Below are 72,089 nucleotides of genomic sequence, written 5' to 3'. Positions count from 1 at the left end.
GACTAGTGATTTTTTTTGCCAATAATTTTTCAACACTTACCAGCTCTTTGAGAAAAATACTAGCATGGAAAACAAAACCGTTTTTTGCAAGCGGAACAATAGACTCGTCATGTATGGATGATATCTTCTTGATGCTCAATTAAGAAAGAGAAAATTTTGCAGCAAGCTTTAAATTGCATTTGACAAATTTACTGAAGGGAATTTAAGGCTAGCAGTGGAAATTTTGTATTCGCTTAGTTACTCGAATTTACTTAAGGGAGTGGCTGGCATGACCGTCGGCTGTAGAATGACAGTGTGAGAGTCAAGGGCCAACCACAAAATTTTTGTTGAGGAAAGCGGTAGATCTCCTCAACCGATTTCAATTTTTTACTCAATTTTTCTTTTTCTTTTTCTTTTGTTTTTCTTTGACTTCTATGTTTCCTTATTGCAAACTCAAATTGAGAGAAAAAATCACAAGAGGACCCATAGAATCAATTTTCTTGAATATGAAGAAAAAAATAAATTAGATACCGAAATATAGATAATTAGACAGTAGAAAAATATTATTACTTACTAAAAAGATATCGTTAATGTCATTATATAGATTTATTAAATTTAAAAGATGAAAAAACACTTGAAACATTGGGTTTGCAACTAATAAGGAAATCATTGTGTATTGAAATGGTTTCTCATTCCTTTTGCTCAAGTTAAAATGCTCTAGAGTAGAAGGACCTTCCGCTGACCTAAAATTAAGATCAATGATATCGATTATGACTTTTTCGATTACAAAATCCTACAATAATCGGAAGTTCAAAGTATACAAGATAATTACATTCCTCTTTTTTGAGTTATTAAGTTTTTTTTTATTTGGGAACAATATCCACATAATCTTTTTCTTTGGCCGAATAATAATATCCACTATTATAAAAGTTGCAACTGAGTTCCATATATATTTCTTACTATTTGAATATTATCACTTTGATTTCTTTCTTTTAAATAAGACAAGAAAATCGTTCTCTTCTCATGGCCTTTTTATAGGGAAAAATACATTTTTATATAATAAAAATAGAAAACATGTTAACTAAGTCTCTCATTGAAGATGGAAAATGCTTGGCTAAGGTTTGACCGTCACTAATCGTAAAAAAAAATTAATTATGGTTAAGTTTTAGAATTGTAGGGCACAATAGAAAAATAAAAGATACGTGTTCCGCTCTCAATAAATTACATGTATTGTGAATCATGCACTATGACCAATCCAAAATTAAACAAATAGGGGGGGAAAACCAGTATTATACAAACAAACAAAAAAACAGTATGGCAGAATGATCAACTGGTATTTAAATATGTTCAATCTATTCCATAATAATAATAATAATCTTACAAGTCCCTCCATACGTTGCTGCTGATCATATGGCCATAACAAAAGGCTAATATTTAACAAAATGAACCCGTTCTCTTTCTTTGCAACATATAATATTTTACTGTAACAAGCAATTATTGATCCCACTTTCCAAACTGCAATCATCTTACTATTGACCCGCATAATCAATGACTCAGTTTGATATTATAGCCGTGCTAGACTTCTTAAAAATGACCTACAAATTTGTCTAGGGGCGGCTCTTTACACAAGTGAGTTATCTTCGAGAATTGATAACAGCTTGGCGCATCACTTTTGTAAACTAGCTTTATAAACCAGATTTAATAAGTCTAACATCTCGGGAACAGCAAAAGGTCTAGCAATTTTTATGTAATGAAAGAGTATCCTCTAGAGTCTAGAGCACATGTTTAATGACCAACAAAGGAAGTGGATAATTTTCAATGGGATTGATTCTTCTCATGCGTGGCGTGTACGATCAGTGCTTCACAGTCTGGCGATTTTTCTAATTAATTAGTTATGAAGTGCCTCCTCGACATATGTTAATGTGACCCCTCTCTTATTTATTATTTTATAATCTTTTTTCGAGTCTAGAGGCAAGTCGTCGTGGAAGCTGGGGTGAACTTTCTTATCTTCCTTAACAGTGAAGGGTTCCGACATCGATTGCAAGTTGTCCAAAAATAATGTTTTCGGGACCCACCACGGACCCATGTAAGTGCGTGTAACGTCAAAGCACCAAAAAGCTGTGCCAAGTTCCTGATTTCAAGAGCAATCTAGAAACCTCAACGGGTAATGGAACTTCGCAGCTCATATATCATGAGTTTCAAGACCAGAGAGCTTCAATCGCTCTTAGTCTTGGTTCTCTCTCTAGCCATTGCCTTCACGGCTTCAGCGTCGTCTCAGGGCATCGAATTTAGCTTCCAGACTTTCAACGATAGTATCATTCAACGGTAAGGCAATGCGACGCATGATTCGAGCGGCTTCATCCAAATTACGGAGACTAATCTAGCCAGCAACCCCACTCAGAACATGGGGTGGGCCACATACCGCGAGCCGATGCGCCTTTGGGATAAGGTGACAGGGAACGTGGCGGATTTCACCACCCAATTCACCTTCGTCATCAATTCAGAAAACAGGTCGATCCCCACCAATGGATTGACCTTCTTTCTTGTCCCTGAAGGGTCTCAACTCCCGGTCAACTTGTCAAGATACTACCTTGCTCTTGTAGATCCAAAACGCAATCCTTCCGACTCTTCTACTTCATTTGTAGCCATCGAGTTCGACACTTTCTACAACAATGCTACCAATGTCGTGCATCCGATTTGTTCACCAGCTGCACATGTCGATATGGACTTGAATAATCTCACTTCTGCGGTCCACAGCTGCGTCAATTGGTTCAATGAGAAAATCATGAGCGGTGGGCGGATCAACGCTATGATTATGTACAATTCGAGCACGCAAAACTTGAGCGTTCTCATTATAGATGCCCATGAGACGGATACCAACAGAAATTCCACCGCCATCCATGATACAGTCAACATGACAAAGTATTTGCTGGAGTGGGTGACTTTCGGTTTCTCGGCTGCCACAAGTGCGTTTTTCGAGTTGCACACTATTGAGGCATGGGAATTCAGATCTACGGTGCAAGTGGCTTGAACAGATAATTCGATTCCAGCAAATGGTACAGATATTTTGATTCCAGCAAATGGTAAAAAGAGCAAGTCATGGCTATGGTCTATCTTAGGCTCAGGTTCTTTCATTTTGCTCATTCTCGTTCTAGCCATACTTTGGTTTCGTCGCCATTTGAAGAGCAAGACAACTGACATAAGTGGAGAAGAAGTTGAAAAAGGGATCGATGAAGAATTCGAGCAAGTGTCGGGCCCCAAGAAATTCACCTACAAGGACTTAGTCGCTACGACCGGTAATTTCGTAACCGAATGGTTGCTTGGGGAAGGGGGCTTTGGGAGAGTGTACGAAGGATACTTGACCAGCGTGAATGCTAATGTCGCAATCAAGAAGATTAACCCAGGGTCAAGACAAGGGATAAAAGAGTATGCCACCGAAGTGAAGACCATAAGTCAGCTTCGACATAGAAACTTAGTCCAACTCATCGGGTGGTGTCATGAGAAAAAGGAACTCCTCCTTATCTATGAGTTCTTGTCAAATGTAGCCTTGATTCTTATCTATTCATAGAACAATCTTTCTTGTCATGGGAAAAGCGATACAAAATCGCACAAGGCATAGCCTCGGCATTGCTTTACCTCCATGAAGAATGGGAACAATGCGTTGTACACCGGGATATAAAGTCCAGCGATATCATGCTCGATTGGGATTTTAATGCTAAAATAGGGGACTTCGGTTTGGCTAGGTTAGTTGATCATGCCAAAGGGTTACAAACGACTGTGCTGGCTAGAACTATGGGCTATATGGCTCCTAAATGCATTTACACAGGTAAGGCCAGTAGGGAATCGGATGTCTATAGTTTTAGAGTCGTTTTATTAGAAATAACTTGTGGAAGAAAAGTCATCAAGCCAAGGGCCGAGGAAGGCCAAGTCCGACTTGTGGATTGGGTTTGGGATATGTATGGAACCAGGAGGCTACTTGATGCGGCAGATTCGAAACTTGGTACCGATTTCGATGGAAAGCAACTGGAGTGCTTGATGGTTGTAGGGATGTGGTGCGCTCATCCGGACCACACTGCCCGTCCTCCCATAAGAGAAGCGTTTAACGTTCTCAACTTTAACGCTCCACCACCTGTTCTCCCATCACAATTGCCAGTCCCTACGTACCTAGCGCCTCCATCCACATTCTCTATGGCATCGATTGTTTCGTCCCATGCCACCTCGACTAGCGGCACCGAAGTCTCCACATTTACTACCTCTTCTATAAGATCCTCCCATTCATCATCCTCTACATTGCTTCGAAATACAATATGAGTTTCCTACTTTCGGTATATGTTTTGATAATCAGTTTGAATTGTAAATTGTACCTCAAATTTTTATTTCAAATTTTATATGCTTCATATAAATTTCTTCAAAATTTCTTCATCCCTTTGTGTTTAAACTTCAATTTGATCTCCAAGATTAAGTAAGGTAGTATGTATCATCTTTGATGGTTTATTATCTCTTATTAATTGCTTCCAAGCAAAATCTACCATCCTTTTGTTGTCATTTCATGCTCCATCAAAGTTAAAACTAAATACAATTCATAATTGAAGGACACTAAACAAATTCAGGGTTAAAAACATATTGTGCACGCTCAATGCCCGAACTCATGTTGTGACTCTTTCGAGATGAATCATGAGGAGTTAAATAGATTGTTAGACCACCATATATTACTCTCTTACGAGGTGGCGCTTATGCTTCACACAAGCTCTCCTGAGCCCTAACAACCGCGACTTGGTTTCTTGTTTATTATTAATTGAATGAGACTAGAGTTGCCACTAGCTTATTCTAGGCCAGTTAGGAGCCTAGTAAGCCGGGGGAAGTTGCCTTACTTCTGCAAACAAGAGATTTATGATTCGGGAACTTAGTTATACTAATTTGACCTAATGCTTAGTTATACAAATTTGACCTAATGCCTGTTATCAGTTCCTTTTCTCTTTTAATAAAAGTTGTTTCACGCAATATTTTCCAATTTTTATTCCTAAACATGCGAATCTATATGGCCATCCATAAATGCCCTAATATTAAAATGAAACAATAAATAGTAATAAAAAATGAAGATAAATAAAATATTAAAAAAATTGTTGGGGCTAACAATATAATCTAGAAGTAGGGTGAATAGGTTGTTTTCAAATTTTAAACAAAATTTCTCGTGGAAGATGAAGAATAGCACTTTGACAATGATAAGTGGCAAATCAAGGGTTACAGGTGCAAGTATTGCTAGCAAGCAGATACAGCCAACATTGAACTAATGATGACAATAATGACGAGATAGAGATGATCGCACAAGAATTTATAAGCTTTATCCCCAAGCCTTCGTCCTCTTTCTAAGGTAACAACCTCGACATTGACTGGATTCCATTAGTAAATTTTCAAGCCAAGTTACAATCAGCATGTGCTCTTCCTACGAAACAATAGATCACACTACCGGAACACGAATACTATTATCACTCTTGTACACTTGCTTTTAACACAATTACAAAGTAGCAAGAACACTACATAGAGAACTTTTAGATGGAAATATGTACAATATTATCATAGAGAAAATGATAACGAATAGCCCTAGTATTTCTCTATTTTTCTTTCTACCCTTTTAAGCTTCTTTAATCCTCTCTATTTAGACATCCCCAATCTATCCGTTGGAAACTCTCTTGTGAAGCAAGGAGCCGTTGGGAGTTGATTGGTGTAGTTGCTAAGGTCAAAATTGCTCATACAATCCGTTCCAGCAATAATGACAAGGTTTTCCTAAATTGGAGTTTGCTGGCGCTGTTACATCCATTATTCCTCTAAAAAACTGCCAATTGTTCTCTAACACATCATCAGTTCTTCTGCTATGTTTCCTCAGCCTTACGTAAGCCTTTCGACGAACGGTCATCTTCAAACGACATGCTCACCTGCATCTCCAAGACTCAATATCTGCACAATCCAGGGCTCTTTATCACTCGATATCAACACAAGCACATAATTATCATTATGTTGATGTTTTGCACATTTGCACCATGAGAAATGACTTACAATCGATCATCTAATAATCTTTCTGAGTATGTCACTTCCAATTGTATTAAAAACATGCATAACAATACAACGGTAATAAAAACTAACATGCAAAATACTACCGTTCAACCTCAGGCTTGTCTAATTTAAACAAGACAAAAACTTACAAAATAATATCACATTAAATTAAAATAACAACAATATATCACATAAAAAAAATTAAAAATAATAATAATAAATAAAAATAAAAATAAAAATAAAATAAAATAAAATAAAAACGAAAACCTTTTTTAAATAAATAAAATAAATAAAAAAGGGAAGGAGAAAAAAAAATAAAAAAGAAAAAAAAAGTTTTTTGAAAAAAAATATTTTTTTTAAAAATAAAATAAAATAAAAAAATAATAATAATAAAGAAGCGGATCCGGGACCGGGTCGGATCAGTTGAACCGGTCGGTCTGACCGACCCAGTCAACGGATCCGACCTGTCGGACTGGGTCGGATCAATGAACCGGATCGGTCTGAACCGACCCGGGTCAACGGATCCGACCGGTCGTTGACCGGTCTGGCCGGCTGAACCGGTCAAGCCGAATCCGTGGGAGCAGCCGCCGGCGAAGCCAAAAACGGCCTCTCGCCGTCGGACCCAGACCAGCGCCGCCCCCAAATCGGCCTCCTGGGAGTAAAACCGAGCCTCTCCACCCACGGTCACTGTCCAGACCGCCTGCTTCGCCAGTACGGCGACCAAAACAAAACCGGTTTCATTGAGGACTTTTGTCGAGCGGATGGTGTGCGCGACCGAAAACAACAAATTCCGCACCTGGCGAACCGGTGGATTCAGCGACCCAACTTACCTTCGGTGAGGACACACTGACGGCGGGGATGACGGTATGGGCCGGGATTCGCGCGAACGGCCGCGCGAGTCCCGCCAAACCGAACAGAAAAACGGAGCGAGCAATGCAGGCGGGTCGGGCTGGGGGGAGAGCTCACCGTCGACGGCGCGTCTGGGGCTTTCCGGTTGATCGGGGGGCGACGGCGACGCGGCTGGGAACCTGCAAGAACCAACTCTCCCCTCTTTTTCTCTCTATTTTCTCTCTTTCTCTCTCAATTTTTCTCTCTCTGTTTCTCTCTCAATTCGGCCGACCGGGGCTCTCTCTCTCTCTCTGGCTATTTATAGCCGGACGACGGACGATGGCTTCCCTCTCCGTGGCGTCTGCGTGACGATGGCCTGCACCGCCTAAAGCTTCACACCCGCGGCCATAGGCCTAGTAGGGGGTGTGGCTGGCCTCCGGGATGCGGTGAGAGAGAACAGAACCGGGGAGAGAGAGGAGGGGGATAAGGGCGAACCGGGAAGATGGGGGAGACGGATCGTGTGGGCAATTAATGCTACCCTGTGCTGCCAGTGCCTTATCCTGCCTCTGCTCCGCCGGATAGCGACGCCGAGGAGCAGCGCCGCCGTGCGTCACGCCGCCGTCGAGCACGAGAGGCAAACAGGGGCGGCGAGAGCGACGGGGGAAGAAGGAAGGAGGAGGGGCGGGCGCTAAGCCCGAGTGTGGCGCGGAAGAAAGAAGAAAAAGAATGGGTCAGCAGGCAAGGGGAGGAAGAAAAGAAAAGAAAAGGGAGCGGGGCGGCCCGTACGAAAGGGAAAAAGAAAAGGAAAAGGGGCCGGCCCGGGGGAAAAAGGAAAAAAGAAATGGGGTCGGTCACTGACTCCGACCCTACTAGCTCGATTTTTTTTTTTTTTAAATAAACTCTATAATAGACTCTATTAGTGCAAATGTACCTAATTTCTATATGCAATGCATTTAAATTGAAATATTTTTGTTTTAGGAATTAAAGAAAATTAATTCCTAATTTTTGTGCAATTAATTTTGGGCAAATTAAAAATAGGTGTCAACAGCTGCCCCTCTTTGAAGGTGAGCTCGCAGTTATTGAGCTCGCAGAGGTTACGTTCAAAGATAAAATGACACCTAAATTTGGCTCATGCATGTTCAATGAATGTTATTTTTGGCGAGACCGGAGTCCCATTTTTATGATGCGATATAAGATGATGCATGCTAAAGCAAGTAAAAACATACCTGGGGCTACTTACCTTGCCGAAGGGTAGAGTAATTCTAGATAGTTGATATTGTGTGTCGAGGACCCGAACCTGTCTTCGGTCGCCTTGACGGAAAAAATGGTTTGTCTAGGACCCGAACCTATCTTCGGTCGCCTTGACGAGAATTGCTTTTGTCTAGGACCCGAACCTTTCTTCGGTCGCCTTGACTGGGGGAAATCGCTTGCCTAGGACCCGAACCTATCTTCGGTCGCCTTGACTGGATTTCATTTGTCTCGGACCCGAACCATTCTTCTGAATCAGCCTTGACCGGGGAAATCGCTTGCTAGGACCAACCTATCTTCGGCCGCCTTGATCGGATTTCATTTGTCTCGGACCGAATCTACCTTCGGTTGCCTCGACCGGGAAATCGCTTGCCTAGGACCAGAACCTTTCTTCGGTCGCCTTTGATCGGATTTCATTTTTGTCTGTCTAGGACCAGAACCTTTCTTCGGTCGCCTTGACTGATTGGATTTTGCCTGTCTAGGACCCGAACCTTTCTTCGGTCGCCTTGACTGACTGGATTTTGTATGTCTAGGACCCGAACCTTTCTTCGGTCGCCTTGACTGACTGGATTTTGTTTGTCAAAGTACTGGGGGTCCTCGCCCGAGGATTTGATGTGAACATGGGGGTCAGTCCCCATGCTCAGGAGAGTGAACAACGGGGTCAATCCGATGTTCAGAGGGTGAACAATGGGGTCAATCCGATGTTCAGAGAGTGAACAATGGGGTCAATCCGATGTTCAGAGGGTGAACAATGGGGTCAATCCGATGTTCAAAGGGTACCATAACAATCGTAGGTACCTGGATTTTTGAAATCGGCATGGGTAAAATGTACTTACCTGGGCACGTTCCTGCCTCTTAAGGGCGTGTCTCCTGTCAGACAAGTTTTTTTGTGCAAAGACATACGTATTCATCGAAGAAATAGACAACTGAAGCTATTCTTGAATATCGTATGAAATATCTTGACCACTGGTCAAGATGCTTTTCTTTTTCAAAGAAACACCCCTGTTTACCTTCTCGGGGTAGTTTGAAAAGAAATCGATGAAATACACCTGATTTCTTACCCGGAGGTTTGATGTATCATCTGCTGAATACCCGACCTTTTTCAAGGCATCTCTTTTGTGATGATAATCAGGGCTTCTCCAGTGCCCGAATTTTCGTGTTCTATCACTGGGGATTAGAACTCTGAGCTATCAAAGAGGGTTAGCACAAACATGCATGCATTCATCAAGGATAGACAAGCTAGGCTATCCCAGAATGTGTATTTGAAAGTTCATGCATGATGATTTCGCCATGTTTGCATCACCAAACATCCACCGAGGGTCAATCAAGACAATATTCACTCGGGAGGTGGACTTCTCAAGATGCTTTGAACAGGGATTCTCATCGAAAAGGACTTTCCACTCGCTCTCGTTGAAAAGGGCTATTTGTCCCGTCCATTAATGCGGAACATCGAAAATACTCAATCGGCCGTTATCACATCCGCAAGGGTCCGAGTTTTCTCGCAAGCGATGCAGACGCCGCCAATCCGAGAGGTCTTCTTCATGGTCGTAATGTAGGCTTGGTCAATGGCTTAATGAAGGTGACTGTTCAAGTCAAGGCCATGAAAGAAAATATTCTGTAGTCATCTCCGGGTTTACAAGTCAAGAACCCTGTAAAACGAGATAGAAATAGTCTTGCTCGCACTTCCTCGAGCGTTGTTTATAAACATTTGAAATTCCACATTAATTCAAGTGTCCTAGTCAGAAGAGACTTCCTGAGGGACGTAACGTGGGCTCGGTTCACAGGTTGAGAAACGAAAGGATCGTTAGGCTCAAAAATGTGTGTAAGGGTGAGAGTTGGTGATCATCTTGGCATTGTCACCTGTCTTTTTCTTCATCATCAGGATCCTCTTGGACAACTCCCTGGATAATCCCGTGTTTTAGCATCTTTGACAATATTTTCTTGAGGAGCTTCTGCGTCCAGCATTTTCCTGGATACCATTCTATCTCTATGACAGATCTTTGTCAAGACAGAGTTCCTAAAGTAGGAATTTGTATCGAAGAAGAACTCAAGTTTAACCCTTTGGGGTCGTCTTTTCATCGTTTTTCTTCTTCTCCTTTTTCTTTTTCTTTGTTTTTTATTCATGGGCATTGGCCTTGCTTTTACCGTGCACACTTTGCTTTTTCATGCCCCTAGTTTTCAGCATTTTATTGCTTGCTCTTTTGGTGTTGTCAGACTAGCCTAAACAAGCTTGGAGCGAACAATGTTATTAGGCTCTTGGAGATCTCGGACTTCGGACCCGATGCTCAAGTTTGTGCGGTGACTTTTGCCTTGCCCTGTGTAGGGTGATGATCACCAACCAAGGTTGGTACGAAATGAAATTGCCGGCTCAATTGGGCTAGCAAGGGATATGAGTGTATGGGATAGAAGAAGAACCGCTCTTCGTCATCCTAGGGCACTTAAATTATTGTGAGAGTTCATCTGCAATAAAAACACTCAAGATTAATGCAAATGAGAGCAAGAAAATTTCTATTCATCTTTTCACCTTCCCTAGAAGCTAGTCACTGATGATCATAGAAAATTTTAGATATTACAAACTCCTCATCCTTCTTGTCTTGCTCATCACCGTTATCAATAAGATGTTGACATTTTGGACAAGCTTTAGTTTGCTGCTTCTCTCTTGACAAAGCCCTCTTAGCCTCGACTGTCCGGCCGTCGATGATGTGCTTGTCTTGGAAGACTCTGTCGAGGACCACCGGATCCGTGAAAACGACGCAGGCCCGAAGACACAGGGCGGTGATCGAAAAGGAGGACGCTCTTCTTGCTCCTTCCGAATTTGAATTCTCCCCGTGATGCCGATTTACCTCAAGTCGCCCCAATGTGGGGTGGTTCTTGGCACAGGGTAATTTGAAAGGAACCTCCAAGTGTATGGGCTCAAATGGTCAAGCAAAGGATTAATGGTAGTGTATGGGGCAGAGAAATGAACTGCCTCTTGTCATTTTGGCTACCGTACCTTATGCGAGAAACCCCTTTACCTTGTAGAAGTGGAACCTTTTCGCTCATCTTACATGGGTTTGGTACTTGAGAATGTGTATAGGCTAAGGATTGCCTCTCATCATCCTGACACACCTCGTTCAATACCTCGGAGTAGTTCGACACCATTCGTCGAATTGTTAAAATTTTCACAGGGAATTGGTGAATTAAACAGGTAAAATTACCATGCGAAATTCTTTCCAAAAGACATGCGATGCACTTAGAGGAGGGTTAAGCATTCATTTGCTTTAACATGTTTCCTCTTTCTTTTGATTCTTTCAACTCTTATGAAAAGAGTTTTAGGGAAAGAGATGCTTACTCAGTCTTTGCAATGGCGGCGAGACAAACCTGCCGGGTAATAAGAAAGACCGTGTTAATGAACTGCTCATTGAGGGACAGGAATTGGGAACGATACAACATTACCCTTCGTAATTCCCTTCATTTGAGATTAGATTGACAGCTCCTTGAGTTTCCTCGGATGTCGATAATTCCCTTCTGACAAAAACATGAGCTTATGTTAGAAATGAGATGATTGAGGGTAAATTGAGAACGATACAAATTACCCTTCTTCCATTTTGCCTTCAAAGCTAGCAGAGTCTTTTCTCCTCTTTACTTTGTTCAGCCTTCTCTGTCTCAGTCTGCTCCTTCATATTCTTGGTCATGAAGCTCGAATGAGATCCTCTATAATTAGAGGTACTCCCGAATAGAGGGTTCTATTGTCAGCGGATGCTATGTCAATGCGGCTCCGGTATGTTGAGGAGTTTCTTGTGGATGCTCCGATTCTCGATCGCACAGGCATGTGCAATTGCTTGCATGGAGAACTTCGCAGCAAAGCTAATTTCTGCTTTAAAGGTCTTTGACGGATATGGGCGTGACTACCATTGAGACTTCCATGATTGTCAGGATCGGCCTTGAAGTCACTTTGTCATGTGCGAAATCCTTTCCGGTTAGATTTGCCACCAAGAATGTCCTTGTCAATAATTTTTCTGCCAATTCCCTTGTTATAAGTTGGGACACAGAAGTTATTTCAAGGATAGTACTTCTTCACAAAGATCCGAGTTGACCGGGTTGGAGAATTAAGGCGTCCATCCATTTCGATCGGAATCAAAGCTCCTCCCGGGAGTGTCTTTTCACGACATAGGGACCCTTATAGTTAGGAGCGAACTTACCTCCAAGCTCGGGGGTAGTGGTAGCACCTTTCTCGGGACAAGATCGCCCTGCTTCAAAGTGTCCGGAGCGTACTTTCCGGTTGAACGATCTGGCTACCCTACATTGATAGCATTGCCCATGACAAAGAGCCTTCAATCGCTTTTCATCAATCATATTCAATTGCTCCAATTTTTGCTTGCTTCCATTACGCATCGAGACGGTTTCACTTGGGACAATACCCGCAAGGTGAGGGGATTTCTACCTCAACAGGCGGGATTGCTTCCATGCCATACACCAAGGAAAAGGGGTTGCCCGGTAGATGTCCGAATTGATGTTCGGTAAGCCATTAATGCGAAAGGCAATCTTTCATGCCAATTTCGGTAGTTCTCGGCGGTTTTGGCTAAGATCTTTTTGATGTTTTTGTTGGCAGCCTCAACGGCTCCGTTCATTTGGGGACGATAAGGAGACGAATTCAGATGGCGGATTTTGAATTCACTGAGTAAATCATCAACAATCTTGTTGTTCAGATTTGTCCCATTATCTCGTAACTATGGCTCCAGGGGACGCCATAGCGGGCGATTATATCCCGCTTGATGAATTTCATCACATTCCGAGCAAATGACATTGGCATATGACGTAGCCTCGATCCACTTGGAAAAATAATCAATTGCGACCAAGATAAAACGATGTCCATTTGATGCTTTCGGATTAATTGGGCCGATCACATCGATGCCCCACATTGAAAATGGCCATGGCTCAGATAACTGATGTAATTCAGTTGGTGGGGCATTTATCTTGTTTCCATGGATCTGACAACGGTAACAATTTCGAACGTGTCGGATGCAATCGCTTTCTAAGGAAAGCCAGTAATAGCCTAGTCTTGTTATTTTCCTAGCCAACATGTGTCCATTCATGTGTGGACCACATACTCCTTCATGCAATTCCTGCATAATTCGTGTTGCTTCGGTTGCATCGATGCATCTTAGCAAAATAGAATCATAGGACCTCTTGTACAAGCTTTCGCCACTGACGAAGAACTTCGTCGCCATTTTCATTACGTACCTTCTGTCTGTAGAGCTAATCCCTTCAGGGAACTGCTGCTCCTTGATGTAGTTCATGATATCGTAGTACCATGGTTTACCATCGGGTTCTTCAGTCAAGGTCATGCAATGGGCCGGTCTGGTTAGGACTTCAATCTTCAGAGGTTCTATTTCCAAACCATTAGTAACCTGCAACATGGATGATAGTGTAGCCAGTGCATCGGCGAATTGGTTATGAGATCTAGATAGGTAGTCAAACGAGATCTCGCTGAATTCTGAAACCAATTCCTCCAGATAGTCACGATAGGGTACTAGTTTAGTATCCCTGGTCTTCCATTCACCCACCGTCTGGAGTATAATTAAGGCAGAATCGCCGAACACTTTTAGTTTGGATATTTTCATATCAATTGCTGCTTGTAAACCGAGAATACATGCTTCATACTCGGCTATATTGTTGGTGCAAGGAAACACCAATTTCGCGGCCACAGGATAATGCTGCCCATATGGAGATATCAAGACCGCCCCAGTGCCAGAGCCAGACAGGTTTACTGCTCCATCGAAAAACATGGTCCATGTGTGTTCCTCCGTTGATAAAATGCGATCATCTGGAAGACCATCCTCATGCGTTTCCCCAGGGCATTCAGCCAGCATATCAGCGATCACCCGGCCTTTCACTGACCTCGGATAGGGTCGTTTTCAGTTACGAGGAACGTCTGGTGGTGCAAAGTATATTGTCGGAGTCTATGCAACACCCATACCAATGCGACGCATGTTTTTTCTGATTCGGAATAATTCTGTTCCGAAACGGTGAACTTCTTACTCAGATAATAGATGGCTCGTTCTTTTCCATCATCGGGGTGGCTCTGGGCCAATATGGCTCCTAATGATTCACTATGAATCGTTAAATAGAGAGTTAGAGGATGCCCTGGAACCCAAGGGATTAGTACCGGGACTCATCAAATATCGCTTCACTTTTCAAATGCTTCCCGACAATCTTCATCCTGGTTGATTTGAGCGCCTTTCCTGAGGAGTTTGAAGAAAGGCCGCGCAGTCTCAGATAGTTGGGAGATGAACCGAGCAATATAGTTCAACCTTCCCAAAAGGCTTCTGACTTCCTTAACTGTGGACGGGGGTTGCAACTCACATATTGCTTTAACTTTCGAGGGGTCGACCTCAATCCCCTTGCTACTCACGATGAATCCGAGTAACTTACCAGAGGTCGCCCCGAATATGCATTTTACAGGGTTCAGGCGTAATTTGAATTCACGCAACCGGCTGAATAGCTTCTTCAAAGCTTCAATGTGATCTTCTCCGCACCTGGTTTTGGCGATCATGTCGTCGACATAGACTTTAATTTCTTTGTGCATCAGGTCATGAAAGAGAGTGACCATAGCACGTTGGTATGTTGCCCCAGCATTTTTCAAACCAAAAGGCATAACCCTGTAGTGAAAAGTCCCCCATGGAGTGATGAACGCCGTCTTCTCCTTGTCTTCATCGTTCATCCTTATCTGGTTGTATTCAGAGAATCCATCCATGAAAGAAAATAATTCGAAACCAGCAGTGCTATCCACAAGGACATCTATGTGGGGGAGCGAGAAGTCGTCCTTTGGACTGGCCTTGTTCAAGTCGCGGTAATCTACACAAACTCGAATTCGACCGTCTTTCTTCTTCACTGGTACGATGTTCGCTACCCAATCAGGGTATTGCGAAACCTCGATGAACCCTACTTTCAACAGCTTCATCACTTCTTCTTCGATCTTTTTCGACAATTCGGGTTTGGTCCTTCGTAACCTTTGCTTTTTGGGAGGCATGTCGGGATTGGTAGGCAAACTGTGCTCAACAATCCGAGGGTCCAGTCCTGGCATATCAGAATAAGACCATGCGAAGACGTCTTGATACTCTTTGAGGAGAGTAGTCAAACGTGTGGCTTTCTCTTCGGGAAGGTTGGCCCCAATCTTCACTTCTTTTGGCTCCTGAGTACCACCCAAATTGATGGTAATAGTATTTTCGATTGTAAGGGGTTTGATTTGTTCATATTGCTCCCAATTTCTTTGGATTTCAGCGGGGTCATCGCTTGAATCGTCAGAATCACTGCTGTCAATATCTACATCATCAGGCTGGACCGCACTAACTCCCTCGCAAGTCGCAAGATTATACCTGAAACACAGGGTAACTTGATTAGAAAAACAAATGGGGATATGGATTTTTTCATTGTCCTCTTCCACTTAGGATATATTTTTTTTTTTGAGGAAATTGTGAAACGTCTTTGATTTTCAAAAAAGCTTGCTTCTTTTCTTTTTTCTTTTTTTTTTAAATTTTTTTTTAATTTTTTAAAATGTTTTTTTGTTTTGTTTTGTTTTTTTTTTTTTAAACGAGGAAGCATGAGATAGCCCGGGCCTCAGAATACTTTCCTTTTCGTGGCTGGATATCATCAACGGGCCGGTTTGGTATACTACCTCATGCTCTCAAAACATTATTTATTTACAAAACACGGATTTACAACCTCAAAAGAGGGTGAGTTCAAAAAGACATTCCTTCCATGGAAATGACTACGAAAAACAAAACACAAGGATAGCCCCTTTTCCGAGGATTCATGCAGAAAGGAGAAGAGGAATTCTACTCAAGCGGGCTTGCGCCCCATTCCCTCCACCGGTCCTTCGTCTATTGCGGCGACGAAGAAATCTTGAAATCATCGTTCCGGGAGTCTAGCTCATCGGCTCTTCTCTTCACTGGTGTCAGCTTTTCCATGTCGTCCCATCGATAGGAATGCTGTTCTGTTGGTCTTCATAAAAACTTGATGGCATCTGGTAGTCAACGTAATAATCGAACTTACCACTGGGCTGGCCCAGGGTATCCATAATTTTCTTTCCCTTGCGTGCCTTATCAGAAAGCTCAGGGGCAGCGTCACGAAGGCAGGTACCACCAAGAGGTCATCTTCACCATGACACAACCATGGGGCACGAAAAGTGAATGCCCTAGCATCCAGTAGATCTTGAATTCTATTCTTTAGAGCGTCACAATCATCCAGCGAGTGCCCGACCTCTCCTGAGTGAAAGTCACAAGATCTGGAGGGATCATAGTTAATGAAGTATTCAGGAGCAGGGTGTTTTGGCTTCCTTGTGATCAGCCCCTTTCGCAAAAGGATAGAAAATATCACATCCATGGATTTGGGAACCGGCGAGTATCGTCGTACATTGCCCTGCCACTGTAAGAGTTGGACATCTCGCCAAGTCGTGTCGGGAAGGGCTCCCGATGGCGGGTTTTCTTCGGGACGATTTACTTGGGTCACCTGCTCCTGATCGGGAAACGGCAGTAATCCATCCGAGATTTGGCCGATAGTATCCATTAACGACGCAAGCAAATCTCGTAGCTCCCCTAACCGACACTGCAAACGTGCAAACAAATCAGGCGGGTTCGTACTTGTCTGAGAGGCCGAGTCTTCTTGTATGGCTCCTATAAAGATGTCGTCAAATAGGGTGACCACATTATCCAGTACTTCTTCTCGTCCACAATCTTCCTCAATCGGTAGCTCGTGCAGGTTCCGAGTGTCGGTCAACAAAGCAACATTTACGGGAAGCATCGAGGAGCTCAATTGACTTGAAGATTCTGCGGGATGCTTGAACCCCTCTCCTGATTGTCCTGAGAGGTTAAGATAAATTTTTCATCCCGCGGTAATTTAGCGAGGTGACGGGAAAGTTTCCGGATATGGGAAGTGGCAAACCAACTTGACCCGCTATATGCCCTTGTTGGGCGATGGGTTTCCTCCGCGATACCCTAGACCCGGCGTGCGGTGATTCTTGGCGGCTGAATAGGCTCTCGAATGCCCCGGCCTCCTCTACCGAGTCCTTGACCTGGGGTGAAGCCATTCCCAACCATAACTTTCCCTACCATGACCGAGGCTTTTGACATATCGGGGACAAGAGGAGCAGTTCCTCGATATCCATGCACAGTCGAAACGAGCTCGATGGACTGATAGCTAGATTCGACTTTGCCGCTTGGTTCGACATACGGGATGGCGGTTTCTTGGTAGATTCGATGGTCTTCCTCTCCAAGGACCGTGATCGAAACTTCCCTTGGGCCTGAAACTTTACGCTTTGGTGAAGGCTTGAAGGTATAGCTCCGGCCAGTGAATCCGGGGACGCCCAGGTAGAAAGCTAAAGGCGTGGGGATGTCCATTACTTGAAACAGGATGCTGAATACTGTTGGGCCAATCTGGACATCGAGATCGATCTCACCCACAGTGTCTTTCTTCATTCCGTCGAAAGCTCGGACGGATGTTTTAGAGGCACGGAGCTTAGATGTGTCCACATTAAGACGGCGCAAGGTTGCCAGTGGGCAAATATTCAGTGCGGACCCATTGTCTATCAGAACTCGAGCTACGTGGGAGTTTCTACATTTGACGGAAATGTAGAGACCTTTAGTATGTCCCCTTCCTTCAGCGGGAAATTCATCCTCCGAGAATGTTATCTGATCCTTCAAAAGGATAGACCCCACAAATGCTTCTAGCTTGTCATGCTCGATTGTCTCTGGTACGTTTACTTCGCTGAGTACCTTCATCAGAGCTTTCTGATGCTTTACGGACGTTTGGAGGAGCTCTAATAAGGAAATCTGAGCGGGCAACTTACGTAGCTGATCCACCACATTATATTCACTGGCTTTGACGATGGCCAGGAATTCTTTGGCTTCTTCGTCTCATAACGGAGCTTCGGAGGCTGAGCGTCGGCTTGGGCATACGTTCGTCCGACCCGGTGATTAGGTCCACATCCATTCGTAGGACCATGGGACCGCTTTGTCATTCTCGTAACGGTAGAGGTGAGGTATTTCGATCACTATATGCTCTGCGGGTAAGGGTACCTCAATCGTCGCTCTCCTCCTCCTCGTCCGGGCTATCGGACAAAGGTTCGTTCACAAGCGTGGGGATGGTTTCACTTGTTTCGGCATTCGGTGCTGAAAATTCTTTGTCCCGATTGATGATAACCTCGTAGATGGTGGCTACTATATCGGTATAGTCGGCGTACACAATCAAACCTGCTTTCGCCATGCTGGAAACCTTTTCTTTCATTAGGGACAGAGGCAGTACTTCACCAGTAGGATAATACCCTGCTTTCACTAGAGCATTATAAACATCAACAGTGCGTACTCTCTCGCTCTTGAATCGACAGACGTTGAAAGTAGATATGGCATTGATTACATTTTCATGTTCGGGTAGCGGGTTGTTCGTATGTTTGGCTTGGATGTCTGAAATGAAAATGCTTTGGTGTCGAGCAAGTTTTGGATTCGGTGTTTGAGGGTATAGCAGTCATCAGTCGAATGCCCTACCTCGCCCATGTGATAGTCACATTTTTTGACGGATCATAATTCGAAAAGCTTTCGAGTTGGGTCGTTTGGTTCGGTAGAAAGCGTGTGTTTTCTTCCGGAGTATGGCCAGGACTTGAGAAGGGGATCCGGGCAAGTGGAGTGAATTGTCTTTTCTTATATCGCCTCCGAGGCCGGCGACTTGAGGTAGGCTCTTCGCTCACTTTGTTCACTGGGACCGTCCCGGGAGGATGAACAGATCAGGTATATGCAATGTTTCCATCCGTCGGGGCTCCTTCTCTTTTCGTGTGTGGAGTCTCTTACTTGTGGAAGTGGGATCTCGTGGAACCATCCGTCACGCTTAGCCCCATTTCAATTCGTTCACCCACGGGGACGAGACGATTAAGGGATTCAGCGGTGGCGCCAACCGAGGCGGTGTACGTATTCGTATGGAAGCGATTTTATGAACAATTTTACTTGTTCATGATCAATGAGCTGTGGGGTAACTGGCGGCCAAGTTCCTCCATCCGGTGGCATACTCCTTGAATGACTCGCTTTTCTTCTTTTCGTATGCGTTCCCGGATCGTCACGAGTGAAGGTGACGTCAAGGTTGAGCTGATATTGCTTGAGGAATGCATCGGCGGCATCATCCCAAGACTTAAAAGCATCCACATCTTTCGACATATACCACGTCAAGGCTGGCCTCACAAACTCGCTTGAAAGGTCGAATCATGAGGGGTTCATTGTCAACGTATCTTGGTCATCCGCACATGATACATGTGCAAATGATGTCTGGGGCATGAAGTGCCATCATACTTCTCGAATTCCGGCATCTTGAATTTTTCTGGTACTTTGACCCGTTTGTATATGGACAGGTCAAGTGGAACGGCATGTTGCGGGCCTTGTAGCTGTTTCAGCATTTCTTCGACCTTTGTAAGGCGTTTGTCTGTTCCGTCATCGTACAGCCGAGTTCGAAGCTTCGACGACAAAGGGGAAGCGGATCGTCCTCTAGCGGGGGCATTTTATTGTCGCCGCGGAGGCTTTGTCTTTTCCAATAGACGGTGGTGATAACACCACCTCAACTGCTGCAGGCGTAGGTGTGAGCTTGCCATGAATGGATTCCACCTGCTTTGTGAGATTTTGGATCGCATTGATGACCATTTTCATCTCATCTTCCATGTTATTGAGGCGGACATTTTCTTCGGCCATTTTTTTTTGTAACTACCTGTGAAAACGCGTATATGAATGAGTATAATGCTCAATAAAGAATCATTCTATGAATTAGTCATATTATTTTTGCATAATGTACTTATTTGCAAAGAAAAAAGAGAGAAAAAAAAGTTTTTATTTATATATCATTACAGGTGGCGTCCCTGGGGTTCGAACCCCGGTCGCCTCGGACCCTGAGGCTACATCCCCGGATACCACTGGGCCGAAGGCCGCGGTGGTGTCAGTAAGGGGCAAAAAAATTATTTAAAGTATAAAAAGCGGCCCGAGTTATATTAACATTTGTACAACCCATAAACATTTTTACAGGAGATAACCAAAACCCCTAAACATAAATACAGGGAAATATAAAAGACAGGGCTTTTAACAAAAAGATGCCCTTTTCCGGATGCTCATTCTATAGACGATGGGGAAGCTACAGTCTCTCGGAGCCGTTTATTTTCACGGACAAGCTCCGCAATAAGCGTATCCTTCGTCCCCACGGTCCTCTCGAGCTGGTCGATCTGTGTTTGGCGACTGAGCTTGTTGGGTACATCCGGGACTTTTGGCTGTAGCTCTGCCGGGATTTTGTGATGTATGATGTAGAATAAAGATCTGGATGACACCAATTTCGTCAGCGTAATTATAATTTGAGCGAGTGAATCGGGTTCGAAGCAAATCTATCGTGAGAGGTGGCGGGATCTCCTGGAGGGCCCTGTACTGGCGAGCTACCCGGTAGGGGTAGTATGAAGTGATGCGGATAACCCGAGCAAAGGGACGGGGTTGTGGCGGTGAGCATGCGGGCTCGACCCTCATGGAACCATTTAGCATGCCACAAGAAAGCCTCGGGATCGGGGTCTTTCAAAAAATCTATCCAGGTAGAGTAATCCTTATGAGGGGAATTATTTTCTAAAACCTCGAACCTTTGAATCGGGTGCATGAAGTCATCGACTTCAAAAAGCTGCATGAGATGCCCAAAACCTCTCAAATGAGATAAAAACCAGATTTGTAAAATCTCTGGGGCAGCCCGCATAATTTTATCATCATTTTGTTTAAAACGGTTCAAAGACAAAAATGTTTCTGCTAGAACCGAGTTAACATAACCCAAGCCGGTGCAAATTTGTTTGGCCACATACGCAATTGAAGGGTTTATTGAATTTCTACGATGGGGGAAAATGACACACCCAACAAAAGCAAGGATAAAAATTTTAGCTTTTTGGCTCATGGGTTGACTTTCAAAACGTTCATTTAGGAAAAACCAGGGGCAGGCATTGCAATAGGCTTTAATGACTCTTTTCACGGTATTGCTATCGGTTCGCAAAAACTGGGATAATTCGGATAGAGGGGACACACCCAAAAGTGGTTTGATGAGTTTAGATCCCAAAGGCTTTTCAATGACAACGCTGTACTCCTCCAGGGTCGGGGTCATCTCAAACTTACCGAATATGAAAGTGGATGTTTGTGGACACCAGAAATGTGCTAATGCTTGCATCATGCCAGAATGGATGTTGATTTTGAGCAAGGGGAGTAGGCGACCAATTCTTGGTTTAACATACTGTTGGCCATTTTGATCGAGTCGGTCCCACCATGCCAGAAGCTCCTTTTTAGGAGTGGGGACAAATTGGACATCAGCTCTTCCCATCGTGTATAGAATGTAATCAACGGGTGGCCTAAAAAAAAACAAATCAAATGAATAAGTACGCTGGATAAAAAAATGAAAAGGGACAGAATATATACCTTTCCTTGAACCATAGCAATCACAATGACATGCACATGAGGAGTGAGGTTCGATTTCTATCTAGACTGGCCCAGCAAAATGAAGTTAAAAGGGTGCCTGACCGTCGCAGTCTCGCGTTGGTGTCAAGTCCTTTTAACCTCGGCCAAATCGAAAGGAATATCTTATAGTCACGCGAATAGCGGCTAAAGATACTTCTTTACGATTTTTTAGAAATAAATTTCGGGGAAAGAAAGGCAACCTCTACATCGCGGACTCGGTTCGAGGTCGTATCTTTCTTAACACCATCCTCGAGATGCCCTATCGCAGCCCCGGTCCGGCGTGGTTGTGTGTGCAACGGTGTAGTGCTAAATCATTAAAGCATGCACAACAAATTATAAACAATCAATTCGAACCCGCAAGACAAATATCACCTTACTGTCAGGATCATACCTGGAGTCCTTGCTGCCAAACAAAAATTATTTTGAACAAGATAAAAATTTTGGCTTAAGTCCACTTTGAAAAAAATGCAAGTCCCCAGCGGAGTCGCCAGTCTGTCGCGACCGAACTCCCGAGCCCTTTTTTAAACAACATGCAAAAAAGGGGGGCTCGCCTGGTACGTGCTAAGTCTAGGTTCGGGACTTAACTCGGGCCCTCCCAAGCCCATACCATATCGCGACTTAGGGTTTAAGTATTTAACATGCAAGTGGTTTATACCAAGGAGTCGCCACTAATCGATTTGGGGTGGGCCGATTAGAAACCCAAATAGGGTGATGGGAGAATCACCCTATTCCTACGAACCAGAGATTAACTGAATTCGGGGACTTGGTTACACTAGTTGGATAACTAATGCCCTTTCGGTACCATTTTACCCTATTCATTTCTGAAAACATTTGTCAGGCAATTTGGATTGATTTTAGGACCTTTCTCTTAACATGTGAGGTGATCAAGCGAGTGCATAATCAGGAACGATCAGCAGTCAGGAACACAGCAATTCATGCAGCCTAAGGTTCTAACCTTAACTAAGTCAGATGACATTCAAAAAATACAACACTCATGCAATTGTATTAAAAACATGCATAACAATACAACGGTAATAAAAACTAACATGCAAAATACTACCGTTCAACCTCAGACTTGTCTAATTTAAACAAGACAAAAACTTACAAAATAATATCACATTAAATTAAAATAACAACAATATATCACATAAAAAAATTTAAAAAAAATAATAATAAATAAATAAAAATAAATAAAAATAAAATAAAATATAAAAAAAAAACGAAAACCTTTTTTAAATAAATAAAATAAATAAAAAAGGGAAGGAGAAAAAAAAACGAAAAAAGAAAAAAAAAATTTTGAAAAAAAAAAAATTTTAAAAAAAATAAAATAAAATAAAAAATAATAATAATAATAAAGAAGCGGATCCGGACCGGGTCGGGTCCGACCCGGGTCAACGGATCCGACCCGGTTGTTGACCCGGGTCGGATCAGCTGAACCGGATCGGTCGGTACCGACCGGGTCAACGGATCCAGGCCGGCTCGTTGGCCAAGGTTGGCTATTACAAATCGGCCGCCGAATCAAGTGGGAGCAGCCGCGCCCCAGAAGCCAAAAACGGCCTCTCGCGGCGGACCCGGACCGGCGCCGCCCCCAAATCGGCCTCCCAGGGAGTAAACCGAGCCTCTCCACCCATCGGGGTCACTGTCTGATCGCCGTAGTTCGCCGGCCGCGTCCAAAAACAAAACCTGGTTTCATTGAGGACTTTTGTCGAGCAGATGGTGTACGTGACCGAAAACAACAAATCCTGACCTGTTCCGGCGAACCGGTGGATTCAGGCGACCCAACTTACCTTCGGTGAGGACACACGGACGGCGGGGGATGACGGTATGGGCCGGGATTCGCGCGAAACGGCCGGCGCGAGTCCCGGCCAAACCGAACAGAAAAATAGAGCAGAACAGAGGCGGTTCGGGCTGGGGGGAGAGCTCACCGTCGACGGCGCGTCTGGGGCTTTCCGGTTGATCGGGGGGCGACGGCGACGCGGCTGGGAACCTGCAAGAACCAACTCTCCCCTCTTTTTCTCTCTATTTTCTCTCTTTCTCTCTCTATTTTTCTCTCTCTGTTTCTCTCTCAATTCGGCCGACCGGGGCTCTCTCTCTCTCTCTGGCTATTTATAGCCGGCGACGACGGTGGCTTCCCTCTCCGTTGCGTCCGCGTGACGATGGCCTGCACCGGCCTAGGCTCGCGAATTCAGCGCCGTAGGCAGTGCGGAGAAGTGTCGGTTCGGGATGCAAGGGAGAGAAACAGAGAAACCGGGGAGAGAGGAGGGGATAAGGGCGAGCCGGGAAGATGGGGAGGACGGGATCGGGCAATTAATGCCGATCCCGTCGTAAGATGCTCATCCGGCCCCGTCTCGGCCGGATAGCGACGCCGAGGAGCGGCGCCGTCGTGCGTCACGCTGCCGTCGAGCACAGAGGCGAACAGGGGCGGCGAGAGCGACGGGGGAAGAAGGAAGGAGGAGGGCCGGGCCAAGCCAGGCCCAGCCGGCGTGGAAGAAAGAAGAAAAAAAGAATGGGCTGGGCTGCGCGGGGAGGAAGAAAAGAAAAAGAAAAGGGAGCGGGCCGGGCCCGTGCGAAAGGGAAAAAAAGAAAAGGAAAAGGGGCCGGGCCCGGGGGGAAAAAGGAAAAAAAAGAAATGGGCCGGGTCGGCCCAGCTCCGACCCGGCCCGACTCGAATTTTTTTTTTTTTTAAAATAAACTCTATAATAGACTCTATTAGTGCAAATGTACCTAATTTCTATATGCAATGCATTTAAATTGAAATATTTTTGTTTTAGGAATTAAAGAAAATTAATTCCTAAATTTTGTGCAATTAATTTTGGGCAAATTAAAAATAGGTGTCAACATGCACCATGAGAATGACTTACAATCGATCATCTAATAATCTTTCTGAGTATGTCACTTCCAAAAATTTTATGTTGACGGCAGATCGACCATGGTATCTCCATTTCCTAATCATTTTTATGTCATATCTGACTTGTTCTCCTCTTGTCGTGATCTTCATCAATCTTCACTGAACTCCTGGAGATTATTGATATCATCATAGTCTTTCCTAAGGTTACCACGACCATCTGCATTTATCGTGAAGATATTAGTACCAAGGATAGTTTTGGAATAATCAAAATTCCATAAGGATGTTTTCCCAACAAAAAACAACCCAAGTCGTATACGGAAAAGTTATAGTAAGACCTCGGTAGAGACCCTACTAGGCATAAAGGGTAAACAAGCACTAAATTAAAAGAGAAGCCTTCAACTAGCTTAAAAAAAGTGGTGATAAAACTAGTGAAAGTAGACTAAAGTAATCCTATCTTGAAATGCAAAAGATATCCAAATGAATTTAATGATTTATACTGTAATTCATCTATAATGATGCTTCTGAACCTGAATGATGCAACGAAATCAAAGAAACCTATAAATCATTTAAAAAAACAAATAGCTAGAACTGGCAAAAGCGATAATGTAAATGCAAACGTTCCTATCATGAGATGCACTGATTGATTTTTTTTGTACTTTCCGCATGAGTGTTGGGACAATAAAATTCAGCTAGTCTGTGAAACATACTAGCTAATTTGCGAAACAACAAAATCAATTAACCAAACAGCTCCTGTTTCGAGCACGAGTCGCATCACACCCCAGTTTTCATCGCTATGATATAGCTGCAAAGCCGTTGCGTTATATCTACACAGACGCAAACAGTACATTCAAGCATCAGAATCAACTTGAGGCCGAAGGAACCATCGGAACCAACTCAACGAAGCTCAAGGAGACCCAAGAAAGGGCTGCCCGCTCTCTGTACAGACACAAACGTGGTCTGCACAGTGGGCGATCAGCCCTTTAGTCGGCTGCGAGCTACGATCCGGAGTTGGCTCGTCGCCGATCACTAAAGCCCCGCACCGAATATGAACAAGGAATAGATGTATTCTTTAAAAAAAAACAGAGATTCGCATGTGGAATTGGATCATTAATGAATATTAATCCGAGTTTTTATAGGCTAAATGGCGAAATTTGATCATCGTGGAGCTAGTATCTACCTAAGTACGCACTCTTAACTAATATAGGTAATTCATGGCGTGTAAAACAGAATGAATTACATGACCGATCGAAGCATGAGTGTATATTTGAGATAGTTTGCGACGGGTACATACAACTCGACGAAGACCAACTGGGGCCACACGGCATGATTCCTCTTCAAGACGAGCGACAAATCACGAAGTAGATCCCGAACCCTTGCACTGGCAACCAAAACTAATTGATAATTTCATATGAGAGTTGTGAAGCTTGTACGAAACAAAAATAAAATTTGGTAAACCATAATAAAAGTTGATAAACTAAAAAAAATCAAATAAAATTTGGGAGGTAACTCAAATCAGAGTTGATAACTTCAACCTATATGTGAATTAGATCGGAAAAAGGTCGGTAAGTCGCCTAAATAAAAATTGATTAATTTGTATAAGAGTAAGTAAATTTAAGGCATTAATAAGAGGGGTGAATAAAAGTCGGTAAAGATAAAAAAAATTTGGTAATTTGCAAACAATATTTTTATTGGTACATTATAAACGTGAAGATAAGTTACCAAATAATGGTTGGAAAAACTGGTGACTGGTGATTTTTTTTTTTTGCCATTAATTGTCAAAAAAACGCCTATTACATGGCTTAGCTCGAGATGAACATCATTTAAATAGTGATTAGGGCAATAAAATTTAATTGAAGGTCAAATGTAGGTCATGTTGAGATGCTCAATTGACAATAGCCAGTCGCAACTGACGGTGATAATTGTGGACACGGAAACTTAGCTTAGAGAGCGAGATAAAGGAATTACATTACTCGAGACTCAAGGATTAAGATATAACAACTTTCATAAACAATACTCTACACATGCAAAGAGATTTGCATTGACGACCAGCGGATGGAATCACCGCAGCTCCCGCCCGCCTCACGGTGGGTCCGTCGCCCGGCGGCTGAGAACAACGGGTGTGAAAATGGCTTCCAGACGGTTCCGAGGGTCATGGTCCTTCCCGGGTCCTGACAATGAAAGAAGAGACTCAAGTGGCTGCCCCTCTGTATTGTAATGGCCGTTGTTTCTGACCAAACAAGAAAAGCCAAACACAAAAGAAAGACGGGGTTTCGGACCAAACTTTTGTCATGTTGTTCTAGTACAATGAACTCGTGTTCTTCTTTCCATCATATAGTAGTGGTCACAATAACCAATAATCGATCCCACTTTTCAAAATTGGCGGTCATCTTACGATTAGCACACGCGTAATCAAACATGATCTTAGATTATATTAATTCCTACGATGAACCCTTGCGCTAGTCTAAAGTCTAGTCGTCGGGGAACCTCGTGTGGACCATCTCAGTTTCTTTTACATTGCGATCGCAAGTTGTTCAAGAACCAAAAGCCTAGGTCATTGGGACCCTCCACGTTCACATATATGTGCATGTAACAACGTCAGAGCATCAAAAGGCTGTACAAAGTCCCTGAATTCAAGAGCAATCTTGAAACCTCAAAGAGAATGGAACTTCACAGCTCAAATACCATAAGTTTCAAGACCAGAGAGCTTCGGTCACTCTTAGTCTTGGTTCTCTCTCTAGCCATTACCTTCACGGCTTCGGCGTTGTCTCAGGGCATCAATTTCAGCTTTCAGACTTTCAACGATAGTGTCATTCGACGCCAAGGGGACGCAACAATTTCGAGCGACTTCATCCAACTTACAAAGGCCAGCCTGAGCACGGGATGGGCCACGTACCGCGACCCGATGCGCCTTTGGGACAAGGCAACCGGGAACGTGGCGGATTTCACCACCACATTCACCTTCGTTGTGAATTCGCAAGGAAAGTCGAATTTCGGTGATGGATTGACCTTCTTTCTTGTCCCCAAAGGGTCTCAACTCCCGGTCAACTCATTGGGACGCTACCTCGGTCTTGTAGATCCGAACCGTGACCCTTCCAACTCTTCTACTTCGTTTGTAGCCGTTGAGTTCGACACTTATCGCAACAACTTTGTCGGTGTTGTGGATCCGAATTGTTCACAAATTGCACATGTTGGTGTAGACTTGAACAATCTCACTTCCGCGGTGTCTAGCTGTGTTGATTGGTTCAAGGATAAAATCATGAGCGGTGGGCGGATCAATGCTACGATAACGTACAATTCTACAACGCAGAACTTGAGCGTTCTCATGATAGACGTCGATGCCACGGGCGCCGACATAAATTCCTCCGCTATCTATGATATAGTCAACATGACAAAGTATTTGCCGGAGTGGGTGACTTTGGGTTTCTCGGCTGCAACGGGTACAGATATGGAGCTGCACACTATTGAGGCTTGGGAATTCAGCTCTAATGTGCAAGTGGCTGGAAAAAAGAGCAAGTTATGGCTATGGGCTACCTTAGGCTCAGGTTCTTTCTTTCTGCTCATTCTTGTTCTAGCTTTTATTTGTTTTCGTCACTGTTCGAAGAGAAAGGGAACTTACGTGAGCGGAGAAGAAGATGATCTGGCCATTGATGAAGAATTCGAGAAAGTGCCAGGGCCCAAGAAATTCTCCTACAAGGACTTGGCCATGGCCACCGACAATTTCGCAATTGAACGGTTGCTCGGGGAAGGAGGCTTTGGGAGAGTGTACAAAGGATACTTGACCACTGTGAATGCCAATGTTGCAATCAAGAAGATTAATCCAGGGTCAAGACAAGGCATAAAAGAGTATGCCACCGAAGTGAAGACCATAAGCCAGCTCCGGCACAGAAACTTAGTCCAACTCATCGGGTGGTGTCACGAGAAAAAGGAACTCCTCCTTGTCTATGAGTTCATGTCTAATGGTAGCCTTGATGCTCATCTATTCAAAGAACGAACCTTCTTGTCATGGGAGAAGCGATACAAAATTGCGCAAGCAATAGCCTCAGCATTGCTTTACCTCCATGAAGAATGGGAACAATGCGTTGTGCACCGCGATATAAAGTCCAGCAATATCATGCTCGATTCCGATTTTAACGCTAAATTAGGGGACTTTGGTTTGGCTAGACTAGTTGACCATGCCAAAGGGTTACAAACGACAGTGTTGGCCGGAACCATCGGCTATATGGCTCCTGAATGCATTTACAAGGGCAAACCAAGTAAGGAATCAGACGTCTATAGTTTTGGAGTCGTCCTATTAGAAATAGCTTGTGGAAGAAAAGTTGTCGAGCCAAGGGCCGAGGAAGGCCAAGTCCAGCTGGTGGACTGGGTTTGGGAGCTTTATGGGACCGGTAGGCTACTTGATGCAGCGAAGCCGAAACTTAATACTGACTTCGATGAAAAGCAACTAGAGTGCTTGGTGGTTGTAGGGATGTGGTGCTCTCATCCGGACCACAATGCCCGTCCTTCCATAAGAGAAGCATTAAGCGTTCTCAACTTTAATACTCCACCACCCATTCTCCCATCGAAATTGCCAATCCCTACATACTCGGCGCCTCTGTCCATATTTACGACCGCATCGACTGTCTCATCCCATGCCACCTCAACCAGCGGCACCGAAGTGTCCACATTTACTACCTCTTCCATACAATCCTCTCATTCTGCTTCCTCTCCATTGTTTGCAAATACAATATAAATGACTACTTTTAGTATATTTTTGCAATAATCAGTTTGAATTGTGAATTGTAATACGAGATTTGATGTCGGACACTGTCTGCTTTCATATAAATTTCTTCATGTGTACCTCCGTATTAACTCTTCATGTTTAAACTTCCATATGTTCTCCAGGATTATCTAATGTAGTATGTATCTTCTTTGACGGTGTATTATCTGTTATCAATTGCTAGATAAAACTACCATTCTTCTATTGTTCTTCCATGCTCCATGGAATTTAAAACCTAATACAACTAACAGGTGAAAACCTCAAACAAATTCAGGGTTGAAAACAAATTGTGCGCTCTCATTGCCTGAACTAATAACGTGAAATTACCAAGACTTCTTAGTTGGTCTTAACTAAACTTTTATAAAACATATATTCTCTCATTGCACAAATTGTAAGATCTAGTATGCCCCCATTGCTTTCGGTATCCAAGATTTTATCATCTTGAGTGTACTCAAAGTCGGATAAAGTTAAACGGATTTTTTCTTTTGTTCGTAGAAAGGAGGTTCAAGAAGCCAAATATCACAAATTAAGGACAAACAACACGAGGAACCAACTATGAGATAGGCTAATCCAGAAATTTGGACAGATAGATGGAGGCATAGTACATAGTCCTTAAAACTTCATTAGCAAACAATGTGGGATACTTGAACACCATCTCTCAAGTGTAGATCAAACCGAGAACAATAATCGAAATTGATGAATGGCAAGCTACACGGTTGAATATATAAAATGAGCTACATGACAAAGTTAGTTGATAAACCCAACACTCATGTCTTATTGTTCCAATGCAGTGAACTCGTTTCTTTGCATTATTGAATGTTACTATTATTAGCACTATATCAATCCCCACTTGCCAAATACTCCCAATATCCGATGTGCAACCCCATCTTCCACCGACGATGCTCTGTGGGACATATTCCACTTGCCAAGTACTCCCAAATGGGCACGGATTCCTATTGTTTGAATATATAAAATGAGCTACATGACAAAGTTCGTTGATAAACCCAACACTCATGTCTTATTGTTCCAATGCAGTGAACTCGTTTCTTTGCATTATTTATTGTTACTATTATTAGCACTATATCAATCCCCACTTGCCAAATACTCCCAATATCCGATGTGCAACGCCATCTTCCACCGACGATGCTCTGTGGGACATATTCCACTTGCCAAGTACTCCCAAATGGGCACGGATTCCTATTGTTTGGAACCTAGAACTTATATAGGCTCTTATGGCCACTCCGGCACTTGGAATGTTGAAACCGCAAGTTCTCATCCTGCGCTCTCTTGTGACCTTTTGTATTTTAAAAATATCAAATATAAATTGTCAAAATTTCAATTATTATCATTTACAAAGTTCCACATAAAAGTGCACTAGAGGGTGTATTGTTTGTGTCTTAAAACAACATAATCCTAAAACCCAGTGACATCGAAAGACAGGCACAAGGTGAAACGGGGTCGGAGGCTACTGGCCAGCGAGGGCTGTCACGCATCTTAAAGTGCGATTTTCAAAGAAAAGAGAAAATTACGATTAATTAAGGACAGATATATCCTTTGCCTTTCTACCTAGTTTCTTTGGTTCTTTTGCATATCTCTGAAATAGTCAAGTACTTTCTATCGTCATTTCAAAAATTTGCCCTCGACGCCAACCTCTAGACTTGCCACGTTCAACAATTTTCCTACTACTACGTAAAAATCTTTCGAGAAAGGATTTCATTGCACTTTCTTGAAAGCTAGTATGAACTCGCTCAACGTTGCAAGAAAAAAAAAACAAGTTTTTTGTAATATAATGCACTTATTAGCTAAAAGATTAATTTGACATCATTGCTTTCTCTAAATAAAGAATGCCTTTATTGAAGTTTTAAGCTATCAAAGTTAGGGAAATAGTACACATCTAGAATTTTAGCTTTGTTGGAAGGAAGTTTTCTCTAAACATATATCTGTTAAGTGAGTTATGAATTATGAATATCATCTACATGCAAATTAACCTATATATCGATGTAGGTGACACTGATATTTGACCCACCAATCAGAAAGTTCGTAGGAAGGAACTATTAAAACATAGCTAAGAATTTGTCTGGATTAACTTTTACATTTTACTATTTGCTCAATCAGAATCTTTAGACTTGTGCACTTCGACTTTTTCTTAAATCCCGATACACTAGAAACTTTTCTAGAATGCAAATGTTAATACGTAGATTCATTTATAACTTTTTTTTGTAATTAATTAAAATTTGAAAACCACTTAAAGATTTGACAATTTCATAACTATTTAACCTCGTCTAGGGCAAAGTTAACATTTGGCAACGGCGCGTCTAAAGTATCCTCTCCCATGTCTTCCTTCCTCATTGATCTCATCACATGAAACTCTGTCCTTTGCGTGACCAGAGCTTCATCCACTTTGTTTCTCTTCGTTATGATCGATCTTTGCCTCTGACTGAGACATTGATCCGGTCACTATGATTCGTTACTCAGTCCCTTTCAACTGGCCGTGGCATTGTTTGGAGTCCAAACTTTGGACCGAACACGAGAAAAGGCTAATTAGCCCAAGTCCAAAACTCCCAACTTTGTCCTGCACGGTGTTTTAGTGTCTTATAAACCAACTCCGGATTTCCTAATGACGAATTCTTTCTCTAATTATATACTATACTTGTTTTGATAATCCTGAGGACAAGTCCAGAGGCCCCCACTCTCTGGAGATGTGCAGATGGACTTGGTCCTGAACAATTTGTATGCAATTGATGTGAATGGCGTACTCTCTTATGTCGCGATGATACGGCATCCAACACAATTATATTCTTTTCACTAAAGTTCTCCACTAGATTTATGTTGCCTATAATTTAACATTTTCTCATTACAATGTACTATTCTTCTTTTGGAACATATCTCTATGATTGGAACAATGGCAAGATCATTGCACGACCTTGCCGTTCTCATCCTTAAACCATTCATCGTGAAGTTTCATGTCGTTTCCTGTGGTTTTCATTGAACCATTCCAAGATGGTCTCCAATAAAAACCACAGCCAAAGTCATGACACCACCAAACACAGATTAGACATGTAGAAACGTTTTCTTTTTAAGAGAACATGCATAGGCTTCGAGCATTATTCTTAGTCTTGTTCTTCTATCTAAGCTTCACATTCATTGCTTCAGTGTTATGTGATGGAATGTCGTTTAATTTTCAGGCTTTTGATGGTCGAATTGTCCCCGAAGGTGACGCCTCTCAGTCACCTTCACGCGTCCAACTCACCGTAAGTGATAGGAATCGGAACCTTAATTCCAGCGTGGGTCGAGCCACATACCACGAACCGATGCACCTTTGGGATAAGTCGACTGGCAATGTGGCAGACTTCTCCACTCAGTTCAGCTTCATCGTCGATTCAGAACATAACCAGATGTATGTTTTTTTTTTTTTTTTTTTTTTTTTTTTTTTTTTTTTTTTTTTCCCCCTCCAATCAGACGGATTGAAATATATACCTTTTAATCATTATAAAAATTTTTTTTTTTTTTTTTCCCTTTTTTTTTTTTTTTTTTTTTTTTTTTTTTTTTTTTTTTTTTTTTTTTTTTTTTTTTTTTTCTTTTTTTTTTATCCTTTTTCTCGCCCCCAATGGATCAGACATCCCAAGCAACTCGTCTGGCAGCAATCTTGCTCTTGTAAGTGCAAACCGAGACCCTTCCAACCCTTCTACTGCATTTGTCGCTGTGGAATTGGACACTTTCTATGACAGGTCCACCAATTTTTGGGATTCGCAGTGTGAACATGTTGGTATAGACTTGAATAACATCTCATCCGTCAAATATACATGTGTGGATTGGTTCAGTGACAAAATCATGAGCGGTGGACTCATTAACGCTTCAATTTCATACAATTCTAGCACGCAGAATTTGAGTGTCCTTATGATCAATGCCGCAGATCCAAATGGGAACATTGCCAAGCTCTCCCATTCAGTAAACCTGACAAAGTATTTGCCGGAATGGGTGACCGTTGGTTTCTCAGCGACCACGGGTTTGAGCTTTGAGTTGCACACTCTGCACTCATGGGAATTTAGCTCTAATCTACGAGTCACCGAAAATGCAAACCGAACAAGCAATACTATTCCTGCAGACACAAACGCAGATGACAAGGTCAGAGCAAAGGGGAGCAAGCCATAGTTGTGGTCTGTCATAGGTTTAGGCTCTTTCTTGTTGCTCACTCTTGTTCTAGGCTTTGCTTGGTTTGTTCACTGGTCAAAGAGAAAGATAAATGACAGAATTGGAGAAGATCTCCCGTCAATTGAAGAAGAATTTGACCAAGTGACAGGACCCAAGAAATTCTCCTACAGGGACTTGGTCAAGGCGACTGAAAGTTTTGCAGCTAATCGATTGCTTGGGAAAGGGGGTTTTGGAAGAGTTTATGAAGGCTGCTTGATTGGCGTGAACTCTAATGTTGCAATCAAGAAGATCACTCCAGAGTCGAAACAGGGGATAAAGGAGTATGCCACAGAAGTGAAGACCATTAGCCGACTCAGGCACAGAAACTTGGTCCAACTCATCGGATGGTGTCACACCCCGAACCCCTTCGAGCGCGCGACACACTTCTCTGGTCAAATGATGCGACAACCTAGGGTATCGCCGACCCAAATTAAACTTATCAGAGATTTATATCAACAGCGGAAACCACCAATACCCGGACGATAATAACTGGGGTAATTAGGGAGAATGCACAAATTCATTTCTAATTCAAACTTATATAATATCCACAATTTACAAAACCACATATATATTAGCACACCGCATCGCCACACTACATACCACCGATATCAAAAAGGATCGATAACCTGGGTACCCTATCACCCAAAATAGTATGCTTCAAAAGCCTATTCCACAACCCCTACACTTGCCCCTACGCCCTTTACTTGGCGTCCACTCCGAGTCGGATTTTTCGTCCTCTCGAATCTGAATCCTCCCGAGTCTCCCGCTCGTCCGTCGGGTACTCTACCACGTTAATGTCGGTGTACAACGGTATTGCAAAACGCTGCGGCGAGGCGGAAGGTTCATTGATCGACCGGGTTCTCAAATGTTTGGTTGAAACAACCATGAGATTACATCTCAATAAGTACACCCCTAAACCCCACCTAGGCTATCACGTACCTCCAGACAACACATACCTGACACAAACAACCACTCATACTAACAATCACACGCGAACCTACCTGGGATTCTTCATACACCTCCCTGCACGCCAAATAATAATACAGCCAACATGCCACAATGATGCCTCATTCATGTTGCAAAACCAAAGCATGTAATATGAATTCACATGCATCAATGCATCACAATCGCGCGTGCCTCGATTATAAGGCAAAACCCGCTTGGGCACATCCCATACCATGCCGAGCGGTTTTTACCCCATAATCGAGCACTATATCACACGATACAACCACACTCGCACACGAACTCACGCCATGCGTCAACTTTCGAAATCCTCACATGTCAAGCCAAGTCCAGCTCATTCTCAACCTTTTCACCACTACCGCGCACACGTAAAACGCATCAGGCCAACGGTCTTCTGACCTTGTCAGCATCGTCATCCCGTCGGGTCGGGCATCGTCACCTCGTCAGGACCGGCATCGTCCCGCGTAAACGAACACGCCTCAGACGGAATCCTACACTCAACTTTCCTTCTACCGCGCCCGCGTAAAACGCATCGTGCCAACGGTCTTCGACCTCGTCGCATCGTCACCCCGTCGGGCCGGGCATCGTCATCTCGTTAGGGACGGTATCGTCCCGCGTAAACGAACACGCCTCAGGACGGACTCACCCCGCGTAAACGAACACGCCTCAGGGTATCACTTTTCCAACCAATCCTACATTCTCGTACCACACGTGCCACACGGTCACACATCACACACGGCCACACAATCCCACGCCACACATGCCTTACGCCAACACACATTACCATCACACAATCACGCCACACGGCCACACATACTTGGCACGCGGTCACACACAATCTCTCGCTCATAAAAATGAACATCCATAGAATCATGGTAAATCTGGGCAGTTTACACAGTGACCGAAATCCCATCAAAATAAATAGTAAACGAACTCCAAAAATTCTAAATTTTGGTTATGTAATAAACAAAATCTTGATAAACATTTCTTATGAAGAACACCAAATCCGGTTCAATCTGCAACCATGCCTTTTTGTGCTTCGAAATCAGACCAAAATCAGTTCGCTCTAACAGATTACTTTGTCCTCAAAATACATTTCTTTCAACAACCAAATCACCTTGGAAAGCTTTGAAATTTTTATATACCATAGAAAATAAAGTCGCCAACAAATTTTATGAAGGAAGTTTATTGAAAATAGCTCTGGAAAATTTTATAAAAATTCGGTAAAACAAGAAGGTCGGGATGAACAGTGTTCCGGGCAGTTTAATACGGTCTGAAAATGGGCTTTCGTGCGACCCAAATGGCCTCCAAAAATTCCAAATTTAAAATATGTTATACTTCAAAATGTTGGGAGCAACTTTCATGAAGGAAACTGCCTCAAATTGGGCCCACAAAATTCTTCACAAAAATAGTAAACCGGACGGGTACAGTAGTCACAAATCCGAGAATCACACCAAACCGCACGGATTCAAATCCTAGTTGATTTCTACCGAATTTCAACCGCCAAAACTCATTCCACCATGTCCAAACTATCATCCACCAGCCACATGAACATCCATAAACACAACAAGGGATCAAGCTCTCCTCTAATCCATTTACAATCACTTCCATCAACCCCTAAACTACCTTAAACCGCGCCTAAACGAGTCCGTTAATACCCGATATCCTAAATAGAGTTTGGGGCGTGACTTACCCGAACTCTAGGCTAACTCGGCTAGAGTGGAAAGGGGGATCGGCTGATCGACAGCTCACGGCGGCACACGGCGGCGACGATCGGCGAAACGGCGACGGCGGCGGCGCTCCTCCGGCGAGGGCCTCTCACGGCCAAGCCAAGAGGAAAATGAAAGAGAAGAAGTGGCGTGGGAGGGGAGATGATCGGCTGATCAGGGAAGAAATGGGAGGAGAGAGAGAGAGAGAGAGAGAGAGAGAGAGAGAGAGAGAGAGAGAGAGAGTCAAAGGGGTCTTATGGGTCAAAAAGTGGCGCCACGTGTCGCAATCCGGTGCGTTGGACCATTTTGCCCTTTGATCCAATGGCCATTAATCACTCTCATCCAATAATTGAGGGGCCGTTTGATCAATCAATAATTCTGAATTTTGAATCATAATTATCCACAATAATTTCCCAAAAATTGCCAAAATTCGGAACCCAAAAATAGGCCATAAGGGCAAAACGGTAATTTTCCGGTCCCGGGTCGAAATTCCATTTTTCGACCGTACCAACCCCAAAATGTGTGTGGCCAACATGATATGACGTCGGATTCGCAAAAATAACCTTTTAAGCCCTCGAAAATCGGCTTAAATGTCTGGGGGGCAAAATAGTAAATTTTTCACTTCCAAGTCGAATTCCATTTTTCGACCGTACACACTCCAAATATGCGTGGCCACCCTAAAACGGCATCGGCCTCGAAAAATAATGTCATACGGCCTCGAAAATCGACGTCGGAGTCCAAAGGGGTAAAATCGTAATTTTTCCAATTTCGGCCGAAATTTCAATTTTCAGCCGGACTAGCCCCAAATGTATGTGGCCACACCAAAACGACGTTGGCCTTGCAAAATAGTTGCATACACCCATAGAATTTCGACATCGAAGTTCGAGTCCAATTTGGCGATCAAAATTGCTCAATTCAGAATTTTAGAGCCTCTTACTGACGGGTGGCTGTTTAGGAGTTACGCGTATCGACCTAGGGTCACTTGAGTCGTGACGGTCTCGATTATCGGGATAGCGCAAGGAATTATTGATTATTCCAGGGGTCACGATCGTTCGGTTTAGGTTCGGGATTTATTTGCCACGCGCACTCTCGGTCGAGCGGAATCACCCGCGATCCGATCGTACGTCATTGGCCAAACCAGATCCGTCACCTTCCTAGAATCGGTCCACACTGGCCCAAAATACTTCCCTGCCGTTTCTCGGAATCGGCGCCCGATTCGCGATCGGGTCCATAATCCACGTACCGTTTTCCTAGTTAGCATTTCCCATTGGTCAGTATCCCGCAAGGGGCCAACTCCGGGCGAGACGTACTAAAATCAAATGAGAAATAATATCCACTTCGTCGGATCCCGAAAATGGGTCGAAATTCAGGATGTTACAACTCTTCCCCCCTTATAAAAATTTCGTCCTCGAAATTTGTACCGTAAACTTATTTCCTCAAACAACTGGGGGTTTGACGTCATATGGTCTGTTCACTTTTCTCAAACGGCACCTTCTATTCCATGTGCTCCCAAATAATATTGACCATCGGGAAAATTGCACACTAATGCTATATCCTCCAGCCGCACTTCCTCTGTCGTCAAATCTACCACACTTGCTAGGCAACCTTGACAACCCTCATCCAACCACTTAGTTGCTTTTACTGGTAAAACTCATGGGATCGAGGTTCTTCCTCGACTCCCCACTAACTCGGATTTAGGGTATCTAGCCGGACTAAACTGAATTACCCAGCCATTGCAATCCATCACGGCATTTTGGTTTAACTAATCAATCCATGCCCACAATTACATCAAGATCACACATAGCCAGATCTGCTAGGTCTATCCTTTTTTTCTCAATTACTATCCACAAAAGTGGCAGCCCTTTCTATCACATCATGATCCATTGCTTAGACCTGTCCACAAATCTCATTATAGTCCTTCAGACTCAGTGATATCACCTGACTATGGAGGCCCGGCTTCAATCCATCACGGAACCTCCGAGCCCTATTCAATGGGTCCTTCACTACTTTTGGGGCAAACTGGATAACCTAGCAAACTCAGCCTCGAACAGGTCCACTATCATCTGTCTTTGATGGAACCTCATAAATTCAGCCAACTTCCGTTCTCGAGTCCACTCGGGGAAGTACTTGCTTTTAAAGGCCTTAACAAACACAATCCAAACCGGAGCGGTACCGGTAGGAAATACTCTTCCTCCGGTGGCTTCCTACCAATTACTTGCAATTCTTTGTAACTGGCAGACTGCTAGCGTCACATTTTCCTCATCCTTGCACCTCGATACCTTAATGGTCTTTTCTAATTCCTCTACCGAAAGTAACGCAACCTCGGGATCACCTTTTTCCCATCAAACTGAAGGAGTTTCGATTTCAGAAACTGCTCAACCAACTAATACATCTGTCTATTCGCATTTTCTTGACTTTAATCAGGACTTTCATTACTACCAATAGTAGCATCTGCAACTGTCTCAACAGCCTGAGCTTTAGTGGCAACTCGCTCTTGAGCCTGCCTACCTATAAGATTACCACACTTCCTCAAGTGTCCTCACGACCCTATTCACTCGCGGGTCCATTGCTACTTGGCTCTCATAACTTGGTTGGCCCCTTATACCCCTACCACTCAAGCTCATCCTTACAAGTTTCTAAAACCATAAACCCACCTGCTATAATTTCACTCGGGAATTAGAGACCTAAACCAAGCTAAACCAGGCTAAAGTCCTAGGCAGGTAACTAGCACAACTGCAATCAACCACTCAGCATGCGGCTAATCATAAACAACACAAGACCTCAATCAAAGAGGTACACGTACTTACCTCAGGTCCTGCCGCACCGGCACTTCAATCATTATAACACTCAATTCACCCAATAATCACAATAAATAATCTGGAGGCACGTGTAGCTTACTCCGCCCTACGACTCGCTAAGGTGTCCCTAATTTACTACCCCTGGGTCTCTGCTCCTTATCACTCCAAACTTCGACCAGTTTAGATCGAGCTGACCTCGCTCTGATACCAATTCAACAAGGATGTCACGCCCCGAACCCCTTCGAGCGCGCTACACACTTCTCTGGTGGAATGATGCGACATCCAAGGATATCGCCGACCCAAATTAAACTTATCAGAGATTTATATCAACAGCGGAAACCACCAATACCCGGACGATAATAACTGGGGTAATCAGGGAGAATGCACAAATTCATTTCTCATTCAAACTTATATAATATCCACAATTTACAAAACCACATATATACTAGCACACCGCATCGCCACACTACATACCACCGATATCAAAAAGGATCGATAACCTAGGTACCCTATCACCCAAAATAGTACGCTTCAAAAGCCTATTCCACAACCCGTACACTTGCCCCTACGCCCTTTACTTGGCGTCCACTCCGAGTCGGATTTTTCGTCCTCTGAATCTGAATCCTCCTGAGTCTCCTGCTCGTCTGTCGGGTACTCTACCACATTAATGTCGGTGTACAACGGTATTGCAAAACGCTGCGGCGGCGGCGGAAGGTTCATTGATCAGACCGGGGTTCTGAAATGTTTGGTTGAAACAACCATGAGATTACATCTCAATAAGTACACCCCTAAACTCCACCTAGGCTATCACGTACCTCCAGACAACACATACCTGACACAAACAACCATTCATACTAACAATCACACGCGAACCTACCTGGGATTCTTCATACACCTCCCTGCACGCCAAATAATAATACAGCCAACATGCCACAATGATGCCTCATTCATGTCGCAAAACCAAAGCATGTAATATGAATTCACATGCATCAATGCATCACAATCGCGCGTGCCTCGATTATAAGGCAAAACCCACTTGAGCACGTCCCATACCATGCTTAGCAGTTTTTACCCCATAATCGAGCACTACATCACACGATACAACCACACTCGCACACGAACTCACGCCATGCGTCAACTTTCGAAACCCTCACACGTCAAGCCAAGTCCAGCTCATTCTCAACCTTTCCACCACTACTGCGCCCACGTAAAACGCATTAGGCCAACGGTCTTCTGACCTCGTCAGGCATCGTCACCCCGTCGAGCCGGGCATCGTCACCTCGTCAGGGACGGCATCGTCCCGCGTAAACGAACACGCCTCAGGACGATCCCACCCCGCGTAAACGAACACGCCTTAGGGTATCACTTTTCCAACCAATCCTACATTCTCGTACCTTCGTACCACACGTGCCACACGGTCACACATCACACACGGCCACACAATCCCACGCCACACATGCCTTACGCCAACACACATTACCATCACACAATCACGCCACACGGCCACACATACTTGGCACGCGGTCACACACAATCTCTCGCTCATAAAAATGAACATCCATAGAATCAGGGTAAATCTGGGCAGTTTACACAGTGACCGAAATCCCATCAAAATAAATAGTAAACGAACTCCAAAAATTCTAAATTTTGGTTATGTCATAAACAAAATCTTGATAAACATTTCTTATGAAGAACACCAAATCCGGTTCAATCTGCAACCATGCCTTTTTGTGCCTCGAAATCAGACCAAAATCAGTTTCTCTAACAGATTACTTTGTCCTCAAAATACATTTCTTTCAACACCCAAATCACCTTGGAAAGATTTGAAATTTTTATATACCATAGAAAATAAAGTCGTCAACAAATTTTGTGAAGGAAGTTTATTGAAAATAGCTCTGGAAAATTTTATAAAAATTCGGCAAAACAAGAAGGTCGGGATGAACAGTGTTCCGGGCAGTTTAATACGGTCTGAAAATGGGCTTTCGTGCGACCCAAATGGCCTCCAAAAATTCCAAATTTAAAATATGTTATACTTCAAAATGTTGGGAGCAACTTTCATGAAGGAAACTGCCTCAAATTAGGCCCACAAAATTCTTCACAAAAATAGTAAACCGGACGGGTACAGTAGTCACGAATCCGAGAATCACACCAAACCGCACGGATTCAAATCCTAGTTGATTTCTACCGAATTTCAACCGCCAAAACTCATTCCACCATGTCCAAACTATCATCCACCAGCCACATGAACATCCATAAACACAACAAGGGATCAAGCTCTCCTCTAATCCATTTACAATCACTTCCATCAACCCCTAAACTACCCTAAACCGCGCCTAAACGAGTCCGTTAATACCCGATATCCTAAATAGAGTTTGGGGCGTGACTTACCCGAACTCTAGGCTAACTCGGCTAGAGTGGAAAGGGGGATCGGCTGATCGGCAGCTCACGGCGGCACACGGCGGCGACGATCGGCGAAACGGCGACGGCGGCGGCGCTCCTCCGGCGAGGGCCTCTCACGGCCAAGCCAAGAGGAAAATGAAAGAGAAGAAGTGGCGTGGGAGGGGAGATGATCGGCTGATCGGGGAAGAAATGGGAGGAGAGAGAGAGAGAGAGAGAGAGAGAGAGAGAGAGAGAGAGAGAGTCAAAGGGGTCTTATGGGTCAAAAAGTGGCGCCACGTGTCGCAATCCGGTGCGTTGGACCATTTTGCCCTTTGATCCAATGGCCATTAATCACTCTCATCCAATAATTGAGGAGCCTTTTGGTCAATCAATAATTCTGAATTTTGAATCATAATTATCCACAATAATTTTCCAAAAATTGCCAAAATTCGGAACCCAAAAATAGGCTATAAGGGCAAAACGGTAATTTTTCGGTCCCCGGTCGAAATTTCATTTTTCAACCGTACCAACCCCAAAATGTGTGTGGCCAACATGATATGACGTCGGATTCGCAAAAATAACCTTTTAAGCCCTCGAAAATCGGCTTGAAAGTCTGGGGGGCAAAATAGTAAATTTTTCACTTCCAAGTCGAAATTCCATTTTTCGACCGTACACACTCCAAATATGCGTGGCCACCCTAAAATGGCATCGGCCTCGAAAATCGACGTCGGAGTCCAAAGGGGTAAAATCGTAATTTTTCCAATTTCGGCCGAAATTCCAATTTTCAGCCGGACTAGCCCCAAATGTATGTGGCCACACCAAAACGACGTTGGCCTTGCAAAATAGTCGCAAACACCCATAGAATTTTGACATCGAAGTTCGGGTCCAATTTGGCGATCAAAATTGCTCAATTCAGAATTTTAGAGCCTCTTACTGACGGGTGGCTGTTTAGGGGTTACGCGTATCGACCTAGGGTCACTCGAGTCGTGACGGTTTCGATTACCGGGATAGCGCAAGGAATTATTGATTATTCCAGGGGTCACGATCGTTCGGTTTAGGTTCGGGATTTATTTGCCACGCGCACTCTCGGTCGAGCGGAATCACCCGCGATCCGATCGTACGTCGTTGGCCAAACCAGATCCGTCACCTTCCTAGAATCGGTCCACACTGGCCCAAAATACTTCCCTGCCGTTTCTCAGAATCGACGCCCGATTCGCGATCGGGTCCCCGGTCTACGTACCGTTTTCCTAGTTAGCCTTTCCCATTGGTTAGTATCCCACGAGGGGCCAGCTCCAGGCGAGACGTACTAAAATCAAATGAGAAATAATATTCACTTCGTCGGATCCCAGAAATGGGTCGAAATTCAGGATGTTACAGATGGTGTCATGAGAAAAAGGAACTCCTCCTTATCTATGAGTTCATGTCAAACGGTAGCTTAGACTCTCAATTATTCAAACACCGAACCATTTTGACATGGGAAAAGCGGTACAGAATCACACAAGGCATAGTCTCTGCATTGCTATACCTCCACGAGGAATGGGAAAAATGTGTCGTCCACAGGGACATAAAGACGAACAACATCATGCTCGATTCTGACTTTAATGCTAAATTGGGGGACTTTGGCTTGGCTAGGCTGGTTGACGACGCCAAAGGGTCACAAACAACTGTGTTGGTCGAAACCATGGGCTATATGGCTCCTGAATGCATTTACACGGGCAAAGCCAGCAAAGAATCAGATGTATATAGTTTTGGCATCGTCCTCTCAGAAATAGCTTGTGGAAGACGAGTTGTGGATTCATTGGCAACAGAAGACCAAATTTGGCTGGTGGATTGGGCTTGGGAGCTCTATGGAATTGGAAAGCTGCTGGACATAGTCGACCCGAAACTATGCAGTGATTTCGATGAGAAACAATTGGAGTGCTTGATGATCGTAGGGCTATGGTGTGCTCATCCAGACTCCAAAGTTCGGCCCTCTATAAGAGAAGCACTAACTCTTCTGAACTTTGATGCTTCGCCACCCACTCTTCCATCTACATTGCTAGTCCGGTCTTGTCTCGCCCCCTCTCCATCTATAGTTTCGACATGGTTACTCCGTTTATCCTTTGGTGCCTCGACTGATGGTGAACTGTCCACATTTACTACCTTGTCAAAGCAAATCCTTTTTTATTGATTATTTCCTGCATTGATTATAAATGCAGAATGAGCTCTTGATTTCAGTTTAACTTTGGCTATTGCTTGAATTGTGACTTCCCATGTGGGTTGAATCCTGGAGAGATTTCAGAGAATGTTCAGTTACCTTCAATTTATTTCGCGGAACTTTATTTTACAAAATATTGTCTCTCATTTTCCGGCATTTGGATTGCTTAGGAAAATGAGCCAACAAAAATTCCTCTCATAGTTAAACATTCACTTACTTTTCTATTTTATGAATCAGAAATCATTTCCAAAATACCACTGAATCCTGGCATTTGGACCCAAGTCCCCAGAGCTGGGCCACGGCCTAGATGCCCGAAGTCGGATCGCAGCTCCCCGGGCCTGAGTACTTGACTCCTGCACTCCAGTCATCAGAGCCCGCGCTTGGGTCCCCAAAGGCCAAGACTGAGTCCATAGCGCGCGTGCCAGGCTACCCTCGCTCCTGCGCCTGAGGTCCTAGCAGCTGAGCCCAAATCCCTGGAACCCAAACCTAGGACCTGAAGTTGTACTCAAAACTTCTTCTTAGATTTGTAATTCATAACTTTCCTCTAACAAACATCAACAAATGACTTCGATATTCTTTGTAAAGTACGGGCAAACAGAGGAAGAAGAAATCAGTTTTCCTTGATTATAAGTTCCCTTGAAGATATTTATCCATCCAAGTTTATTTTCATAAAGCAAACGGGACCTGAATCAAGTATCATTCAGCAGAATTCACTCTTGCTTCACACTACGCAATTCTTTGGAAGTGGTTAAGCTGCCAGTTTTCATTCTATGCTTCCTTACAGACAACATATATTTCGAGGGACCGACAACATATGCATTACTATACTTCTTATGTAGTCCTTCCGTGTTGGGTCGGATGTCATTCTCTGTGCTTTCTTCTCATTCGAGGAAGAACAAAGGAAAACAAGCATGCGGTACAATAATCTTTCGAGGACACTTCCAGTTCCCAGGGCATTGTGAGTGCTCGGTTTTGGTTGATTTGAGCAGTGATAACATGATCTAGACAGCTTTGAGCCTACGCATGAGTTCATGAGCACAAAAGCTGCGCATTCAGGAGCATGAAAACTACCTGAAAACTGCTTACTCATCCTTTTGTATATAAGTGACTTCGTATATGTGAAATTGAGAAAGGTGGTAGAATATTTAAATATTAAATCACACTTTCATTTTACAGCTTAAGCTTTTAAAATAATTGACACTGGTCCCACAAAATCTCACAGGTATCAGCAGGAGGTCTTGAGTTTAAATCTTTCAACGTCCATATTTGCCTTCCTAATAAATATTTTCACGTTTAGTATTAAGCAAAAAGACCGGACTAAACGTAGGGGAATGATAAAATAGTTAAATATTAAGCTACAATTTTATTTAACAGATTAAGCTCTTAAAACAGTCGATAGTTGTTCACACAAACATTGCGAAAGATAAAAGAGCTAGAATAGAGAACCAGTTTTCTCTCTTTGTTTTTTTTTTACTTTTGCCCCGATCCCGTCCAGCCGAGTTCCCTGCTATTTATTGCCTAATTCCCCTTCAAGAAGATGGAAACAATCTTCTTATGTTTCTCTCCTCGTCTTTCCTCTTTTAATTATCAGCCAGAATCCTTTTCTCTTTTCTTTCCTATATTGGCAGAATGTGTCTTTCCTACCTGTGCTAACCGAATATTCCTGAGTTCGTTCCTTGTTTTGAATGGCACTTGTTTTTCACATGCAAATTTCGGCAAGAAGCCGAATTCCTAGAGAGGCTAGGCTCGTGTGGGCTTAATCTTGAAAGTTCAACTGAGTTTATAGCCCTTTTTTTTAAAAACTATGGATAAGTACACTGAAAATCCTAAAACTTGTCACAAAAGTGCAATTGAATCCTAAAACTTTTAAAAAGTGCAATCAAATCCTAAAACTTGTCACAAAAGTACAATCGATTCCTAAAAATTTTAAAAAGTGCAATCAAGTCCTAAATCTTGTCAGGAAAGTGCAATCAAAACCTAAAACTTTCAAAAAGTACAATTAACGGAAGGACTTGATTGAACTAATTTGATAAGTTTTAAGACTTGTTTACGCTTTTTGAGAATTTTATGAAAATTTTAGGACTCAATTACACTTTTATGATAAGTTTTAGGATTTAATTGCACTTTTTGAAAGTTTTAGCATTCAATTGCACTTTCATGACAAGTTTTAGTACTTTTAATGCATTTATCCCTTTAAACTAAAAGTCAAATCGCATGTCGGGCCGATTGAAATGGAATTTGATCATAATCTGGCTTATGTATATATTTGATGCCAACATGTTATTATTAAACAAAATTGTCCCTGAGTTATAATGCATAACAATGCAGAAAAGAATGAAAAATGGAAGATTCTGTTTAGGGGACAAATTCCGTCATTGCCACTGGATTTGATCCCTAATTTTTATGAAATGCAAGAGACCTTTGGGCAAAAACTTTAGGTATCGATAGTTGCTCGAGTTGCTTCTTTCGGTGCTTCTTCCTAATGGATTTGAAGTACAAAATGCACTTTGGATGTCGGGATGAGGATCTTGTACGTACATGCGACTCTCACCGCATATAGCTCGCACAAAGACTCCTAAATCCATGTTTTGTATTGATTCTTGCAATTTTAACTCAGCGTTGACTTATATAGTTCAAGAATCTGGAGAGTAAAAGAATTCGCGAGATGTTCACTTAATTACCAATGAGGCAACCATCTTACTATTTTTCTTTTTCGCTAAATGACCATGTTACTGTCCCTCCCCATGGATGTGCAATGTTCAAATGCTAGTTGACATGGTAGAATGCTTGTTACATGTGCTTATACAGATCGTACATGCGTCCAAATGGGAAGAACTCGTTTTTCTTTTGGAAAAGTCAAAAATATCTTCAATTTAACTTCCCATATCAAATATCATTCTCACATTTCAAAAACCTATAATTATAATCCTCACCCCTTGTTATGGATTTGAAGTTGCATTTGTTATTTCATTTCCCTAGTTAACCCTACCCATAAAACCCAACACCTGTCCACACTCTCTCCGCCCACCCCAAAGGCTTTCTCAGTTCAACTCACCCATCACCACGTCTCCCCACTAACCATTAGGGGTGATTAGTTCCCAGACGGTCCGGTTCCCGCCTAGGAACCGGAAACCGGACTAGAGGAATTGGTTCCTGGATTCTGGAATCGGGATTTGATCCGGTTCTTGGATGGGCCAATAGAACAAGAGGCGTGTTTTGCTCCTTTTTTTTTTAAGCATGTAGTCAATAATCAATTGCAGGATCTTTATGAGAAGGATGTTAAACCCCTCATGGGAATTCGTATGGGTTAACTGAAAATGCATGCGGACCCATTACGAGGGTTATCAAAACGATTCTGTTCCATGCAAAATTGATCTTGATGCTTTGCAATGAGCTCATAGATAAAGTAAAGTGACAAGGGTAAGAGTCGTGTGTGCTTAGGGCTTTTTACAGACTCTTAAGAAATTTAAAAAAAAAATCAATCCGATCTAGATGGTCTGGATGAGCGGTTCCACATATAGAACTGGGAACCAGTCCAAAAATCACTAGGGAACCGCCTAGAACCAGCCAGTTTGGTAAAGTCCGGTTGGGCAGTTCCTTGTGCACACGCCCACTCACCATGCGTGTTGCCTTGGCTCCTTCAGCAGCCATTACAGACATCAAATTTGAGGCCGGCAGTGATGGTCACACCAACTCACGCACCATCTTGAGGTCATGGCTAAGCTCTGCTACAAAGCTTGCGTGCATCTCGAGCCTGTCACTAAAGTTTGTGGCCCTCACGAGCTCCAGGTCAACCTCAAAGGCCTCTATGACCTCGAGCCCTGGGCTTAGTCCGAGTTAGTGTGGCCTCGTGATGAACAAAGAAGTGAATAAGAGGAGAAGGCCGAGGTCGGTGGGTGAGGGAGAGGGTGTCATCGTCAAAGCTATGTGTTAATTCGGTCGGCAAGAAGTTGGAAAGTCACTCCAGCAAGGATTGATCAATTTCATATAAGGGTTGGTAAATCTAAGATGTTAGTAAGAGGGGTGAATAAAGATGTTGCATGTGGCTCGATCTATAAAGATATTCTAAACTAGTATGTGCATTCCCAAGGAAAAGTGCCAAAAAAGTCCTTAACATTTTGCATTTGTGCCAATTCAGTCCTAAACCTTTTTTTGGTGCCAATTCAGTCCTAAACCTTTTGCATTGATGTCAATTTAGTCATAAACCCTTTTATTTGTACCAATTCAGTCTTAAACATTTTGTATTTGTGCCAATTCAGTCCTTCCGGCCAATTTTGGCCGGATTTTGCTGACGTGAACGCCGACCGACTGGCGGCCGGTCACCGACGCTGACATGGACAACTTTAATAATACTTTAATATTTTTTAAATTTTTATTATTTTTTTCTTTTCTTTTTCTTTTTTCCCTTCCCTCCTCCAGCCGGTCGCCGGACCGGCGACTGGCCAGAGCCCAGAGGCCAGTGCTGGCAAGGCTCGCCCTCGCCGGCCACTGGCGAGGTCGACCTCGCCGGCCACTGGCGAGGATGGCCTCGGCGAGAGCAAGCCTCGCCGGCAGCTGGGTAAGGCCCGACCTCGCCGGATCTGGCGAGGTCGAGCCTCACCGGCGGCTGGGCAAGGCACGACCTCACCAAATTCGGCGAGATCGAGCCTCGCCGGCAGCTAGGTGAGGCCCGACCTCGCCGGATCTGGCAAGGTCGAGCCTCACCGGTGGCTGGGCAAGGCACGACCTTGCCGAATTCGGCGAGGTCGAGCCTCGCCTAGCCATGGAGAGGGCGAGCATCGCTGGCGGCTGGGCGAGGCCCGACCTTGCCGGATCCAGCAAGGTCAAGCCTCGCCGATGGCTGGGCGAGGCACGACCTCGCTGGATCTAGCGAGGTCAAGCCTCGCCCAGCCATGGCAAGGCTCGCCTTCGCCTTTGCTGGCGAGGGCGAGCCTCGCCGGAAGGCTCGACCTCGCCGGATCGACGGCTGGGCGAGGCTCAACCTCGCCGGATCGACGGCTGGGCGAGGCACGACCTCGCCGGATCTGGCGAGGTCGGGCCTCGCCCAGTGCGAGGCCGCCCTCGCCTGTGGCCGGCGAAGACGAGCCTCGCCGACGCCGGCTGGAGGAGGGTAAGGAAAAATAATGGAAAAAATAAATAAAAATTCAAAAAATATTAAAATATTATTAAAGTTGTCCACGTTAGCGTCGGTGACCGGCTGCCGGCCGGTTGGCGTCCATGTCAGCAAAATCAGGCCAAAATTGGCCGGAAGGACTAAATTGGCACAAAAACAAAAGGTTTAGGACTAAATTGGCACCAATGCAAAAGATTTAGGACTGAATTGGCACCAAAAAAAGGTTTAGGACTAAATTGGCACCAATGCAAAAGGTTTAGAATTAAATTGGCACCAAAAAAAGGTTTATGACTAAATTGGCACCAATGTAAAAGATTTAAGACTTTTTTGATACTTTTCCCCGCATTCTCACAAGCCCCTCAATGGGCGCATAGCGATATTGAGTGCCAACACAAACTCACAAAATCCTTGGCAATTCACAAGCCAGTTCGGAATCAAATCAAAAAATGGTTTCATAAACCAAACATATAATCTTTCTCAACCCATTTATCAAACAGAATACATTTCATAAGGCATTTCTTAAACCATTTCAGAATCCTTTTCATTTACTAGATTCACAATTAAGTATATATAAAGTTTGACAACATATTTCCTAAAACATTTGTCAAGCCATTCACAAATACCAAATCATAGTAAATATCCAATCCAGATTTGATGCAACAAACATGCCCATTCATAACTCATAATATATCAAATCTTTATTGCTTTCGAGACATGAGTTTACAAATTCATTGAAGAGATAGCACCACTTACTTAGAACATCCAAACCAAACAAATCGACTATCTCGTAATCCTACCAATAAAATGAGAATAAACGTCAAAATCGAGTAAAACGCTACATCAACTTTGACTCGGCTAAACTAAGTTTAAATGCTAACAAAACGACTCTTACACTACTACAAATTGCACACCCAAAGTAATTATTCAAACATAAACGCAACACGGAACTTGCACACGAAGCCCTAAAATTTCGCTCCAACGAAACCGTTGCTCCAAATCAACTCCCGTCAAAACCCCCAAATCTACAATGCCATAAACCAACATTTCCATGAAATCCTCAATAACTAAAAAATCGGACTATGCGGCTCAAAATTCACAAAACTTCGAATTTAAGCCCTAATTCTGAAAACTTCTATGATTGGAAGAACGGGGGGAAGAACACTTAATAAACGTTGCGATACATAGTAAATCCCGCTTGCCGAGGCGTCCGTGACGTGAATGCGCAAAGCCCTCTCTTTCTCTTCTTTCTTTTTCTTCTTATTCTTCTTGTTTCCCCTTTCCTCTTTCCTTCTCTTTCCATTTGAGCGAGCTCTCGGTCTTAAAATGCAGTCCAATGTGCTACTTTGTTGATCGAGTCTTCTTCTTTATTTTTTTCCGCGAGCCCCATCATTTTTTTTTTTTGACCTGGTCAAAATCCCGAATAATTCACATTACTTTTCTCTTGCTAAAGAATGCCTTTGTTGTAGTTGTAAGGTATCAAAGTTAGAGAAATGGCACGCATATAGAATTTCAACTTTGTTGGAAGGAAGTTCTTTCTAACCATACCTCCAATTGGAGTGATGATTATAGATATCATCACCATATAAATTAAACTAAGAATGGTTAGAAGAAACTTCGAAAACGCGGCTAAGAAACAGTTTGGATGCCTTTTACTTTTTACTTTTTGGTCAGTCGATATTTTTGGATTCACACAATTTGACCTTTTCTTTGAAATCCAAAACACTAGAAACTTCAAAAAATGCAAACGCTAACATCGTAGGTTCACATATAGTTTTTTCATGATGTTGTGAAATTTAAATAACATTTCAATTTTTGGAGAAAATTTTTAAACAAACGCGCCCGTAACCTTGTATTCCTTCCTCATTTATCTAATGCCAGGCATCGTTGGCTTGGGGTCGAACAAGAGAAAAGGCTAATTAGTGAAGTCCAAAACTCCCAAGCTGGCGTGTCTTTTCCCGTTGTTTTCCAAAGCTGGCATGTCTTTTCTCGGTGTTTTCCTCGAACCATTCGAAGATGGTTTCTAATAAAACTCACAGCCTTGGTCATGACACCCCCAAACACGCTGACATTTAGAAACGTTTTTTTTTTTATAAAGAGAAGATGCATAGGCTTCAAGCATTATTCCTAGTCTTCTTCTTCTATCTAAGCATCATCTTCATTGCTTCAGTGTCGTGTGATAATATTTTGTTTAATTTGCTGGGTTTTGACGATCAAATTGTCCACGAGGGCGATGCACTTTTTTGGCGTGCACAACTCCGGCTCACTGGAGGCCATTGGCATCCGGACCTTACTACCAGTGTGGGCTGAGCCACGTACCACAAACCGATGCACCTTTGGGATAAGTCAACCGGCAAGGTGGCGGATTTCACCACTCAGTTCAGCTTCGCCGTTGGTTCAGGACATAACGAAACATTTTCCGATGGATTAGCGTTTTTTCTCCCCCCCAACGGGTCCAGGATCCCGGGACACTCAACTGGAGGCAAACTGGTTCTTGTAAGTGGGAGCCGAGATCCTTCCAATCCTTCTACCACATTCGTCGCCGTGGAATTCGACACTGACTACCACACTTATTGGGATCCATGCTGTTACCATATCGGTATAGACTTGAATAACATCTCGTCTGTCAACTATACGTGTGTCGATTGGTTCAAGGACAAAATCATGAGCAGCAGACGGCTCAACGCTTCAATAACATACAATTCTAGCACGCAGAATTTGAGTGTCCTCATGATCGATGCCACGGATCTAAAAGGGAAGGTTTCCAAGCTCTCCCATTCAGTTGACTTTGACAAAGTATTTGCCAGAATAGGTGACTTTCGGTTTCTCAGCGACCAGCGGGACGTGGTTTGAGTCGCACACTCTGTACTCGTGGGAATTTTACTCTAATCTACGTGTCACCGAAAATGTAAACAGCACAATCAATGCTTCTCCTGCAGACACAAACACTGGTGACAAGGTCAGAGGAAAGGGGACCAAGCCATTGGTGTGGTCTGTCATAGGTTTAGGCTCTTTCTTGTTGCTCACTCTAGTTCTAGGCTTTGCTTGGTTCGGTCTCAGGTCAAAGACAAAGACAAATGACCAAATTGGAGACGAGGATAATGTCCTATCAATTGATGAAGAATTTGACCAAGTTACAGGACCAAAGAAGTTCTCCTTCAGGGACTTGGTCGCGGCGACTGATAACTTTGCAGATGCGCAATTGCTTGGAAAGGGGGGGTTCGGAAGAGTAAAAGAAGGCGGCCTAATTGGTGTGAATACTAATTTCGCAATCAAGAAGATCACTCCAAAGTCGAGACAGGGGATAAAGGAGTTTGCGGCCGAAGTGAAGACCATAAGCCGACTCAAGCACAGAAACTTGGTCCTACTAATCGGATGGTGTCATGAGAAAAAAGAACTTCTCCTTATCTATGAGTTCCTGTCTAACGGTGGCTTAGACTCTCACTTATTCAAACACCAAACCTTTTTGACGTGGGAAAAGCGGTATAGAATGGCGCAAGGCATAGCCTCGGCATTGCTATACCTCCACAAAGAATGGGAACAATGTGTCGTGCACAGAGATATAAAGTCGAGTGACATCATGCTCGATTCGGACTTCAATGCTAAATTGGGAGACTTTGGCTTGGCGAGGCTGGCTGACCACGCCAAAGGGGCACAAATGACTGTGTTGGCCGGAACCATGGGCTATATGGCTCCCGAACGGAATAGCGTGTGGAAAACGAGTTGTGGATTCATGGGCAACAGAAGACCAAGTTCGGCTCCTGGATTGGGTTTGGGAGCTCTATGGAATTGGAAAGCTGCTAGACGCAGTGGACCCGAAACTCTGCAGTGATTTCGATGAGAACCAGTTGGAGCGCTTGATGATCGTAGGGCTTTGGTGTGCTCATCGCAACTGCAAAGTTCGGCCCTCTATGAGAGAAGCGCTTACTCTTCTGAACTTTGATGCTTCGCCACCAGCCCTTCCATCGACGTTGCCAGTCCCGCCTTATCTCGCACCTCCTCCGCCGATGGTATCGACATGGTTGCTCCGTTCATCCTCTGGCACCTCGACTGGTGGTGAACCAGTTGGTCAATAGCATCAAAATGTCCGCATGTGCTACCTTGTCTAAAGCAATCCTCCCATGCGGGATGACTGCAGAATGAGCTCTTGATTGCAGTTTAACTTCGGCTACTACTAGAATTATAACTTCCCATGCGGGTTGTTTCCCGGAGAGATTTCTAATTACCTCCGGTTTATTTCGCGTAAACTTTCTCATACAAAAACATTGTCGCTCGTTTTTCAACATTTGGATCGCTTAAAAAATTGGGCTAATGGAAACTCATTTCATAGTTAAACATGTGTACTTTTCTGTTGTAAAAATCATATATGGCGTTTGGACCCGGATCCCTGAGGCCGGGCTACAGGCCCTAGCGCCCGTGGTCGGGTCCCGGTGCCCCAATCCTAGGTACCTGACTCCCGCACTCAGGTAGCCGGAGCCTGAGATTGATTCCTCATAGGCCAAGACTGAGTCCCCAGCGCCTGTGCCGGACCACCCTCGCTCCTGCACCCAAGACCCCAACGGCCGAGCCCTAAATACCCAAAACCCAAATCTAGGACTTATGGTTGTACTCAAAAAATTTTCTTAGATTTGTAATTCATAATTTTTTCATAACAAACATCGACAAATGACTTCAATATTATTTATAAAGTACGGCTAAACAGAGGAAGAAGAAATCATTTTTCCTAGATTATAAGTTCCCTTGAAATAAAGTATCCATCAAAAAGTTCATTTTCTCAAAACAAACGGAGCCTGAATCAAGTATCAACTCGTTGCTTCATAGTTTGCAATTCTTTCAAAGTGGTTAAGCTACCAATTTTCACTTGTTAAACGTGCTTACTTACAGACAACATGACTTTGAGGGACCGACAACATATGCATTATAGGGGTGAGCATAGTCCGGATGGGCGATTCCCACCCTAGAACCGGAAACTGCCCACTAAGGACCGGTTCCGAAAAATTGGAATCGGAAACCGCCCTTTGGGTCCATGGATCCACCCGAGAACAGGACCGCTGGTCCGGTCCGGTTCCTGGGTGGGTCCATGGAACCGGTCCCACTAGCCAAGGACGGAGACGGAAAAACGAAGACGGAAACAGAGGTCGGAGACAATAAGGTGAGCATCGACTGAGAAGAGTGAGAGTGAGAGTGAGCGTGAGGCGAAAGTGAAAGAAATGTGTTTCTCGGCTCAATATGAGACTGTGAACGTCAAGCAAGTTAAGTTTAATTTAGGGATTTAGGATTTTTCTTTTTAAAATAAAAAAATTAAAATTAAATAAACATATTATATTATATTTATTATTATATTACCGGTCTGGCCCGAGCGGACGGGCAGTTCCACACCTAGAACCGGGAACCCGACCGATACCCACAGGTTCCCAAAAATTGGAACCGGTAACCGAACCAGTTCCTTTAGGAACCACCGGTTCCGAGCAGTTCCCTATTTTTTTGCACGTCCCTAAATTGCATTACCGTACTTCCTATACATTCCTTCCATGTTGGATCGGATGTCATTCTCTGTTCTTTCTTCCCCCGTTCGAGGAAGAACAAAAGAAAACAAGCGTTCGGTACGACAATCTTTCGAGGACACTTCCAGTTCCCAGGGCATTGTGAGTGCTCGGTTTTGGTTCATTTGAGCAGTGAAAACGTGATCTAGACAGTTTTGAGCCTACGCATGACAAAAGCTGCGCATTCATGAGCATGAAAACTGCTTACTCTTTCTTTCGTATATCAGTAGCTTCGTACATGTGAAACAGAACTCTCCAAAATTAGTCGAATGTTCTGAGCAGCCTTCGTGCACAATACCAAAACGACATTTGACGGAACTTTGTGTACATCCTCTTAGAGGCTAAGGACAAAGATGAAGCCAAGTCCTTCCTTGGCTTCGGGACTAACTTTCTTCACATAAAGAAAATTGTAACTCTACAAACAACAGCACTTCCAAAAAATTAGCCAGTCATACTGCAATGTCAACCAACAATAAAAAAATAACATGGAACAATGTTCATTGAAAATAGAGAAAAAGAAAACTTCCAACATCAGCTGTAACATTTACATGGCTCGTCAAAAATTAATTTCGACAAGTAAAAACAAGTTACTCGAGAGACACAGCAAAACAAGAAAAAAGGGTATGAGAATACAATTCCAACAACAGACGGTCTTGCATATGTATCGTCTCAAGTGTGTGCATAATCAACCGAATGGGCCAATTCAGTGCTTTCCAAGTAAATATTCAAGAAATTCCATATCCAATTCTCTAGAAATGAACCCAGAGGACATCGATACCTGGTCAGATGTTTGATGACATTCGATGTACTTAATCATCCTAAACAAGCCCTCCATGAGCAATCTTTCCATTCTCTGTGATTTGACAATTTGGAGCTGCTTAAGTTTGTGTCAGCCTCAAGAGTAATTCTTCACCATGCTTCTCTTCAACGAAGCGGGAAATGAGCATGGTAATAAAACTTGATGAGCGTGGTATCTATGTCTTGAGCTTTGAGAGAATGAATGTGTCATCTGACAAAATTTTGGGCATCACGCTACAGGGAATCTTCTTTTTCTTCTTCTGATGATGATGATGGTGAGCTTGGAACATCTGAAGCTTCTGCAAGATTTTCAAGCATCAAAACAACGTCAGATGTGTCGTCCAAATAATATTTTGCTTTACTCGGCTTCTGTCCAACAGTGCATGCAAAAACGGATGCATTCGACAACAAAGTGCCACTGGCAGTAGCACCGCCAAAAATCTCAAACATATCCTCATCAGATCTATCGTCACCGATGCATAACACGAAGTCAGCCTGTCTTCTGTTCTCGGTCATCGAAGATAATATCTTCTCTGCAACCACTCCTTTGCTTACTCCCTGCAAACCAAAATTTAAATAGTTTACCACAAGCTGAACAGATGCTCGACTTTAGACGCACAACAGGTGAAAACAGGGTCGGCCATAAGACATCCGAAGAATAAAGTGCACTCGCCCTTGTCAACAAGAAGATAAAATTTCATATAATCCTGTCTTGAAAAGTCGTCAAGCTCCTTACACTAGATGTCCAATGATTTGAACAGGATTCGTACAAATTCATGAGTAACATCTTTCTCACTATGACTATTACATCCTTAGATGTTCAACTTTCATCAGTTTGTTAGAGGAGAAAACCCACAAAAGCAACAAACAGAGCCACACAGGTTGGGACATTACGCATGCCTTTCACTACAGCTTTTGTCTGTTTGCAGGGACAAAACTATGCTCACTCGCTCGCAAGAAACGATGACCACTAGAATAAAAATCTCTCTAAATGAATTTTGAACATGGTGCCATGCAGATGGAAAGTTAAGATCATGATCCATATTTATAATACTCATTCTTACTCCCAGTACTTCCCCAACAAAAAGAAATCTCCAATTCGGACCCCAAATTTAGCGACCAATTGAAAGTGTTCAGTGGTTAAGAATTGCAATCGATTTAAATTGCAACAAATTAAACCAGCAAACTTGTAATGCAAATGATTTCATCATGGCTCTTTTTGCATTCAATGGCATAGAAGCCCTCTCGAGACATTCCACGCAGAATCACAAAAAGACAGTTTCTATCCCTAATCATATTGCCCTAAACCGAACACGTCTACTGGGAAATACAGTGCGCCCATGTTATGTTAATTGTACGTTTGACATAATGATGCAGCAAGATCAGCCTGTCAAATAGCTTTTCAGAATTTGGAAAAAAGGCTAAGTAGCACCATATGAGACAGCCTGATCATTCTTCACAAATTAAGACAGGACTTCAGACAATGTCGGAAAATTCAACACTGTACTCCTTCCTAAACAATGCCGCAACAATGATGTTAGCTTGCATAAACTAAGCTCCCCTACTTATATCAACCAAGGGATAACCTTCATTACTGCCGTTGAATAATCGCACATGAACAAGATGGTGCAGTCTTGGGCCACTCATAAGAATACGACAACCAACCTCACAAGCATAAATAGAAGACTATACATACATAGTATATTACAGACATACAAGAAATAGGCGGACAGTCTCCACCAAGCTCTATTCTTATCCAGATTTTAGGAGAACTATGTTAGCTTTCAAGGAGGGATGTAGCTGCTTATGGTTATTAAATTCAACTAAATATACACATTGTTGAATTTTCTTAGATGATGTATAGCATATCAATTCCAGAACCAATCACGTTCTTGTTTTTGTAATATATGCTTGCAAATATAAGGACATGTTATGGTAATCTCCACTGCAAATTGGAGTGAGCAAAAAGACTGGAATGAACTGCAATTAATTTATGTGGCAACTAACCCTGAGCATATTTGACACAACTGTTGATAAATGCTCTCTAAAACAAATTAAACTCGAGGAATTCATGTTCACGCATAATTAATAGCCAAAAATAAAATGAGTACCTGAGGCTTCACTTCAACAATGTATTGACCACTTTTCACAGCAACAGGTTCATTAGCCAACACGCTCTCTAGATGGTCCAACAACTCCTTTGCCTGGCTTGATCCAAAACCTGGGTCTGCATCCCGATGATGCCAAACCAAGGCACTCTCTTTCTTCTCAATGGAAGACCCATCAGTGGCCTCTGTATACAGTTGCATAACAGGTTCGGCCATCTGAATCCAGCCAAAATCATTGCTCTGTCCACAAACTTGCCAATCCTCATCTGCAGACCACCTGATATTTCATTATAAACAGGTGAGTATCAGGTGTACAAGACAAATTGTTCAGTGGGGAGGGGTTCCAATCATGAAAGAAGGGAGTAAAATTTTTAACCTAGAATCAAAAACAACATACTACCTCATAAAGTAACCATGTTCAGCAGCGATCCCAAGCTTGCTACAAGGAGAAAGCCACTCTCCCAAGGTTTTGCCCCTTCCGCTAACCACGAACACGATGTTCTTAGGATCAGCACAAAGCGTGTTGATTATTGAAATAACTTCTTGACTTGGCCTCTTGTTCATGGATGTTTGCGGCATTACGGTGCCATCATAATCTAACAATATAGCCCTACTTTTAGACCTCAAGTAAGCAGATACTATTATATCAATTGAAAGCTTCCTGAAATTGGGGTCCAGTGCCACAACTCTAAAACCAAAACTCAAACCGATTCCCCAGCAACGTCTTCTAAAATGGTCTTTGCACGTTCTTTCCAAATCCTGGTAGAAGCTTCTTGACCAATACGCCACATCATGCAAGCTAACATACTTGTAGTGCTTCTCATGGCGCAATTGCTTTTCAGGATCAGCCATTGAAATTGCCTCATTCAATGCCTCAGCAGTGGCCTCAATGTTCCATGGGTTGATACGAACAGCACCACTTAATGAAGGAGAGCATCCGATAAACTCGGACACAACAAGCATGCTCTTTTTGGGCCCAGTTGAATCTGAACAGGATCCTGAGCAACAAACTCCTTCCCTGCATACGATGTACTCATAAGGCGTGAGATTCATACCATCCCTCACGGCTGTGACCACAAGACACTCGGCAACAGTGTAATATGCGGCTCTCTCACTAAGAGAAACTGGCCTATCAATAAAGACAACTGGTTCATAACCCGGTCGACCAAAAGTTTCGTTAATTCTCTTGCAGCTGCCATGTATTTCAGCCCGTATCTCCTCAAGGTCACTTCCCTTTCCCCTAGCAGGATTAGCAATCTGCACTAAAACTGCCCTCCCCCGCCACTTTGGGTGCTGTTTTAGCATCTGCTCCATCGCCAACAACTTCAGATTGACACCTTTAAAAATGTCCATATCATCAACCCCAAGTAATACAGTCTTTCCTTCAAACTGCTGCTTCAGCTCGTCCACTCTCCACTCCTTATCTGCCAGTTTCATTACAGACTGAATCTGGCCCATGTGGATCCCAACAGGCATGATCTTTACCCCAATTGTTCTCCCATAATATTCCAAACCAATATAACCCCTTTTCGACTGATACTCCACACCCAAGATTCTACTGCAACAGGATAGAAAATGCCGAGCATAATCAAATGTGTGGAAACCAATCAGGTCAGCATTAAGAAGCGCCTTGAGTATCTCCTCCCTAACTGGAAGAGTCCTATATATCTCTGATGATGGAAAAGGGCTATGGAGAAAGAACCCCATCCTCAGCTTGATGAATTTCCTTCTCAAGAAAGTAGGCAACACCATCAAATGATAATCATGAATCCAGACATAGTCATCGTCTGGATTTATGACCTCAATCACTTTTTGCGAGAAAATCTTGTTTGCTGCAACATAAGCCTCCCACAAAGACCTATCGAACCTGCCACCATGATTGGCCGCAAAAGGGAGCATGTAGTGGAAAAGCGGCCACAAGTGTTGCTTACAAAACCCATGGTAGTACTTTGACAAGATGTCAGGTGGTAAAAATGCCGGGACACACTTGAACTTCTCTAACAAAAGCTGCGAAACATCATCCTGCTCACTAGGGTCAACATCAACCCTCAAAGAACCAACATATAAAACCTCCATATCATCGGGCAAACCATCTTTAAGCTGTAACAACAACGAGTCGTCGTCCCAACTGAAGCCCCACCCCTTATTATCAGGTCGTCGCTTAGCTTTGACGGGGAGCTGATTAGCCACGATGATTATCCGATCCTGAATAATCGTAGAAGGAACATCCGAGCTCACACTATTGGCCTGATCATCGTCGAGCTCCGATATGTCCACCGGAACAGTCATCACCCGAGGAAGCCGCTTCTTCTCGCGGGCCATCACCGGGATATTCCCCGAAGCTAGATCTAAGAGGTTCGTATACGATTTCGACAACATTTTCGAAACAATCCCAGCTCAAAGAACCTCAGGACCAACCAACCCTCCTGCTAACCCCTCTCTTCCAAGCGCCCCGAAACCCGCCGCGATCTGGAGCACACACCAATCAACACAACATCACCAACCCAGCTCAAAGAAACCTCCCATCCACACAGCAGAAAACCAAATTGAAACACGGGAGCAATAACACAGTAAAAAACAAAACCCGGAATTCTTGAACCAGCAGGCAGCGGAACTACCGGAGCCCCCAAAGAGAGCTGCAAGAAAAGCTCGAGACTTGGCGGACCCAATCTGAAGAAACAGCCAAGAAACAGAACACCCAAGAGAACAACTCACCTGGGCTGTTGACGAAACCCAGAATCCTGTCTTCCTCTCTCTCTCTCCCTCTCTCTCTCCCTCCCCTGTCTCCCCTCCCCTCTCTGTCTTCCTTGCAGAAACTGCTTTCGATCCGAAAACCGAACAAAAGAATATGAATTCCACCCACCCAAGTTACTGGATGACAAGAAATCTAGGGTTTGGTATCACCTCCAGGGTTGATCCCAATAGCAAGCACATTCACTCTCTCTCTCTCTCTCTCTCTCTCTCTCTCTCTCTCCCAAGAAGAAGAAGAAGAAGAAAAATTCTTGCTTTGTGGGATGAAAAGTGAAATAAAGAAAAGAGACAGAAGAAGAAGAGAAGAGAGAGAGAGAGAGACAAGGAAAAAAAGAAAATGGAAAATGAAAATAATAAAATAAAAGGAAGAGGATAAGGTCGGCCAGTAGGCTGCCCGGTAATGCCAACTGGCATTTTTCATTTTTTTGTATTTTTTTTTTGGCCTTTTCAATTTCACATGTATATTATATATAAATATAATATACATATACATATACATATACATATATATATATATAATTATGATTCTCGAGTCATGGACCGCAATATTGTCGTAGAATCTCCCTCTTTTCGAGTTGCGAAATCCAGACAATTTCGCCAATTTCTTTCGTTTTTTTATAAAGATTGAGTTTAAATAATTTCGGGGGAGAAAATAATAATTGTTATTTATTTTGATTAGTGGTGAATTAGAGTCAACTTAATCTTAGATTAATGGGGTTTAAATCCTCTCGTGTACGTGAAGGCCATGAAATTTGAAACCGAAAGATCGTACAATGTTGTTTCATTATTTGACTTTCTTTATTAATTACTATCATTGATTATGCTGAAAAACTTGACCCCTTCGTACGTGCTTTGATTAATCGCAGCTTGGTCCGACGTGAGTAACATAAGTCCGCGTATTTTCCTCCAATTTAGGCCACTTGGAGTTCGGGTTTAGAATTTGAGGTATCATTTTTCACTTGGTATTGAAGAATTCGAATTTGTGAACGAGATTTTCCACCAAAGAAATTCTTCTTAAAAGAATTATCGATTTATGATGCATCTGTTTCGCGAAAAATGAATGATTTGAAAAACATTTTCCTAAAAAATGATCGATTGTATCGCTTACAAAAAATGAATGAAAATAAAAAAAAAATTCATCGTTGATGAAAATGTTAAAACATAAATTGTTATTAATAATAAAAACATATTTTATTGGCTAATTATTTTAAGCAATACAAACGATCATTTTTAGGAAAATATTCTCAAAATAATTCATTTTTTAAGAAACGAACAGGATCTAATTTATTTTGATAGGAGAGTTGAAAAGCACAGACTAATTTATTTTGATAGGTGGAATCTCTCTATACATATAATAAAGTGATTGGGGTTGTTAAATGTTTTTTTTATTTTTGTAAATTTTTCATACTTTATTGTTGCTTTTCACGTAACCTAACCTCCTACCATTGGGTTTAGCTATTTTAGGAAATTAAAGAATGTGAGGACTCTTGAGGTGTCAAATGTTTTAACATCTCTTTTTCAATCTCTCTATTTTTCTTTTAAACCATTTGTATTCTTACTCTTTCTAGCGTAAAATTCCAAAATTTCTATACATTTGGAAACATTGTTTTCTGTTTATCAAAAGAAAATGGGAGCATAAATAATCCTAGGGTAATGTGGTTTTGTGAAATTATTTTCCAATTTTAAGAGTTGGGAAAAGATATTGTTTATTTTTATTGGGAAAATTGTGTGTGCCCTTATTTTCAGAGGCTAATTTCAAAAAAAAAAAAAAGTTGGCTCAAACTTTTTTTTTTGTCTTAATAAAAGCACAAACTTTTACTCGAATCCCAAATCTAGCCTCCGTGATGTGAAATTTCCAAATTGTTCAGATTTGAGATTTAAGTAAAAGTTTGTGATTTTTTATGAGACAAAAGAAGTTCGAACCAGAATTGTCACTCAACATAAAGTTTGTGCTTTTTTTTTTCGAATTAGGCCTATTTTTAAAGATAAGGGTTTTTATGCTTTCTTCTCTTTTCTTTGTCAAATAGATAAATATGTAATGGGCAATATTTTTATATTCATTTTTTATCTATAGCCAAACAAACAATCTAGTAGACCTATATAACTTATGGGTAACAATTACAAAGGCTAATAATTAGGGAAAATAGATCATTAATGTAAGTCATGCACCCACTGCGCGCACGCTCAATACTCTCCATTTCTTGTGCAAAGTCATAATGAATTAATTATAAGATTAATAAATAGAATGTTAAACATTAATTTTCTTTTTTGCTATTTGTGAATTCTTTTCTAGAAACCAACTATGAAGAAAATCTTGATATACTTTCATTAATTAAAAACAAAAATTTATTCGAAGAATAGAAAAAAGCAAATAAGAGAAAAATGAAGTTGGCCAATGCATTAAGAGGACAATTAAAGAAATTTAACCAAGTGTAGATTCAAATAGGAAGTGGAAAATTTAGATTTTTCTTTTTACCTTTATAAAAGTAGTAAGTTTTGTCTCAGTTTTTGCTTTCCCATTAAGCCACCGTCTACACATTACTTCAATATTGCAAAATACCAATTTAACTTCGAAGAGAGAAAAAGGTAAGATTGGCAACAGATAAAAAAGGGTAAAGTCTCATCCTGTAGAGCATTTTTTTTCCTCTAATCAGCTCGCACATGCACCTTTGACGGCCGCGTAGATCTTCCTCGCCAAATTTTTCATATCATGTCCGTTCCTTGTCATCATTTCCCAAAGTCAAGACCCGAATCGAACAGATAAGGAAGGCACCTGATCCCCCACATGCTCTACTTTCCAAAACCACGATATCCCATCCCGGCCGACCTAAAGTCCACTAGCTATCATACGAAAAAAGACGCGCACGAGACTTGCAATATCCGTTCATCTCTCACGATCGCAACCCATCTCTTACCTAAGTATGATCGCGCTAATCATCGAAAACTTTACCTCCATAATTAAACTTATTCACGTTTCTATCCAAATTTCATCAACATAAAACCTAAAAAGACGTCGAAACGATTTCGCCGTTTTGCGCTCGTCCCCGACACAATTTCTCAAACCGGGGCAAACCGGCAGTTCTTACCCCTGGGGCCCGCCGAACGACGACGTGGGGGGAGAGGAGGGGGGGGGGGGCGGGCGGGAAGTCTTACACGTGTCGGGAGATGCTTCGGTGCCTCCCGAACGGTGACCGTCGGATAAGGTGGGGCCCCCCGGGCCCCAACCCCACCCCCCACGGCGCCGCGTGCCCGGGGCGGGCCCCACGCGCGTCGCGGTCGCTTCCCCTTATCCCAACTCGGTGGTGGTTGGCTTTCCTCACGTGTTCCACGCCCCCCCTGGACGGACCACTCCCGCCGCGCCACGTCACCGCACCGAACCGGGGGGCCCACCCCCTCGGGCGCCGCGTGGCGGGAGCCGGCGCCGGGCTCCCGTGGTCCGCGGCGCACCCGAGCGCAACCCCCGCCCCCTTCGTGGGGGCGCACCACCCCTACCCCATCCCGGGGGCCCGGCGTGGGGCCCCCACCCGGCTCCACGTGGCGGACCGGAGGACGCGGAGGGCTTGTGGATAGGGCGGAACAAAAGCCGGGGGGAGGAGGAGGAGGATGACGTGGCCCGCGGCGCGGTGACGTCAGGCGGTGCGTCACCCCCACCCCCGGGGGTTGGTGGTACGCGAATTAATGTAACGCGCCCTTTTTTTTCTCGGTCAGCCCCCCCCCCCCCCCCTTTCAGTCCGAGCGCGCGGGGGGCGGCGAAATGCCGGTCTCACCCCCGGGGCTCCCGGGTATTTACGCCCGCGCGCGGGGCTCGAGCCGGATGGCGTGGGGATCGGGAGAGGGGGCAAAAGGGGGCACGAGGGGGAAAAAACTATATGTGGGTCTTTTTTTTTTTTTTTTTTTCGGAGTTGGACCGGATTGCTGTCTGTTTTTGACCAATCTCTTGACGAATGTGAACGTGTGCTGTCTCTACCTAATTTTTGGCCCAACTTTAGTTGGTGCGGAGTTTGTGGCGGGCGAATTAATGGAACAACATCTTCTCCTTTCTCTAATGTTTTTTTTTCTTCTTCTTGTATTTTGGGTCGAACCTTTTCCCTTCCTTTTTTCCCCGTTTAATACGGAAGAGAAATTCTCCTGGTAGTTTTCAAAGGGGGTTAATACAATAGAAAATTCTGAATCGGTGCATTTGTGATAAATTTACCCCAAGCTAATTTTTTGATCACCAAGAAGCTCAATTGGTACACCTGTGATAAATTTACCCTTAATCAGTTTCCGTTAAATTTTACCGTCGAATTGCTGAGTTGAAAGGCACGTGTCAGTTGACTGGTGTACCGATTTAGGGTTTTACCACTCAGTTTGTCACATATTTATCGATTTGTGATTTTTCATGGTATTAATCTAATTTAAACTATGGTAAATTTGTTCCATGTATACCAGTTTAGGATTTTAAATAGTAAAAAAAATAGTTTGGAGTAAATTTATCACAGGTGTACCAGTTTGAGATTTTATGTGATATTAACCCTAAAAATAATTAATAACATCAAATAAATTCTAAACATGCCCGCTAATAATATGTATATCTCTAGGAAACACATCGAGTGACTATTTAGGGGGTATGATTTATCTTCGTCAACAATAATGGCTTGATTCAAGCTATTGAATTTATAGCGTCATGATGATTGATGGATATGATTTAGGATTTTTCTTTTCGGGCTATATTTCCTTTTCGAAAGCACACGCTTTTGTCTACCAAAAGTCAAGTGCCAATTTCAAAAATATATATAAAAAGAATGTTTAGCATTTAAAACGTGTCTATAAATTTTGGTGGATGGGAATACTGTGCTCCAAAGCCCACCTCTATTTGAAGTACCTTCCACTTTTCATTTCAACGAGAAAATATTCTGAGAATAGTTGCAAATAGTCTATCAAGATCTAGATGGGTAAGGTTGAGGCTCAAGGTATATTAATTTATTATTTATATTTTACTCCACTTCTACTGGAATTTCCTATGGAATTGGGATTTGTGACTGATATAAGTTATTAAAATTACCAAAATATCTTCTTTCTTTATTATAGAGTTATCCTAAGGCTCCTTTTGTTTTGGCATTGTCCTTGGAATATGCTACAGGGCCTCCCCAACTACCGCCAGGGTACTTTCATTTTTTTTTTAATTTTTATGTTTTAGATACCGGATGATTCCTTCCATCCCCCTTGTAGGGACTAATCCTGTAAATATCCGTTCCTCGGGGACCAATCGGCAATATGCCATAATTAATTGTGTTTTTTTTTTTTTGGTATTTTACTACATTATCCCTGATCGGATGTTCAATTGGCATTTGTTTCCTTTTTCTTTCCCTGTCACTGACACAATGTCATGTGGGTGTATTCTGAGATGGCATGGTTGCCAGAAAAAAAAAAATACATGAATTTGCATCACGGGACATATGGATCCGCATTTTTCGAAACGATCCTAAAGAGTGCACGTACTTTTGCTCGAGAGATAAAATATTTGTCGGAAAAATAAAGTCTCGAGAGTAAAAGTCGTGCGATTTTTTGGGTCAGTCGAAAAATGGGGATATTTTGGTCTTGCGTGTATAAGTTGATGCATGTTTTTGTTGGCATTTGGCACACATGCCTACAAAAATACATTCAGACATACATACATAGCTGGAAAAAACATGTGTATATTGAAACGAAAAGATTGAAGAAGATATGTGTAAATTGTAAGACAAAAAATGCAACCTTGGTAGCAAATTCTTTCTCAACTTAAATCATATTGAAAACAGGATTAGTGGAGTGAGCTTTTACCATGCAACGAGTAATAAGTGCTCTCTTAGGGCATTACACGAGGAAACTACTTCTTTTTTTTTTTTTACTTTTCCAATGTTAGCATGATGGAAAATGCATTAGATACAAAATAAAATAAAATTGCAAATTTAAGCAAGGGAGGACGGCTATAGGAGGTATATAGTACAATCATTCTATACACCTACAACCGTGAAAAGGAGCATCGCAATCCTTAGACCCAACAATTGCAGCATCTTCACAGCCCCACAACACCTACGACCCCTCGTGATCAAATTATTTTTTACCCAAGTTTAAGGAGCTGCATTTTCACAATACGTATTGCCAAAGACATTGACTATAAGATATCACAAGAAGACTATCTCATAATTACATTTCTATCAAACTTACCATTATGGACTTATTACATTGGAATTGCCATTTCTTTTGGGCCATGTGGTGGACGCACCGTAGCCCACTGCCTATTATGGTCCATGTTCGCAAATCAGGGCAACTTTTGGGGCCTTTAGCAAAAATTTTCTTTACTTTTAAGGCCCAATAGAAGTCAAGGCCAAATTGGTGGGTTTCCCGATGTAGATCGTGGCATTAGTGATTGGCCAGAAAAATAAAATATATGATATGTCTTGCGGGCTTGAATAATATAACATATAAAGAGCTCGAAAACCTCATCTATACTGTTACGAAAAGTAAAGAAGATCTCCTATTTTAAGAAAATAATAATCCTTCTTTTATTTCTAGAATATCTTCAGTTAGTTACTTTACGAATATTTTGTGAATGAACAAACACGTGAATTGATAACTTTATTTTATCCATCACATGTTTTAATCTTAAAATTTGAATCTTTCAAACAACCTTGTCGGACAATGTTCAAATCATGAAGTATTATTATTCTCTTTCCACAAATATGCGGACAATTCTTTCATGCTGCGTCAATAATTTCGTTTCATAACTTATAATGCAAATATTTTGCAATATGGAACTTTTTTAAAACCTTTTAAATGTCAAATCTTTTACATCCACGCTATATGATTTTCTTCGGATAGAATCAAACGTACTGGAGGAAAGGGAACATTTTGGATTGTTCTTTTGTGGGGCTCAATTCAATTTAGATATAATTGTTTTCATAAGATTTGATTACCTTGGTATTGTAAAATGAGTTTAGTCAATGAATTCTAAAGTAAAAATGTCTTCAATGTGCACCTACGAATTGTCTTTAAACAATGTTAAGCGTGTTGCATGATTTGCAGGTTGATATGGAAATTATGCAATGAACTAACTTTTTTCAGACATAAAGCTCAATGTGGGAACAAGTGAGGAGAGCCACAGGGAGTAGATATGACTATCTAGATATGACTATCTAACTTAACTTATTAGGTGAAAGCATTGTTAAATCTATATTATTTTAACCTTCCCTCTCAGATGCATGGTAAGATTGGCCTTCTTAAATGTTGGAAGTGTGAAAATTGATTATAAACGGATATATGAGTGAAAAGTCCGCAGAGATTCGGACACTGACTTACCTGTTTTACGTACAAACTTGTGTAATTATCTTCGATTTTTCTTAATATTATTTAAGTTATTAGATAAAAGTGTAAGTTAATGCTTTAGTGTAATGATAAATGTTGATCTCCATTAAAGGTGACACTCGAACCTTGAGTTAATGATCAGAGGAACAAATTTGTGTGTAAGGATAGGGGCACACGACACAAGTTCGCTTCTCACGCCAATAAATTCATGTTTGAGCTTTAATATGGGTTTTGATTTATGTATAATCTGAGCCACGAAGTTAGGTTTAACCGTTCTTATTTAAGGTAGGCTTCGTGTTAAAAACAATAACGTGCTTATGACTGAAAATAGATGGTAATGTCATACAAACAAAGAAAGCTCCATATAAGGATAACAAGGAGTTGTGATTGAATTCCAGTCTAAAATCTATTGTTCATTTATCCAAAACAACATTACCAAGCTTGTCCACTTTTTTTTACAGGCATACAAAAAGAGGAGGCAAGGGGAGACCGGCTTTAGCATTTGCTTCTGAGGGTAACCATATATGTGTCTCAAACATGTTACAATGTATTCTGGTTGAGCCACAGTTACTTAGTATACCTATTGATATTCGAGCCCACTACCATGGCTCTACTGGAGTGCTAGATGTCCAAAAACCAATTCATCAATGTAAGAATCACATACTATTATTGCAAACGGTTCGAACTTGAGACTTCATGGATGACAATAGAAGTCCCCGTATCGCTTAGGCTAACATCGCCAGTGGTCCTATTCTTTTTCTGTCAACTCTCCCTAAGAAGTCCACAGAATGGAAGGACTTAGACTGCTGACTAACCATGAGGCATTAAAGTTTGGACTTTACATTGCAATCAGATTTTATGCATATGATGAAAGGGCAATGTTTTCCTCCAATCTGGTTGAAGGAAACTTCCTCTAACCACCCTTCTTTGATTGATGTGTTATAGGTTTTGGACTTTACCCATATTTATATTTAGCTAATTTTGCATGTGGTTGATGTCCACAACTTGTAATTCCCCAATCAGGGTGGCGGTCGAAGAAAAATATAGCCCGTGACGAAATATAGAGTATTTAAGTTTACTTAGTCTCACCCAAAAAAGAAAGAAAGAAGTTGATGCTATACAATGAACTATGGTACAAGTGGATATTTAAACAAAATTATATGAAAAACCTTATTTTCAAGTATCCAATAAGAAACTAGTTATGACATCACATTATAAACTACTCTTAATGAGACTACTTGGTTTTTTGTCTGACTGATGTTTCTAGAGATTCGACCGCCATAATGAACATATTTCACCCTTGATATTATTAGTTATTACCCGTGTAATGTTTTCGATCCACTACTTCTGGACCTGTCATTACATCAAAAGTTCTATTATCTGCAACATCACTCTTCATATATAATAAAGACCAATCATTACATAGTGACGTTGAAGGGGAAAGATCACAACTTTATTCATGTTATATATAGTAGCTAGTCAACTACGCTCTTCTTAACATATAACGTTGACACATCTAAGATGTTCTAATCCCCACCATAAAAAAAAAACCAGAAAATTATCCCCAAAGTTACTAGTTGAAGTGAAGATGCAGAAAAAAGAGCAGTTGAAATAATACTAGAGAGAGCTATAACTAATGGCCCAAACCAGCGCTCGGAATGGAATGCAAGACTTGGTTGGGCCTCATGACGTGTCTGGCAAACAGCTTACGGTCGACCGGTGAGGCGTGACCCTTATCGGTTGGGGCCGAGCCGGGGACATCGCCCTTGGGAAGGGCACTGAAGATCAAGCTTAACTCTATAAATGGCACTTCCTTCTTCTGCTTCTCTTCCTTTGTTTCCAAAAGCTTCCTGGCTTCAGTACTCGAAGCAAATGTAGCGAAAACGATCATCAAGATCATGAGTAGCACCATGCTAAACCGAGCCATGAGAGAGAGAGAGAGAGAGAGAGAGAGAGAGAGAGAGAGAGAGAGAGAGAGAGAGAGAGAGAGAGAGAGAGAGAGAGAGAGAGAGAGAGAGAGAGAGAGAGAGAGAGAGAGAGATGTTGCTAGGTTTGAGAGCAGCTATGAAGACAAGGTTGTATGGAGGGTTTTGTACTGGGTGTGTTGGGCCATCTATATGTATTTATATACACCACCTAATGGAAGACTTGTTTAGAAAAGGGATTTTGTTAGAAACCATATCAATGGCAAAATAAATAAATAAAAACATATATGCTATGTCCATATTGCATCACTTGGAAGACACATGCGCTTTTCAAGAAATATAGTCGCTATTCAAATTGTTATAATCATTGATATATGTCGTTTAAAAGTTTCCTAGAAAAATAAAAAATAAAAAGCTACATGATACTAGTTTTATGAGGACCATGTGGAAAATCATCTTGTAATTAAAGAAGATTAACAAGTTGCTTAATGAGAATAAGTATGTTTTTGGAAACTCTTTTCGATCATTATTGTATTTTCTGAATGATTATGCCCATGCTCGTTGAGTAATTCTACTATGGAGGATACGATGGAATAGAATATCAGGATTTTAATTCCAAATCAACAACTAACTCCACCAAGGATTTGGCTACAACTCCAACTTCAAGATCAGATGATGATCCACATGAACTATCACTTGCCATTTTGTACCCTGAAGACATGATCTGCTTGCATGTATGCTTGCGATAATACACAAGATATTAACGAAAATTGCAGTAATTACACGGTATAACGAGGTTTTGTTTAATCAACGTATCCTTCAGTTTTACGTCAAAATATTAAGTATATGTCTGTTTGTTATAATTGTGACCATGCTGTAAATCTGTTGTGTTGCAGTTGTGCTGTAAGTGTTGTAATTTGTGTGTTTGACAATATAAATATTCTAACATTGTAGAACCTTAACATTAAGTGAAGCCCGATGTAAGCTATTGGAGCTACGAGGTTCAGCGGGGGTACCCCAACTTTCTTCTGTGGGAAAAACTTGTTCCCAAGTCTTAAGTGTCTTTTGTCCCAACCTCACCCGAGGGATTTGGCCACCTTTAGACTTGCCATTAGACTTTGCTTATGTTGCGTTCCATTTGTCAAACAGTGGATGACATGGCCAATAGCAACCGGCACGTCGCCAACAACATAGTGGAGGCTCGGCTTAACTTAAACGACGCCGTGCCCTTCATTTACTTAAAAAGATGACGTCATACGAGGTAAGTTTTCATGTGATGGGATTGACCCCCCAAATCAAAGCCCTAACATCCTCCCTTTTGACTAACCGATTTTTGGCTCCCAAGAACCCTAGTCCTAAAGCTCCAATTTGAGTCTCTCTCAAGAGCGCACAAGTGCACAATCTAATACGAAACCCTAACTTGATGACGTCATTTTCTTTAGAAGAGGGGATGACGTTGTTCTTGTTTGATGGGTTTGACCCCCCAAATCAAATCCCTAACATCCTCCCACGTCGCTGTGGGGCTTTAGATTAGGGCTCTTGGGAGCCAAGAAATCAAATGCTACGTAAGCGAAGTCCAACGACGAGTCTAACGGTAGCCACATTTGTCCATTGAGTGAAATTTGGGGCCTTTTTTTTGAGAAACTTTAAAGTTCGGGATAAATTTATCTCACGAATGAAAGTTGAGACCTTTTTTGCTAAAAAGACCGATTTTGTGGCTGCGAGGAGTTTGTGAAGCACTTTATAAAAGCCGTAATACCCCTTTCTGCAACTGTAACTCCTGCAAAAAGGTTGCACCAAGGAGGCTAGACATGACTACCTAGTAATAATGGTCTCAAAAAGTCTTGGATAATATCAGTCATCAGTCCTTTGCCCTCCTAAGTTTTCCCTGTATCGTTGTTTTCCCTAAGGAGAAAGAATACTCTCTGTTTCTTTTACATCTTGGTGATCCTGAGGTCCGGATTTGTGATCGAGATGGAGCCTTTTAAGGACCTGCTTAGATCCAGACTGACTAGTAATAATGGTCTCAAAAAGTCTAGGATAATATCAGTCACCAGGGCAACCCAGTATTTCCAAGTCTAGCACGGAAGCTGAGTAGACGTCCCTCGCTTTACTATGCAACTGAAATAAACTTGGCTTTGCTCGAACTTACCCGCTGAGGGAGTAGCCCAAATGTGGATTTGTTTGCACTGGATAGGGTAAACCTACATGTGTCTTGAGTCTGATATTCCACGCACATAATGTCAGCACATTGCATTGGAAACGCAGGTACTCAAACTCGCACCGAGCGTATAAGATTCGTCTATCACTTCGTTCGGGGGAAGGTCGTCAATGACCAACTTGGCATCTTTTATATTGCTACACAAAGAGCCAAATTGCCTTTCCATTCACCTGGGATCCTTCGACTGGTCATTTTTACTTCATTATTGAAAGCCAAGTTGGTCATGATCTGGATGGACATGTTTGTTGGGTTCTAATGGACGATATGATGGACCAAAATCTCAAGATCTCAATTCCAAATCAACATCTAGAACTCCTCCATGAACAATCGCCGGTCATTTTTCTTTATTTTGCATAAGGGATAATGACATAAATAGTCCATGAACTTTCATTCAATATCCAATATGATCCCTTAATTTTTAATTTATTTATTATGGTCCTTGAACTTTAACCCAATGTGTAATATAGTCGTTGAACTTTTTAATTTGTTCAATATGGTGTCCAGACTTTTGGTACATATTCAAGTTAGTCCTTGGATTATGACAAAAATTTCAATGTCATCCTTCTATTAATTCAAGTTCTGGGACAATATAGAAAATTTTCATATAGTCCAGGGACCAAATTGAACATGTATCAAAAGTTCAGAGACCATATTGAATAAATTGAAAGATTAGGAACGACGTTGCACACTAGACTTAAGTTTGGGGACCACATTGAACAAATTAAAAGTTTAGGGACCATATTGTATATCGGGCCAAAGTTCAATGACCATTTGTGTCATTTTCTTTTTGAATAACTACATATACATTTCATCAATGAAAAATTCAGCTAGGAGTTACTTGTCCAAGACCCGAAAGGGAGGGATTATATGCACTAGCCTTCT

At 42.6% G+C, this 72,089-nt stretch overlaps 2 protein-coding genes and 3 pseudogenes across 3 annotated transcripts; 4 read left to right on the top strand and 1 right to left on the bottom strand.

The window, feature by feature from the left end:
• Positions 1-2,146: 2,146 nt before the first annotated feature.
• Positions 2,147-4,290, top strand: LOC115682058 (L-type lectin-domain containing receptor kinase IX.1-like; annotated as a pseudogene).
• Positions 4,291-26,926: 22,636 nt separating this feature from the next.
• On the top strand, positions 26,927-29,280 carry LOC115682060 (L-type lectin-domain containing receptor kinase IX.1-like). The gene has a single exon (XM_030606196.2). It carries the CDS (start codon positions 27,092-27,094, stop codon positions 29,159-29,161), a length of 2,070 nt encoding a protein of 689 aa, XP_030462056.2. The 5' UTR covers positions 26,927-27,091; the 3' UTR covers positions 29,162-29,280.
• Positions 29,281-32,779: 3,499 nt separating this feature from the next.
• LOC115665911 (L-type lectin-domain containing receptor kinase IX.1-like) lies at positions 32,780-43,398 on the top strand (annotated as a pseudogene).
• A 3,646-nt stretch (positions 43,399-47,044) lies between these two features.
• LOC115663291 (L-type lectin-domain containing receptor kinase IX.1-like) lies at positions 47,045-53,403 on the top strand (annotated as a pseudogene).
• Positions 53,404-54,530: 1,127 nt separating this feature from the next.
• LOC115682057 (probable alpha,alpha-trehalose-phosphate synthase [UDP-forming] 7) lies at positions 54,531-59,971 on the bottom strand. Of its 2 annotated transcripts, none has more exons than XM_056319581.1 (4): positions 59,569-59,971; positions 57,385-59,453; positions 56,988-57,261; positions 54,531-55,434 (listed from the first exon to the last, which is right to left on the bottom strand). In XM_056319581.1, exons 2-4 carry the CDS (start codon positions 59,361-59,363, stop codon positions 55,111-55,113), a joined length of 2,577 nt encoding a protein of 858 aa, XP_056175556.1. In that variant the 5' UTR covers positions 59,364-59,453; positions 59,569-59,971; the 3' UTR covers positions 54,531-55,110. The 2 variants fall into 2 exon arrangements, with proteins under 2 accessions (XP_056175556.1, XP_056175555.1); XM_056319580.1 differs by having other exon boundaries at positions 59,700-59,971.
• Between the last annotated feature and the right edge of the window lie 12,118 nt (positions 59,972-72,089).

Source organism: Syzygium oleosum, unplaced genomic scaffold (genome assembly GCF_021117445.2).
Source record: "Syzygium oleosum isolate NSW1041296 unplaced genomic scaffold, Sole_v2.1 Sole_v2.18, whole genome shotgun sequence".
NCBI classification, from domain to species: Eukaryota; Viridiplantae; Streptophyta; class Magnoliopsida; order Myrtales; family Myrtaceae; genus Syzygium; species Syzygium oleosum.
This window is presented reverse-complemented; position numbering and strand designations above follow the sequence as displayed.

Bases quoted from the DNA above. Each gene is read 5' to 3' on its own strand.
- LOC115682060 (XM_030606196.2), top strand. From the start codon at position 27,092: ATGGAACTTCACAGCTCAAATACCATAAGTTTCAAGACCAGAGAGCTT.
- LOC115682057 (XM_056319581.1), bottom strand. From the start codon at position 59,363: ATGTTGTCGAAATCGTATACGAACCTCTTAGATCTAGCTTCGGGGAAT. The intron at 57,262-57,384 runs GTAGTATGTTGT...ATGAAATATCAG, and splicing joins GAACATGGTTACTTTATGAG to GTGGTCTGCAGATGAGGATT. The intron at 55,435-56,987 runs GTACTCATTTTA...TTTGGTTTGCAG, and splicing joins TTGTTGAAGTGAAGCCTCAG to GGAGTAAGCAAAGGAGTGGT.